We start from the raw sequence: 72,089 nt of genomic DNA on the forward strand, positions 1-72,089 counted from the left end.
GTGAGTAAGAGGGAACCCCTCCTTCCTCACTGAAACATCAATTCTTCCTGGGTCTCAGGTCTGCCATCTTTCTAATTTGAACCACACTATGATTTCCTCTGGGTCTTTAGCTTGCCAACTGCAGATTTTGGGACTGTTTAGCCTCCATAATTACATAAGCCTAATGTATGTGTGTGTGTGTGTGTGTGTGTGTGTATATATATATATATATATATATATACACACATATATATATATTTTTTTTTTCCTTCTCTGGAGAATCCTAATACACCCAGGTATTTGTTTTGTTTACTACCCAAGTTTTTTTTTTTAATTTGTTTTCTGAATTACAAATTTGTATGGTTTTATTTCCCTCAGTTGTAAATAATTGAAGAACATCAATCCCAAAAGATCTATGACCACCTTCATCCTTTCTCTCCTGTCAAGTGCTCTGGGAATTCCCCAAACGATGCCTCATATGTGTTCATGAGCATGTGTCTCCCATCAACTTCCCCTGCTCTGCTCTCACTCCTTGATGTCTGCCACCTGTGAAGCTTCTTAAAGTCACCTCACATGTTCCACCACTGAGAAGCCACCCCACCCCCACCCATGAACCAGCAGATCTTGTGATCTTCCCAAAGCCAATTGCCGATATATGAATGCTCAGAGTAGTGCCCACTTCTGTACGACTGGGTTATCCCTACACCAGGCAAAGAATTGCTCCTCAACACTGTGTCATTTCTCAACTCACCCTCATATGATAGCTAGACCCTGCTGGGACTATTACGAGAGCTTGTGAAACTCTGGGAAGAAGCTGAGCTATGTTTCTTTCCAGGTTTACTGTATCCACCCAAGTTTTAAAATTACTGGTTCCATTAGAGTCTTAGCTCTAGCTCAAAGAAAGGATAGTGTCTTTCTTTAGATGGTGTAAGGCTGTGTAAGCCTTGGCCATGTAGCTCAGTATCAAGAGGACAGACTTTATTTACCTGCAGAGATCCACAACCTTGAAATAGGCAGCTTATTTTATGCTAAATCTTCTCAACATTTGTGAAAATAAAATAGGATATTGACAGTATATATCTTTAAAAAAAACAATATTTTCAAAATATTCATTTGTAATTATTTTATTAAACAATCATCTTTTACATGTCATCAGATCTTACCCCTGAAGTTCAAAAAAAAAAAAAAAAACAGTTTGAGGTATTAAAACTGAAGGGACATTTGCACATATATTTGTAAGGCTGTCATACTACAATTACCAGAAAATTCACTAAATACTACATATAACTTCAGGTTTATTTAAATCTACATGAAACAAACATGGTTTATCTCATACAGTTCTGATTCTGCCATTTATGATGAAAGGGTGGAAAAAATGAGACTTAAGTTATTTCCAAAATGATATGTGTCCATTATTCAGTTCTATCAAATGGAGTATAGGATTTAAAAGGTCAACAGCTGAAACAGTAGCCATCCCAAAGCATAAAAATCAAACTGACAAACTAGCTTCAATGATATAATATCCTATTGGTAGAACTTCATCTTCAGATCAATGGCAATTCACTTAAGTTTTCTGAGATAGATTTACCAGAATATTTCAATATTATCCATGTACATATAAGGTCACATTAGTAGCAGAGTCAGTTAATCATATTAACACAGATAAAAGTTCAGAATAGTCACTTTAAAGATAGTTTGAAGTAACATGGAAGAAGAGATTGGCTTTTTAGGTGAGTTAAACATTTTTAATATTGAAGAAATTATCCAGAGACGTTTTAGATCCCATTTTACTTTATGTCTACACCTTGAAATAGAAAAGTTAAGGCAATTATATAGTTAATTATCATACTATAAACATTTGCCCTGAAATATTCAGGTAAATTGGAGAAAAAGTAGTTTTTGACTTGGTGATTGATTTAATTGTTAACTCAGTGTAGACACTCATGTGAAGGAAATCTAAAATTGTATAATTATTTGCATGTATTATAGTAAAATAATTTCTGAACAATGGGTCACAAATGTTGAATAAAAATTAGTTATTACAGCAATATTTAGTTAACACAGCATTTCTAGTAGCTGCATATGCTGAGTTTGGGTTTTGTCATTGAATTGTTTCATTTGCTCATTGTGTGAATAACTTGAACAAATAGAAGGTTGATGTTCTTTTTTTTATTAAAGTGTGGACTACTTAAAATTTGGCATTTTTATTTTTTACAAAACTTATAAAGGATCAAATGGACTCACCATGTACTCTTATAGGAAAATACTGTTTATTCCATAGCAATTATGACATCTATATGAAGATACCTTAAAAAGAAGTCCTCTCTAGACTATTTGGTTTGGCTGGCATAAAAATCTGGGGTAGGAAGGAAGTGCTGGGGTTGTAGCTCAGTTGTAGAGTGTTTGCCTTGCATGTGTGAGGCACTGGGTTTGATTCTCAGCACCACATAAAAACAAATAAATAAAATAAAGGTATTGTGTCTATCTACAAATAAAAAAAGAATTTAAAAAAAAAGAGTGGATTTAAAAAAAAAAACTGGGGGAAGGTCACTTGTTTTTTCCCACATAGACTGTAATAAATTTTTGTAAAGTACACTTAATGTAAATTTTCTATTTGTTTCTAGGGGCAGGGAAGGAATATGGTTAGTTAGAAACCCTTATAGGAACTCCAAGCATATGTGGTGGTGACAATGTCCTCTTCCCACAAACATGATTTATTTACTTATGTAATGATTTTTAAATTAAGAATAACATTTGCAGGGCTGAGGGTGCAGCTCAGTGGTAGAGCAGTTGCCAAGTATGTGCAAGGCCCTGCACACAGTCCACAGAATTGCAAACAAGAAAACAAAACAAAATGCAAAAAGAATAACCTTTGCAAGGTTGCGGACTGCTCTAAACACAGCTGCAACAGCTGAATTGTTTACCTGTGAAGAGAGTTAACGGTGCTGATGGTCTCATATGAATCAGGAGAGAAAACCCATTATAGCCTATTCCTTTCCAAGTTAATATGATCACTTAGTATCCTTTGGAAGTTATTTTCATTATTTTCTACACAAATGAATGTCCCAGGTTAAAATACATTTCCCAAGAGTTTGGTTTTTTCATTTGTATTATTTTTTAGTGATTGTTGACAGACATGAAAATCAGCCCCAAACACAGGAGGTCATAAAGTGAATAGTTAAATCTCAGGCATCCAAATTGGACAGTCCAATTAATATATACTCCCAAGCTGGAATTATGTGAAATAAAACAAAAAAACTGTCATTTTTAGGATCAAATATGCAAATCTAATATCATTGCATTGGGCTTTAATGTGTGGAGGGAACAATGCAATATATTTTATTTTTTGTATACCTACCTTTCATTTCCTAAAGCAACAACCAAAAGAAAATTGAAATGAAATGAAATATGACTGATCCTGTGAGATTTAAGTCTTGAATATTTAAAAATTATTGTCATTATGTCCATTGGTGCCATAAAAATAGGGTTGACCATGTTTATAAGTGACAATAGAAATATAATAAAAATTATTTCACTATCATCATGCTGGTAAGCTACACTATGTAATCTATCACATCTACAAATATCAAGTGCTGACTGTCATTCAACTCAGAAGAACACTGACTGCAGACACACACCATAGTCAGTGAAGCTTTCCCAGAGTTGCACCTGTCATGTTTACTCAAAGACTGGGTTTCTTATGCCATTCAACACCAAACTGGTGGGTCCCTTTCTGTGTAGAAGAGTCAGTGAGCACAGGAGAAGGGAAAAACTCATGACTCCCAGAATGACGATTCCTGATATCAGCGCACTGGTGACGGTGTTCAGCTGGAAGGGAGGCACATCCCGGGAGCCTGCAAGTAACAACAAACAGTTGCAGAGGCCGCATATCATCTATCTCACATTCCCTCAATCCAAACCTGCAAAACATCTGCCACCAATGTCTTGTACAACAATAGCAGGACACTAGATTATGCTCTAATCTATTTAGCTATAATTCAACCCAATTCCCAAAGAATTGCAGGGGTTAGAGGCTGGTATCACAATCAAGAACACCCCCCAAAACTGTAAAATGTTATTAAAATTGACCAGCAGATTACATATGAGTTCAAAACTCCTCAGTCAACTGTCATGTAAAATATAGCAAACCTGTAAAACTAAAGCTCATTACATTTAGTAGCTTACAGTTTTGTAACTTTGCACAAAAATTAAAACATAGCCCTTTTGTTTATAATACATGTTAATTATCTTACCAAGCTGTGAATTGTTGGTTGGAGTCTCATCTGGGGGGGGAAGGAAAAGAGAAGTGAAAAAGTCTCTTTGAATATTTACTTTTGTTAATTCTGACTCCATAAAAACTTTTTACCTACATCTCCCTTGACCTCCACTCACAGGCTGCACGAGAAAGGCACGAATGAAAGCCCTCCTTAAACCATTCTGCATTTCCATTTTCTGTTCCAAATGTTTTACATTTCATCATCAGTCTATTCCCTGAGCCCATAGCCTGCCATCACCCTGAGTATACAAATATAATCGCAAAATATATTGTGTTGTATTCTTTCCTGCCAACTTTGTTTCATCATTATCTTTCCACTCAGGTTAGTGGGGGTAGTAACTGTTAACAGCTATTACATTTTTTATGGCCCTATAACCTGCCATTTGTTATTCTGTTATAGGGAAATATTCATTATTTAGTGTCACTCTGTTTTAAGTATTGCCAATTTGCCCAACATTATCTGCAAAAACATCATTTTAAGTTCCAAGAAAATAAATTCACACTTAATAACTAAATGAAAGGAAAACATGACTCCTGAGCTCAAGTTGTAGTTTTATTTGCATCTGCTAAGTACAAGATTGAAGTTGTTGATTTTTCATTTTTCCTTGGCAAACATAATAATAGATGCAATGAACACTTTCATTTGGTTTCTTGATATTTGTAGTCCAATTTGTAATCATTTTGCTATTAACCCTTGAGCTTATATAACCAGTTAATTTCATATTTGTGTTAACATATGGGTGTATATGCATCTGTGTGTGTTATTTGAACCACAAAATATGTGCAGCTGATTGTTTATTTCTGAAGTATAAATATTATCACAATTAATGCATGTGTAATGCCACACATTTTATAAAATGCTACTTCACATGTCATCACAGTTAATCCTCATGATAGCCATATGGCTTAGATGTTATTGCTACTCCCATTTTACAGATGAAGAGACTTCCATCTGTCACAGTGTCTATGGCAAAGCAAACATATGTTAAGTTAAAGCTTAATTTTAGTCCTTTTTAAAAAATAATGTAAATTGGCCAAGTGTAGAAAACATCTTTGATTATGGAAATGAACACCTCAAGCTATAAACTCCAGGATTGTATTTGAAGTAATTAATGGGATAACCTGGTGAGATATTTATAAAACTACAATGCCATTTCTTTTCAGATACATGAATCTTGGCAGAAATGATAGTTCTGCTGTCTGATCTTGAAGCACAGTGTACAAAATTAATATGGCACTCATTCATAGGATATTTTGAAATGGCACACTGCATTGCAATAGGACAAAATAGAAAAATAGCACATATATTCATTATAGGACACCCTCAGGAAGGTCCTAACCTCCAACCAACACTACTTTATAGAGACCTTTCTTCTCATGGAAATATATGGAATGAATGAACTATGATCAATTCATCCAACAAATTTATATGTTCCTTTGACAAGATAAGCTGCTTCACTTGAACAGGAGAGACTATATAATGCCCCAAACTTCTGTTTTAAAAGTTTTCTTCTTTTTTTAAAATAAATCTCACTTAATTATTTTTAAAATATTGTTATTAAAGAATAGAAAGCACCTCTCTACTAAGAGTCTCAAATAAGAAAAAAATATTTTGGACAGGGTCCCCTAATGTTTTCTACATCCTGAGGTTAATACTAGTCAGACTGTCTTCTCTACTCCACAAATTACTGTCAACATCTATAGGAACAATAGCCTAGACGTTGCTATGGACAAAATCTGCCTGTGTGCTGGGACAGGTCAAATGAACACACTGGCTTCAGGTTTCACAAGTGAAAAACTAAAAGCATTCAACCACTGGCAGATGGTCAAAATCAAATAATGTAGTATTAGAATATAGTTTGAAATTGTATTCGGACATAGGGAATTGTTACATCTGGTTGCTGTTTCAGACATTCTCGCATGTTTTCATCATCATAATAAGAGACATGTCCAGCCCAGAAAGGGTAGGTAGACATTGCCTAGGAGCCTCTTGTCACCACACTCTTCAGTTTTCTCTTATACCTACTTGGTCTTGCCAAGTGCATATATGCTAAAAGGAGCACAGGAAGCCTTCTGGAATTAGAACAGATGGGAATACTAAGCTTGATAAGCTCTTCAAAGAATACTATCTGAGGATTCACAGGAGAAAAGCAATCACAGCAATGCTATAGTTGTTGGAAAGCAAGATATGGCAAAGTGTCATTCTCTGCTCTCATATAAAAAGTTAAGATAAATGAAAAATACAATAAATATCACTCCCTTCTTATCTCTAGCAAACTATTTGTTTTAAATCTTTTAATTACCTATGTAGTAAAATGAACCATCTATTTTAAGTAAAAAATCCCTGAACTTATGCTCATATAAATTTTATTTATTTGTTTATCTATCTATTTATTTATTTATCTATGTGAGTGTGTGTGTGTGTGTATGAATGTGTGTGTGTGTGTGTTAAGGGGGATGAAACCTGGGGGCACTCTACCACTTAGTTACATTTCCCAGACCTTTTAATTTTTTTTTTTTTTTAATTTTGACAGTCTTGCTAAATTGCTCAGGCTGGCCTCAAACTTGGATCTTCTTGCATCAACTTTCACATTGCTGGGATTACAGGCATGAGCCACCACACCTGGCTTCATATGAATTATTAATTACCCATAAAACTCAATGATACCAGTTCTACAAGAATTTGGTTTGGACTTTTCCACAGGGATATATGTTGAAAAATAATTAGGTATTATTGTTTCTGAATGTTTATATCAGAATTGTACTCAGTAGGCATTTTTATACTTAATCTGTTTGTTTTAATATTTTGGAATTTAAATAAGAACACTACAGGAATTTTTGCATTTTGAAAAATGTGAATTTTTCTTAATAAACTAAAAAGAGGATTAACACTGTTGAGTAAAAATAACCAAAGTAGATTTGATTGCATTAAAAAAAAAAACAGAACAGGAGTTCTAAGGCTTAACTTAGAAAACTTGACCTCAGTCAGTATCTAGGGGAAAGGCGTGGTTCGATGAGTAAATAGAGCAAAACTTTTAAGTATTAGAGAGATTTGATGAGAGCAAATCAAGCCTGAAATTGGACTTGTCCGTGTGAAATTGGCCATAGGACCTGGAGAGATAAATTCTAGCTGACTTAAGCTAAAAATACAGTGAGAGAAAGGAAAGAGGGTAACCTTGGTCATTAGATGAACATTAAGTTTACACAGGATTTGCCTGTGGATGGACATTCTGAATTCTATGTTCTTGTGCAAATTAGAAAAAAAAAAGAACTGAATGGATATTATACAGTCCATAATGTATCCAATTCTATCCATAGATTTACAGTATAAACACTGTTGTGTATGGACCTCTAAGCAGTGAATCCACAGTGATCATCAAAAGTGAAGAGCATCTGTTTTAGTCAGCTTAGTTGCTGTGACCAAAATAACTAATAAGAACAAGTAAAAGGAGGAAAAGTTTATTTGGGGCTCATGGTTTCAGAGGTCTCAGGCCATAGATGGCCAACTGCACTGCTCTGGGCCCAAGATGAGGTAGCACATCATGATGGAAAGGCATGGAGGAAAGGCCCTGGCCTCATTCATAGCGGCCAGGAAATCAGAGAGCAAGAGGGGTAAAGAGAACCACCAGGAAGATAAACCTTTCCAGGGAACACCTCCAGTGACCCACTCCCTCCAGCCACTCCCCATCTGCCTACCATTACCACCAAGTCCATTCATTCAGATTATGATGGACTATGATGTGAGGTTACAGCTCTCACAATCCAATAATTTCATTTGCAAATATTCCTGCACTAACACATGAACTCTCGGGGGACACCTCATTCAAATCATAACACCAATATACTGTTATTTATCAAAATAATAAAAAATAAATCCAAGGAGACTGAAGGAAGACACAAGGAGATCCAGAAGGCTTTAACATGATCCTTTGGGTGCTTTGCCAGTGGCAAAAACTGAGGGGACTCAGAGGTAACAGTAGTGTGTTGGTGAACAGGTGACACCCTTGTGGTGGAGACAGGTGAGAAGCTGGAAAGTAAGAAATCCAAGCAGGATGTTGGAGGAGTCATGCTAGCTCTTTGAGGTTTTAGCATAGCTGTTTTGGCAGGTGAATACAAGACAAGTGAAATCTACAAACCTGGATGGTGGGTTAGCTATGCTGGAATTAGAGATTTCTACTCAATAAACTTTATGGGATTTTGGAGTTTTAGAATTTTGGGGAGGCTTTCTAAGCATCATCTTATACTAACAAATTATTCCAATTTTGTAATACTTAAATTTGTTCCAGATAAGAAGCTAGCAAGAGGAAAAGCCATCTATTCAAGCTGGACAGAAAACATGTCTCTTTCAAGGTTCTTTTCTCATTAGCAAACTGACTCTAGTTATGCCCACATCAATAAAAATATTCTTTATTTTGCCTGCCCCAAAGCATTCCTAATTATTGGAAATAAGAACTGAGTTTTAATTCAATGTAGTTTTATGAACAATTTCTTACAGCTAGATAGAGATAAGAATTGGGTCTTTAACAAACCCCAAAACAGTCATTTTCAAGCCATTCAAAGCATACACCAAACCCTCAGAGAAAAGGGACTAAGTTCAAAATTTCAAATTTAATATACTTCTGCATTATTTAAAGGCTTATTAGTCTCTTTTTAAATAAGGTTATGTCTACACAAACACAGTGAAGTGAATAATTAAAGAAATTGCCTGAGCTTTTTTAGGCCAAATCCACTTCTTTCTTAATTATTTGCCGGTTGGGGGCAAACTTTCTTTTTACTATGAGGTGGGCAACATAAGGGAAAAGGAAAAGAAAATCTCACGGAAACAGCATCAGTCGTACACCAAATATAAAATGGAGAACACATTATCAGCATATAATCTGAACCAGAATTAGTCCATTTTTAGACAAATTTGGAACCACTAAAGTAGAATGAATCTTGATGCCTACTTTTTATTATTTGCCCAGAGAAAGGAAGTAAAATTCTAAGACACATGGGGCAGGGGGGTGCGGAGCTAGAACCAGAACCAGTTTTTACAACTTCAGTGTTGTTTGCATATGTCTATTTTATCCAAACTATCTGGCTGTGGCTGGTTTCACACTGACTTAAATCTATATGCCTTTGCTGAAAGTGTACAGATATGTGTGAGTACACATATGTGCAAATACCTATACACATGAGGATATATGCTGCATACAAGCAGTTGTGCCCTCTCCCTCGGGGAAACTCATGAGAATAAATGAGTGCACTGGATGGGGTATATATGGGATCCTGGAGGGAAACAGATAGTACTCAAGCTGGGCAATATAAGGAGTGTTTAACAGGACTGTTTACAAAGATGTAGAGCAGACACAGAGAAAGTCAAGTTCCCTGGAGTGTGAGTCAGGGGAAGAGTTTGCAAAACCCAGAGAGAGCAGTTTTGTAGAAGAAGTGACCTAACAGAATCAGTGTGGACTTCACATTTCTAGGCCCACCCACCTGCTGACAGCACTTCTAGAACCCCAGCCAGAAACCAGATGGTAAGGGGCGAGTGGGTGCAGTCCACGTAGGTGAGGTCATGGATCACACAGGACAGGGTGGGTAGGACAGATTCAGAGGGAGAGGGATGAGAGGGGAGGAAGAAAAAGAGAGGGAGAAAGAGAGGGAGAGAATGAATATGAAGGGAAAAACTTAGGGAGGACAATATTTTCCTTTGTGTGAAAGCTGAGTAAACAGGAAACTACTGTGAAATTAAAGCTGCTTAGCAGTTTATCTTGTCTCCCAGTTAATTAGTGCTGTTTAGGAACCACTTTGAGTTCTCCTTAGAAGCCAAGTACAGAGCCATTTTAGGAACGGTCTATTACTACATAGGAAAGAAAGTGCTCTCCTACCACTCCGGGTAATGATGGGACCAGCAGAGAGGACTGCATTGCCTGAAGTGCTCTGGGGGCTCCAGGTTGTCTTCTTCCCAGCATCTCTCCTTTCTCTGTGGCCACAAATCTGAGGTGTTAATGAAAACAAATGAATTTCCACACTAGCACAAAATAGTTTCTTTATGGCCATTTGGAAAGCAGATTCTTTTGGAAGAGATACCACATGTTTAATTTTATTCATTTCCTTCTGTGCATTTATTTAATTACTTTGTATATAACTGCTACAGTGTTTCTTATCCTGGCTTGGGCCACATTTCTGATTTCCTTCCCCAGCAATTGTACGCTGCCTCATTAATTTACATAGCTCAATGGCTCTCCTGAAAAAAGAGCTGTGTTTATCAAACTTTTTAACTTTTATCTCTCTCAAGCCTTTAATAAATTCTTCCCTAAAATGTTGGTCAGCACAGACCCAAGGTAATGCAGACTCTCCATTTACCTCCATCCGATACAATTAGGTGAGACCAAAGAGATCAATGTGCATAAAGAAATAGCTTCCTATTTATGCATGAACTGAGCATAAATATAAACATATTAAAGTTACTTTGAATTAAAAAAAATTACCTGCATTTTTCTCCCCAATATTGATTTAACCCTAGGGGGCCTATCAGAAGAGAATTTTAGATTTTTTTTTTAACTCATTTGCAACTGGATCTATATTTTAATGGTGGCTTGCCCTGTTTTAGTGTGTGTGGCTTTGGTATGGAGCCTCCTTTCCTATGGACCGTCTCTGACTTTGCCTCTCTGGGGTTCATCCATCTTCAGAGTCATATCTGGGGCTCATCTCCTCCACCAGACCTTCCAATCTTGTCACAATGGTGAGTACTGCCTCTTACTGAGACCCATATTTGTCTGCTTTCTTGCTTTTTCTATCTCATGGTCCTAAAAGATAAGCTAATTGAATTAAGATTTCATAAATGCTTCATCCCTGTATCTCCTGTATAATGTTTGGCACAAAGTAGACATTCAATAGATCTTTGCTGGATGGATGTATAAATCCTACTTCAATTCATTAGACCAAATGCATGTCCACTTTCTACACAGAGATTCAATCCTGCCACATGATAACCTTTCAGCCTAGATTAATCCAACAATTCAGAATGAAGTGGCTTCAAAACCTACTGGCATAAGAAAGGGGCAGTCATCGGCTCTGCAGAGCTTGGTGACGCAGTGCAGGAAGACAGTGGACATTTTCTGATTCTTGTGTTTCACAAATCGGAACACCTCGAAGGAAAACCGGCCGCGCTGGCTTCTGCCATTTTCAATGACGGTGGTCTGAGGATCTTTGTCACAGCTATAATACAGGGAGTGTGAAAAGAGGACATCACTGCAACGAGGCACCAATCTACTGAGACTTGTACATTAGTCTTTGTAGTATTAAAGGTACCCCAATACATTATGCACTAACAGAACCATGCCATTTTATATATATTTAATAAAAGCATAAGTTAATTCAATACTTGTGACAAGAGTAACCTGGATCATAAATTTAAATATATCAATTTCTGATTACAATATTACTGTCAGATTTTAGGAAGATTACACTTCCATAAGATTAAAATAACCAACTAATATAAAATGTAAATAGTGAAGTCGTCCCCGCCATCTTTGCACTGCTCAAACATCCCATCATTCCATATTTTTAAAAAAGCCTTACAGACATAACTGTTTATTTATGCATTTTTTCAGGTTATATGAAACAGAAACACAAGAATAGATTCTTATTGTTTCCACCTCCTTAAACAAATGATAGTTTTTCTTTTTTAATTTAGTCGTGTACCTTAGGGCTCTTTCCATATTAATATTTAGAGAGCCAACTCATCCCTATTATACAGTTGTATACTATTCCAACATGCACATATGCTAGGAACTATTTAATTAGTTCCCTATTTAGGTTATTGTATTTTTTAAATAATTTTCTCTTTGAAAATGAATAAATAATGAAAAGCCTTGAAATACATTATTTTGAACATGTGTAAAACGTTATCTATTAAATACATCTCTAAGACCATTTAAGAGATATTGCCACAGTGTCCTCTATAAATGTTGTATCATTTTGGACTTCAGCAGCAATTTATGAAAACAATCTTCATTTCTTCAGTGCTTCAACAGCAAAGCGTATGGCTACCATTTTGGATTTCTATTTGATAGTGAAACAAAACTATCGCATATAATTTTGACTTGCATTTTTCTAGATGTGAATGAGTTTTTGTATCTTTTCATAAATATTAGAGCCATGTTGTTCCTTTACGTGAAAACTGTTTTTATCCTTTGCCCACATTGTCATGATGTTGGCCACTGTATTTCTGATTCTTATACATTCTTTATGCAATAGGAAGAGTGACTGCTGACTTGTTAATAAATTGAAAGTTGGTTTACTTTTTTTTGTTTGGCTTTACTTCAAAGTTTTAGAGGTATTTTTCATGCATGCTTTATTCTATTATTTTAAAAACTGTATTTTGACATTTGAATTAACAATCTATTTAGAGTTCACTATGTTATAATGAGCAAAATATAGATCCGATACTATTGTTTATCTCATGGTTATCAATTGTCCAAAGCCCTTTCAAAATTCCTTGTCTATCCCACTAATCTGTGGTACCCTCTATCAGAGACCAAATCCCTCACATGTTTTGAGATCTGTTCTTTCACTATTTTGTAGTATTTGTCTGCTTGTCTATTCTTACCTAATATCACATTCCATTAATAATTCTAAAGGTGTTTCTAATCAGGACATCTGAAAGGGCCATACCTTCCTCATTTTCATGTTGATCCTCCACTGGTATTTTTCTATTATATACCTGCCACTTATTCTTTGGTTCCTTGATCACATTAACTTAGGATTCTACTTAATTTGCTTTTTCAAAGAATCTATATTTTCTTAATTTATTTCCATTTTTTATATGTCTTAGTTATGAGTTTTCAGACTTCCAAGTGATAAGGACATCTATTTTCTAGTATTATTTTAATTTACTACCTCTCAACATAGAAGTTATTGGTAATGTCATTAAGATCTTCTCTCTCCACACTTAATTTGAGGCCATCATAATAAGTTTCTTGAGAGGTAGATTAAATTTTATTGTGTTTCTGACTATGTCTTTCTCAATTTCCCCTAGCTTACACTTTATGAAAGCTTTGATTTCACTCAGAGTATATTTTCACTATATCAATGTAAGTTTTCTTTTAATTTAGGAAACAATTCCTGAATTATATCTAATAATAACTATTCCTGAATTATATATGACAAATTTATTACATATAATTTATTCTATTATTTTGGCTTTTTTAGGGGGGATTCTAATTATGCACACTACACATATATGGAATTTTCTTGACCTACCTATTATTTGTATGTTTCGTAATTTACTTCATTTTATATTATCCTTGATATTTGTTTCCTTTTATTTGTATTTCTTACTTTCACCTTCTGTGCTTTCTACTTATCTGTGCTCCCTTGAATATTTTCTAATTGTGTCTTCCTTTCTATAATGTACTTATTTTTTCTATTTCCATCTTAGGTTATCCAAATTTCCTTTTTAGATGTTTATGGTTTTACCATTTTCTGTCTTTTTACTTACCTGAGTTCTTATAATTCTATCTTAATAAGTATGATTATTTATTTATTTATTTACATTTTTTTATTTATATATGACAGCGGAATGCATTACAATTCATATTACATATATAGAGCACCATTTTTCATATATCTGGTTGTATACAAAGTATATTCACACCAATTCATGTCTTCATACATGCACTTTGGATAATGATGTCCATCACATTCCACCATAATTTCTAACTCCATGCCCCTTCCCTTCCCCTCCAACCTCTCTGCCCTATATAGAGGTTGTCTAAACCTCCCCTGCTCCCTCTCCCTATCCCACTATGAATAAGCCTCCTTATATCAAAGAAAATATTCAGCATTTGGGTTTTTTGGGATTGGCTAACTTCATTTTGCACTATCTTCTCTAACTCCATCCATTTACCTGCAAATGCCATGATTTTTTCACTTTTATTGCTGAGTAATATTCCATTGTATATATATGCCACATTTTTTATCCATTCATCTATTGAAGGGCATCTAAGTTGGTTCTACAGTTTAGCTATTGTGAATTGTGCTGCTATAAATATTGATGTGGCTGTGTCCCTGTAGTATGCTGTTTTTAAGTCCTTTGGGTATAGACTGAGGAGAGTGATAACTGGGTCAAATGATGGTTCCATTCCCAATTTTCCAAGAAATCTCTATAATGCTTTCCCTATTGGCTGCAACAATTTGCAGTCCTATCAGCAGTGTATGAGTGTACCTTTTTCCCCACATCCTCATCAACACTTATTATTGTTTGTATTCATAATAGCTCCCATTCTAACTGGAGTGAGATAAAATTTTAGAGTAGTTTTGATTTGCGTTTCTCTAACTGCTAGCGATGATGAACATTTTTTCAAACATTTGTTGATTGATTGTATATCATCTTCTGAGAAATGTCTGTTTAGGTCCTTGGCCCATTTATTGATTGGGTTATTTGTGTTTTTTAGTGTTTAGCTTTTTGAGTTCTTTATGTATCCTAGATATTAGTGCTCTATCTGATGTGTGAGGGGTAAAGATGTAGGCTCCCAAGATGTAGGCTCTCTATTTACCTCACAACTGTAAATCCATATGCAACAAAATGAAATTAAACCCCTACCTTTGATCATACACAAAATTCAAATCAAAATAGACCAAGGACCTAGGAATAAAACCAGAGACTCTGCATCTATAATTAAAAAAAAAAGTAGTCCCTAATCTCCATCATGTGGGATTAGGCCCCAACTTCCTTAATAAGACTCCTTTGGCACAAAAATTAAAATCAAGAATCAATAAATGGGATGGATTCAAACTAAAAAGTTTCTTCTCAGCAAAAGAAACAATCTGAGAGATGATTAATTTTTGATTATTTAAAAAAAATAATGTAGGAATGTTAAATTCCAAATCTTATGTATTCACTAACTGTGTTTTTGTTTGTTTCTGGTGAATTTAAATTAAATTCTTTTCTGCCATTTTCAACATTTTTCTTGTATTACATTGAAATACTGTAGGAAATGGCTGTATTTGTTTAACAGTTTTATTTGAAAGATTTAGGTGTCTCTGGACCTGCTATTTTCAAAGGAATCCTAAGAATACATGGAATGGGAGTGGCTTTCCTCAGGGTTCCCCAAATTAAAGAATTATTTCACTATGACAGATAAACTGTCCACACTGTAGCAACTGCATAGCTGAGTTTTTCATTTCAGAGGGCTCTGCCATCAGCCCTGAGTTCCTCAGGTTCAGTAACCATCCTTGTCCCCAAGGGTAGGACCCTGACGTCTCAGGTGGTTCCCTTACCTTTACAAGGGCACATTCATAAAGCCTGACACTTTATGAATACTGAGGTTCTAGGCACCATTTCTCCTCATCTTTACTGCTTTTTATCAATATTAATGCAAATTTTGTAGGTTTTTCTTTCTTAGATTCACTAAAAATGACATTTGGGAAGTTTTGTTTGTGTGTTTTTAGAAGATTCAGGGATAAGCTACCACTATATTCATACTATTCATGCCATATTCATACTTTTCATACCATATTCCAGATTATCAATATGTAATTATTGTAGAAACTTTGGAAACCAAATGATGCATGATTCTACCATGTATAAATAACCACTATGAACTGTTCAGTGTTTTTCCTTACAGTCTTTTCTATCATCTAAATAAAGCCTACTATATATGTAATTGCATGTGCCGATTCTTCCCCTTCTTATTTTAATACATTTAAATTTTAAGGAATTATATATTACCAAGGATAGAAGTATCAAGAAGATGAAAAGAGAAAGGGTAGATAAAGTAGGACCAACTATCTTTTTCCATTTAATAAATAACTATATGATTGTAGTACCTGGGTGAACTTTCAATTTGCTAGTTCTCCATAATTCTCTTAGCTGTTTTCTTATTGCTGAATATACAGTTCATTCCCATGTTTTACAATCTTAAATAACACTGATAGATGAGAACATCATAAATATTATAAAATATAATTCTCAATTTGTAAAAATAGATCCAAACAATATGAAATCCTTTAATGCTTTTGATGCATATTAACATTTTTTTCCCAAAAAATTCTTGCCCAGATCAACTCTTCCAGTAATAGGATATGTAAGAGTGTCAGTTTGACCATACCCTCTGAACATCATCTTAACCTTGATTAGGCAATAAAACATATTCTTTTGGTTTCTCATTATATTACTCCCATCATGTGTCAATAAGCTGCAATGATCTGAGCCAACTGCACTTTATAAGCATGCTTAGAAGACAATGCTTAACTCTCAAGCCTGTTCTGCTGTCAGATAAAAAATGCTGAAAGGGAACTGGAATGACTGAATGGCTTTATGATCAATGTCCTCTTTCCCCAGATGTAGATTACGTTCACTCTATCACTGTCTGTTGGGAAATGAAGTTACTGGCTCTGATAAAAAAAAAAGGAGTGGTAGGCTATATTATATACTTTCATATTAAATACTGATAAATTAGATAAAGCATTTGGGGATCTAAATTATCCAGAGCACTACTTTAATTTTGCTCTCCTTTTGACATATGATGAGATGGTCTAGCTGCAGATAAATAACACCCTTCCATTGCCTTTCTCTTATTGCAAATAATATCCAACCACGCTTTTCCTAAGATAGTGAAATATTCCCATATCTCCTAAACATGAATAAAACATTTTGGGTGGACCTAACTTAATTGAAATTCTCATCCAACAATAGCTTTATCAGCATTTTGTGTTGAAAACCATTCTCAACTTTCATACTTATAGTTTTAAAGGACTGAAAGTCCCAAATCTAAAACTTTAAATTCAGAAGCTTAAAACAATATCCTGAAATTTGTTTGTCTGACCTAGGTTTTCCATTTCAATCATCTATAACTAGATCTTTGGTATCTATACACAATTTAAGACACCTACCTAAGGAAGAGGTCATACCGAATGTCATCGTTTGGATTCCCTGATGGGGTTGTATAGCAATAATCCATTAAGACATTCCATCTGCAGAGAGAAGCAAACATAATCTAGAGACAAAATCCTCTTTTGAGTGTTGGATATTAATCTAAGGGAAATAAATATGAACTAATTTCTTATCATAACCATGGAATAGTTTTTATTACTTGTTATCTCTTATTGCAGAAACTTCTTGTTGATTAAAATTTTCTTCTAAACTGAGCTGTTTAAAAATATGAAACTAAGTGTTATCCCCACATCAAATAGGTTGAGGCTAATGCCACACACACATACACACATACACACACACACACACACACACATACAGAGAGAGAGAGAGAGAGAGAGAGAGAGAACATGGCAAGTAAATGGTTAAAGTCTGAAAGAAGGAAACCCCAAAGTGAGCTACACAGCTACACAGATGTTCATTTTTCACTATGAACAAGGTTACTTTGTTTCCAGAAGTTACTGTCTCTAACATAAGACAGAGAATGTTATATCAACAAGTAGAACAAATGAGTTTGTTGCATAAATGATGTGCCAGAATCAGTAGGGTAGAAGTGGGAATTTACCATAGGCACTTTATTAGGTATGAGAAAGCCATGAGGCAAATACTCCTGCCCAAGGCCAGAGTGGGACTAAGTTTATACATTATTTCATAACATCTTTGGAATGGGAAGCAAATATCATTAATAAGGGGAAAACATCCTGCATGCAGCAAGACAATTTTTAAAAAATCATACATATTCATGATTAAAAACAAAGAAAGAAGGCAGAGAAGAACCAAATTTCTAGATTTTACCAATCTATTCAGAATGCAGTTTAAATAATAGCTCACAAGAAGCCCCAAATAAACCATTTGATATTATATTTTTATAGGACAAGATTAGAGCTTCAACTTTTGAGTTCCCTTTCAGTTTTGATTACTTTGAATTTTATAAGAATTACAGTAAACCTAACTAATTTCGTTTTTTGATGAGATGTTTAATATAATTTCAGCCCAGATCCTCCTGAGGATAGTTCTTTTGTTTGTCGATAAATAGTAAGATATATATGGAAAAGCACACAAATCAAATGTGTTCCCAAATAGTCATAGTTTATCTGGTTAATCATCTTTCTGATGAAAATATAGAACAGTCTAGCATCCCCTAAGATTTCCCCACACCCTCTTCCAGTCATATCCTCCTTTCTTTATGGGAAGCCTTGTTATTTTCCAATTAATGACATAAAATGAGTGTTACCCCTTAGACTTTGTAATTTGCTCTTTCTTTTTATAAGCATGCCTAAATGGTGTGGCAATGACAGTAGTGTTTAAATTGAATTTAAAAATGAATAAGCTAACTTTATGACTCAGGAGACTTACATGTTCTATCCAACAAAAGATAAGTTTGAAAATACCTTCCATCCAGATTAGTGGCTTGAACAGCTGCAAATACTTTGGTTTTCAAAGGTAATCCTATACTTGGGATAATTAACTGCTGACTGTAGGTTGAATCCTAATAATGAAGTAATAAATAATGTATCATTAGCTTCCCAACAATAGCACATTTACCACTTAAAACAGTGTTACAGAAAAAAAAAGAACAGCTAAATCAATACAACCACCTCCAAAAAGGATTCATTTAATTCTGATTCTTAGCAGAAGATCTCTTAAACCATATTCAGGTAACAAGTTGATTTCCATACATAAATCTTTTTTTGTTTCCATAGTTTAATAGCTAATGTCCATTGTGTTTAAATTACATCCAATTGTCAGTGGCTTAATTCAGTTTGTTTAATATTCAATGGCCAATGTTCAGTTTATCCAAATTAGTGTTCCATTATTTTAGATTATAAAGAGGCTAATGCTTAGTTTATTTAAATTATACCTGCTTTGATTTAAGCCCTTTCTTTTGGGTTGGTAGAACTTAAACCTATGGTAATCTTGCATTTTCCTCAACTCACTTGCCTGCAATTTGAAATTTAATTGAAAACCAGAAAACAGACCAACACACTCTCCGAGTTGTCAAAATACATGCCACAGAGTTTCTGCACCAAAGTTCTTAGTGATTACTTATCAAAAGGCCTATTTTAACTTATTTACCTTTATTTTAGACCAACCCTAGGGAGTTTATTTATATCACTTCCCAATCTTTAATAGATTAAAGCAGTAAATTAGATATTAAGAAGTGGCATCTATAATTTGAAAATCAAAAAACAGAAAATTGTAAAATGCAAAAATGAAAATCTCAAAATTTTAGCAGCCAAATCATTCCAGTTACAGAATGATTGTTTTCCCCAAATTTAGTAATTCTAAATTTATTGCTGTTTTGCAGCAAAAGAACTCTTTTAATGTTCACTACGAAATTTCAAAGTCACCAAAGAAAGAAAAAATATAAGCTTACTGTCTTTAGGAGGCTGGGATAAGAGCAACATAGTTTGAATTTTTTTAATTAAGTTAACAATACTTTGTATGCTTTGCTTTTGAAAAAAAATGTATTCATATAGAACATTTCATTCCCAAATAAAGCCAGATAAATGAGGAACTATGTTACACTTATAAATGGTTAACATTCTATATTATTTTCTGTATTTCTAATTATTTCCTATATTTCTGTGATAAATGATGACAATTCCTTTAAAGATGTCAGATAGTTAGTATATTTATTTAATATCTTTCTGGTTCCCTCTTTCAAAGTCTCTAAGTAAACTGCACTTCATTAACTAGACTGCTGCTTCATTTTATGTTTTATCAATATTGTCCCAAAGAATGCTTACTTTTATACAAGTTATATACTGTGAAGCCATTTGCAAATGATTTGTGATCCCATTGTAGTTTAATCATGAATCATGATTTTTTTCTCCAGAAATTGCTCCTAAGAGGTCTAGTTATTTACTCTTATTTGCACTACACAGTTGCTAAAATCAATTGTATCTATTTTAGTTTTCTCAAACTTTTAAAAACTATCCATAATTATCACAACCCTATTTCGTATTTGCTGTTTCACCACCCACTCAGAAAATACTAAGATTTAGGTGCACTTCAAAATGCAAGACATCCTTACTTTCCATTTCGAAAGAGAAGCAATCATTTTTACCTTGCACAAACGTAAGAGCACAGTTCAACTCAAACCACTTTAATATATGGAAATTTCACTGACAATAAATTATTACTATTTGTAAATACAATTTTCCTGAGTAAATTTACTATATTCTAGTAAACATAAGAATAAAAACATTGTGCTACATCTAAATTGGGTCCAACTTTTCCTCTCAAAATAACAAACCAGAGAATAAGAGTGCTGTATTTAGGATGTAATATAACTTTTCAATATTCCTGAGGGTAAATAACTAAATGCTATTTTCCAAAGAAATAATAAATATGGTTTGGGATAAATTAGTAAAATTATAATTTTTTTTCTACTGTGAATTGGTAATATTTTAATGTCTTCCAACATGGCAAAATACTATGATGGTACTCTGTTAAAAAAAAAAAAAAAAACTAGTTTGGGGCAGAGGAAATCCTCTGTAGGATAGCAGCAATAATGAACATGTCATTATATGATTGACAAAATCCATATGACATATAACAGGAAGAGTAAATTAAATGTAAACTATGGTTTTAGGTAACAATAATGCATCACCACCGGTTCATTAATTGTAACATATTTCACACTAACACAAGACATAAGCAAAAGAGAAAATTATGTGTAAGGACAAAAGGGGATATGGGAGAGTTCTGTACTTTTTGATCAACTTTTACATAAGACTAAAATTACTTTCTTAAAAATCTTAAATTAGTTTGTTGGAAATTATTGAATTTTATTCAATACCTAATTTCTAAAAACTTAAAGTTTGATTTATTTTTTTAATTCAACCATTAATAATAATTTATTACAAACTGATTAAAATGAGAATTTTGGCACCACCTATTTCATTTATAATCTGAAATTTTAAAAAATGGTTACCTCTTACCATAGACTTAAAATACGAAGGTTATTATTGAATGATAGACTTCTAATTAGCATCAAGATTCCGGGAACTCTGAATTGATATCACGTTAGCAATAGGGCTACAATGCCATTTCTAATAAACTTGTCCTCGAAGCCACACTCCTACATTTGGATATTCTGCTATTCTAGTAAAAGGATAGTTTAATTTCACAGAATATAAGGATATCATTAAATGCCATGTGGATATATGTTCCACTTTTTAAAAGACTGGGAATTCTCATCTTGATCTCAATTATAATAAATAATATTGAATCCAAACCAGTTACCTCAATTCTACCTCAGAGAATACACTTATAAATCAATAGAAATGTTCCAATTTAAGGTTATTTACATAAATATTGCTCACTACAGTAATAAATATCTGGCCATATCAGGAATGAATATGGGCACATGTTTACTGAGTATTATAGAACCAAGTAACTTGGCAGATTCTCTTTGCAGAGGAAAGTTTAGAAATGACAGAAAGGCAATCTTCATTCCAACACATTTTAATTTGTTGTTTAGAACTCTGTGGTGTCAGAATACAAACTTATAAACACGATTTTTTTAAATGCCTTTGGAAAATGTCCTACTACAATATTTATAGCTCATTATATTCAAAGTATAAAGCACTGACTTTTAAATCAGTTGCATGAATTATAACTCAGTGCCATGATGACATGAATAATAATGCAAAAATCAGATTCATAATTTACAAAAATGTTGGTTGATAGATTGAAAAATTGATATTTAAATCAGGCATTTACAATGTATGAATAAAAATTTTTTAATCAACATGAAAATATCATTTGGGGGATTAATGTTAGTTATAAATAGAAATACATGTATTTTTCACATTTTGCTGCCACTATCGATATTTACATGACAAAAGTTTAGACAATACTGTGTCATCAATCCAAATTATTTCGAATGTGACAGAACTGTCATCACCAAAACCCATATTGAAAATATTAACACATTCATCACCAAGTATGTCTCCAAGAGAAGTATCATTCAGACTTTCCATACATCTGTATCACAAAAATATTATTCCCCAAATCTTGACCCTGACCATAGCTATACACACAGGTATATATATAAATAAAAATATACAAAGAAATGTAGAAAGACACTTGGATAAACTATTACAGAATCACATTCTTGATATAAAATTTAAATCATTTATCAATGTTTAGAAAATGTAATGGAATTTCTACTGTACTTTTATGACTAAGATATATGAAAATAGAGGTAAAGGTGGGCAAATGTTACCAAAATATAATAGGGTTGATATGACTTTCAGTAGATTTTTATATAAAAGACATTCACATAAATGGCTCCTCAAAACAATGAAAAGCAAAATAACACCCTTCACCCATCAACTTACATTATAAAGGAGCAGGTTCAAAGTGCTGACAAATGTTCCATTGTTCTCTCTCACAGAAATAGCAGCTGAGGACCTAAAACAGATTTAGAAGAGGGAAAGCAATGGTAGGATTTTAAATTAAAAGTTTTAGTTATAAACTAAGTCTGACATACTTTTAAGTAGGCCTGGAGTAGGTGTACCATTTAAATCATCAAAAGATAATCAAAAAGCAAAGAGGACCAAGTAAAGGACAGATTGTCCTTTATGATCTTTTCTATTTATAAAGTGATCTTTTATATTTTGCAGTATGATATGAGACTTTTTGCAAAAATAAAAAAGAAAAAGAAAAAACAACTATTTCATAGAACTTGAATCTGATACAAATACACTTTTATCAATTTCATTAGAAGTTTCTGAGATCAGGAATTTTGCTTGACCTTATTCACTGCTAGAACATTGCATCAGCAAATAGCTAGATGTGTAATAAATATTGATTGAATAAATGAATGGATTTCTGTGGATAGTAAAGCTGAGGAATGTGTTCTGTGTGAGGGTTGGAGGACCTAGTGTGAGATGCTTCTTTCTACATCAGTAATCTTTTTTTTTTCTTAATTTTTTTTCTTTGTCTGTAGGTCATGCCACATTCCTGGAAAATTGCAGGTGCCTGTGCACCTCTGAAAAAGTCATGGAGACTCTGTCATCTGGAGCAGCAGAACCCAAGAGTGAGAGCATATAGCAGAAGGACAGGCAGGACCAATAATGTGGTAACCAAATGCCCTACATATTGGAGGCACCACAGAACCGTCAGAACTATTCAAGTAACCCTGGCTCTTAGGCAACTGGAACAAGGAAAATATAAGACAGGCAGACAGATCAGTGGATGGATATCATACTTAATATGGCTTCCATTACTTCGTTTGAGTTTGGCTATTCTCAACAACTCCTGCTAACTTTATAAGTTTTTCAAAAATAAGAAATGACCCAAACACAAAGATAATATGAGAAAGCAAGAATAAAACATGAACTCACGAAGCAAGCTGGGTGTTATTAACCAGGTATTCCAGTGGATAGCTACAACTAAATTTGTAAAGAAGTCCAGGTAGGTAGCTGATGATTGTTGGTGGGTCTGGAGTATCAATATATCCTGAAATATTTCCTATTTGTACTGAAGTTGCATTTCCATAAGCACTGACACCAGGAATTGTGGACACCTGTTAGAATGGAAGACCAAGTTCAGTGATTCAATGGTTATATATAAATGTAGGCACTTGATATGCAGATGAAACATTAGATGAAATCATTTCTAGCTTCTAGTTCAACTGTAACATGCTGTGGTTTTTAAATTATACAACATAATGCTATTTATAAGTGATTAAATATCTTTTAAGTAAATGAAACCTCCATATTTGCCAGACACTTGACTCATATTTTATTAATGAGAGAGGAAAAAGATTTTATATATATATAAAAGCTAAAATGAGTAAATAAAAGACCCTCTGGCATAGTGTGAATGGTCCTCCCTATTAACTGTACCCTGTTTCCACATTAGTGTCCTGTCTGCAGGCTCCCACTCTTAGCAATGTTGCTCCTGTCCCAAGCTCTTGTTGCTCTGGCCTTTGTGGACAGGTCTTCTGCTACCTCTCCCCTCCCCACTTGGCCATGCTATACCTTACTCCACAGGATCTCATCTTCCCAGGTTAACATCCTCTGCCCCTGACTTCCCCACATATAGGGTTTATTTCTATCACAGCAGCAGGTATAGCACCTGAGCATCCTGATCACTGGGTAGAACCCTTCCACATCCCCAGAGCTCTCTGTGAGCAGGACTATCTGGGTCCTGTTCACTTTCACATTTTCAAACCAGCACCAGCACTGTAGGCCTCACAAATAATTTCTGAACACATAAATAAAAGTCCCAAATTTTCTGAGGATTACTCTTCCCAGCAACTTCCTCTGTGGTTCATGCAGATTCTGATTCCCTTCTGGGGAAAGAGTTAATGAACTTCAGTAGTTAGAGGAAGATATTTTCTCTGTGTGTATTTTCTTGGGACTGTTCAACCTTCTTTTGATTATAGAATCCTACTAAAATCAAAGAACCAGCGATTTAGGAATAACCAATATTTCTGATCTTCCTCAGACCAGAGAACTTTAGGTATAGTTTCTTCTCCCACCATGACAAATACAATAGGGCACTTAAGTTCTAACTGATACCTGCAATACTTAATTTCCAGCAATAGGTTAGATAAACTTCACGTGTGAACCTAACAGCACGTGAGAAAGCTGAGGCAATCATCTAGCTAATTCATCCATGGGGCAAAAATGCTTGTGAATGAAAAGATTTTTGTTCTAATCCAGTGATTTACTAGTCTACTTAATTTTTCTCATGGAAGAGTGCCTTTGGAACAGACTCCAAAGCTGGTGACGTCTAAGATTCAAAATGAAAAATAACCAAAACTTCCCCTCTTCCCGCTGTTGGCCTAGATCACTAAGTATACCTATTCTGTCTGCAAACACACACACACAGAGTAATTTTTATATCAGAAAATTCTTCAGCTCTTAAAAACAATGTGAAAGCACACCCAGAAAGAAACAGTTTTCCTGGCTTTTCTCCTGGATTATTTTCTAGGCAGCTGGACAAGGTGACTTGAATCCTTAAAGGAAAGGCTTTGGAGGGTGGTGGGATGAGGGGAGTGCTGCTGTCTCCATATCTCCATGTGGGCTCCCTCCCTCCACAAGGAGACAAGACATGCAATAATCAACCTGCTTCTCTCTCCCTTAGGCCCACTTCATAACCTCTCTGCACACAACTCAGAGAGATGAATAAACGTTTTTAATAAAAAGAGTCAACAATACCCAACATGCAGGCTTGGAAGCAGTCGTGGGCACAATATTCTAACTGCCCTTTGGGTAAAGATAAAGAAGGAGATTCAAATAAATTCCCTGTCTTCCAGCTCCCACCAAATCTTACAAACCATACCCTCAGAATAACCAAGGCTTCCCTTTTAATCCCAAACAATAATTGTGAAGAGTAAAAACCAAGGCCTCCTTTTTTAGTGGGCAAAGTGGTCATGCACATTACATCCCAATTTCTGTCTTTGGTAGGATTTACCAATAATCTAAACAAGAAAAGTAAAAAAATAGTACAAACCTAGTTTCAGTGTGACTAATACCCCCATCACAATACATTCACTTCAACTAATTTTCATTCTCTGGAAAGATAATTCCTTATTCAATTCTATTTTTGGTTCAACAAATGAATAAATAAATGAATGGTGTACACTGCTAGTCCTCATTTGGTATGGAAAATCTCAAAGCACTCTTTGAATTGCAAAATGATTGAGAAGAGTGCTAGTAACATTCCATGTAAGAATGCATATGCTAAACATTTTGAAATGCTAAGGACAGTCCCACATAAGGAAGAACTTCACACTAGCAACACTGGCAGCCCTCTTGCATAAAGCACTGAGGTTGTTCATTCAACGGTGAACATGAAAGTGAAGAGTAAAAGAAGAGTTCAAATTCCTCATTTTATCTTTAATCATTCAGAACAAGGTCACTCCAGCAATAGGCCAAGTGGTTCACAGCCAAACAAACTGCAACACTGCATGATCACATACTTCCATGAAGCACAGAGCTAATGAAAAACTTTAGAGAAATGCCCATGGTTGTCATTCACTCCAAAGAATGATGTTCAGAGAGGCACAGCTGACCTCAGACTCTCAATGCGCTATAAACATAACTATATTGAAAGGGAGAATTGTATACTTGGGAATGAAAGCTTCGAAGTTAAAAGAAAGTGATGTGTCCAGTTTTATCACAATTTTTTCTTGGAAGATAGACTAGGCTTCTGATTATTTCATGAAATGGTAAGATTTTTTTTATTTATGACCCTAGACCTAGCACACAGTGTCACACTAATCTTACCACTAAGTTGTTTCCACAGCCCTCCAAGGTGCTGAGATTGATGATGAAAATGACCACTGCTGGGAAGGTGTTGTTGTTGACGAACCCCCTGCAGTGGGAATCCCCATGCCTTCCATTCAGTGCCAGATCTGTTTCAGAATACCCCGAGAAAAGTACTGTGCAAAAATTAATCTTCATCGTAATAGTCTGCACTCCACAGTAGACATTGATGTCTCTTTCAGCTGAAATAAAAACATAAAAAAGCGCGGTAGAGTACACGAATAAATTTTACAAACCATGATACATTTATCATCATCTTAGTCTAACTCATTTCTGAACTTGAATATATCATAATCCAGTGTGCAAGTTATCAGAAGAGTGATCAGGAAAAATAGTCTTTGATTTGGCTATTTTAGGAGAGCTCTTTTGAGTGTAGAGATTATAGTTTACCTCTGTTTCCTTGTGCCTGCTGTTCAGTGGGTGTGCATTAAATGTCTGTCCAGTACTATTGAAAGAATTGAGTGGGAAAAAAAAAGCAGGTTACTGAGGAAATTCAGAACTAGAGTAACTGAATTATTCAGATCACCTGTCTAAAATGAAATTCAGTTCAAATGATGCATTTTCCCAAGTGAAAAAAGAAGCAGTTAAAATCCACCCTAAACCAAATTGTTAGGCACTTTGGTATTTGACAACTCATCTTATCCAGAATGTAAAAACAAAAGCCATCTAGAGGAATTAGAGTAATTCCTTTTTATTTGTCCTATATTAAATCACATTAGAAAAATAAATAAATAAATAAATAAATAAATCACATTAGACAAAGGGGATGAGAAATAGGGTGCTGATATTATGAACAGAAATGCATACCATGCTCTAAGAAAATTCTAATGACTTTGCATGCCAAAAAAAAAAGGAATGAAGTAGGCAGGAAATGTAAAGCATAATTTGCATTGTTCTCTGTGACTCCATGAATAAGAACTATCCCAGGTCTGTGGAATACAGCACAAGCGTGAGTGAATGCACACACACGCATGCACGCGCGCGCACACACACACCAGCTTTCCATAACTTCATTAATTATTTTTCCACATATGATAGAGAGTTTGGGATTCTTCACTGGCAGAAGATTTCACTTTTACCAGTTTGGTGACTTCTATGAATTGAATTGTGTCCTCACCCCCAAAACTATAGTGAAATTCTAACCCCTCCTTGTTCGGATTGTTTTTGGAAATGGGGTTGTTGTTCAATTAGTGAAGTGAAGAGAAGGTCATACTGGAGTGGAATGGGCCTCCAATTGAATAACACTGATGTCATTATAAAAGGAACTACTATGAGGAGACCAGGCAGAGAGAGAGCACCAGGTAAAGACAGGGTTGGAGCCATACATCCAGAAGCAAGGCACACCCAGGACAGTCCTGGCACACCACCAGAAGCTGAGAAGAGGAGAAAGGATGCTTCCCAGATTCCCAGAGGGAGCACAGGCCTGCCTTGATATTGAGCTTCTGGCCTTCAGAACTGTAAGACAATAAATTTCTAATGTTGTAAACCACCCCATGAAACAATAAATTTCTATTGTTTTAAGTCAACTTTGTTGTATTCTGTTACCGCATGCTAGGAAACCCAGTACAGTAACCTCACCACCTTCTAACTCTGCTTTTCCTTTTAAATAAAGACGCTGACGCAAGCTTCAGCTTTTCAAAATGTGAAAACAAAGAAGAACTGACTATTTGGAGAATTTACCTTGATTGAAATTCAAACAAATAAAACATATTTTGGGCAAACGATAAGAAATTCACTAAGAAATAATTAAATGTCATTCAAGATTTTTACCATAGAATTAATTTGCTTAAATAATTCAGCCCTAATTTAACAGTAGAAATGTTCAAAATCATATTTCTTTGGAATAATTTTTCACTATACATTTTTTTGCCAGCAAAATGAGTCATATTTTGAGGCTGTAAATAAGTATGTACATAAATTTCTATGTTTGGTAATAGGTTTAAACTCATTGTAATTATACATTAAAAAGGACAGAATTTTTTTTTCCCAAACAAAAGGCAAATACTAGGCTGGGTATTATGGAAAATTTCAAGCAATATTCATTTTATGAGTAAAAAAAATGAGATAAATTATTTAAGAATACATTTTATCACTATAAAAATAATACATAGCATTTAAATTGGGGGGGGGGGAATATCTCTATACCCTTTAGCAACATTAACTGTTGCAGTGCAACTATTATTTCTAAGTGATATTCTTTCCTAAAATAGTATAGTTCATTTCAAAAAATGCTTTTTGAGTATCTGTAAGCTTTAAACTACATCTTAAACTCATTGATTTTTCTCCATCTACTTGCTATTCCTGGGCCCATTATCATTATCTTTCCTCTGGAACATTGCATTAACTTCCTAACTGGTTCTTTTACCTCCACTTTCAACCATTTTGCTTAGTACAGTTGTTAACACATTAATGCGGTTATGTCCACTTCTCCCTCAGATCTCCAACAGTTACTCTTTTCACTTAGTTCAAAGTCCACATCTTGAGCCAGGTTCTCAAGGCTCTTCATGATCTGCCATCTGTCCAGCACTGCATTCTCACTCCTTCTCCTACCACACTACTCCCTTTATCTATTACACTGAGTGTCTTTCAGTTATCTGAAAGCATCCCACAGAGTGATAGAGTGATAGATGTTCAAATAGTGGTTATCTCCTAGGGTGGAATTTTCTCAAGAAAAACTTGAGGGGAGATAAAAATGTTCTCTATCTTCCTCTGGATGGGGCAATATACATGTATACGAATGTTAGAATTTCAAACTGCATTAAGATGGTACAAACTACTTCAGATTGGTGCATTTTACTAGGTATACATTACTCCTCAGTAAAGTACTGTGAGCATTTAAAAAATCATGACACAGCTTTATGCACAAGACCTTCATACAGTGCTTTCTTCTGCTTGAAACACTCCTCTATCCCCAAGCCTTGATTAAGTTACTTTACTCATCTATTAGGTCTCAGGTTTCATTTCCTTTTCCCAAAGATTCCCCTGATCACAAATCAAAAGTATGCCCCTTTATTTTACATTGTCATATTGTTTTTAAAACATTTGTATATTTCTCCAGTAAACTGAAAGTCACAGAAGGAAAAAAAAAAAGCTATTATATTCACTGATGCACTCCACGAGTAATTACTTAATTACTCAATAATTACTGGACAATAGATTGCACTGAGGGTTTAAAAATTAGTCATCCAGAAATAGGCAAAGTGATATAGGCCTCTAATCCCAGAGACTGGAAGACCGAGGCAGGAGGACTACAAATTCAACACCAGCCTCAGCAACTTAGTGAAACCCTGTCTCAAAATTTAAAAAAAATAAAATAAAATAAAAATAAAAAGGACTAGGGATATAGCTCAGTGGCAGAGCATCCTTGGGTTCAATCCTCAGAATCATAAAAGAGAGAGAAGTAGTGGTCCTGTGTCTGTTCTGAAGTGTATCTGAGTCAAGGAGAAGACACATTAAAGTGGCCCACATTGACATAAACATCCATCCAGAGAGCTTTCAGGTGGCAGAGAAAGCCAAGCTCACCTAGTTAGACCAGCTGGTTAGGAATGCCTTCCTGAAGAAGATGGCATTGATTTTAGTTTGAAGTATCAATAGAAGTCAGCTATGTAAGGGGAAGTGTGAATAATGAAATATGCTCAGGCTGATTGGGAGCCAGACAATTTCATTTTCATTAGGATTTAATATGTAAAGGGAAAAATGACAGGGAAGGAGACCATGTGGCAGGCACAAGAAAGATCAGAGGAAACCTTTACAAAATGATCTTAAAAAACAGTTTCTTCAGGGTAACAAAATGTTTACCTGAGTGTCCAATCCAATCCCCAGCTATTAGAGAGTTCACTGAGAATTTGCTTTAGGCTCAGTGAACAAGTTTAATTGCACTGCATGATAAAGTAAATACATATCAATAAATATGTCACCGAAAAGAGATATGTCACCAAAAAGAGTTATCTTTATCCTTAATTTAAACCAGCCCCAAACTTCAGCTTCCTCACCTCTGTTGGATGGGATTAACTGATGCTGAGAATACCTTAACAAATGGAGATGATTGCAATATCAAATGTAAAGCTCTCTTTTGCTTTCTGCTTTACAACTGAAGACTTGTAACCCCTGTATTGGAACTGAATCTGCTGTAGGCTGATCCCACCTGAAGATATGGTCACGAATTAAAGGCTTTGAGCAGTGTAAGAAAAAAAGATCTGTTCAAATCCATTCTAAACCAGTTTTCTAAAGACTTTTTACTAGCCTTCAGAGAGAAACACATTTTTTTTTCTTTTTTTCTCCTGGTTGTAGATACTAGAGACATTAATTCAGCTAAACTTTACCATTTAGGAGGCTTTGAGGGGAAAAAAATGATACTTCATGTTGTCAAAGGACAATTTCTGCCAAAAGAAGAGATTTTTTTTTCATAGTTACTGAATAACCATTGCTTTCAACAGCTAAATATTTTGAGTTTTTTACTGTCCATGACTGGCCTGAGTTAAAACATTCCTTAGTACAATACTTGAGTATTAAACAATGAGTACAAGTTAATGACAAAAATATAAAGAAATACATATCTTTAGAGGATGATGTTTAATATTTTAGGTATAAAGATACCAAATGCATTTAAGCTGCAGAACTGCTTACAGAGCTGATGTAGTTATATTGCCAAAATGTCAATATATTGCCCTGAAATTTTTATCCAAGCTATTTTTATAGAAATATTTAGAATACAATATTCAATCAAATTGGTAAAAATAATGTTCTATACTCCACTCATATATCCATCAGGAAATGGTATAGTTAGTCTGTCTCACATTTTCTAAAATTATGCTAATTCTAAATAAGCTGTCACACTGCCAACCATCTACTTTATCATGTATAAAAATGTGTTCTGCCTTTGAGATTCGTAAAATAAAGTTACCATGTAAATGGGATTCCAAGGGGATGGATCCCATTCCATATATGTAAATCAAGATACTGCACAACTTCTTTATCCTTGGTTGTCCTATTCCTAGAAACATTATTCCCACCTTCTCCTTAAGACACACTTTCAGACAACATATTTGCAGCATATCATACATCTATCTGATAAGCATACCTAACTTTGTTCTTTCAACAATTTCAAAGTCAACTTGCTTAAATCCAGCAACATCCTAATGAAGCTAGATTCTATTAGATTTTGATTCATGGAAACATTTTCACCTTATCTAAGTACTGTTAATGGGATACCTATACTTCCTTTCACTAGCATTAGATGGTTTAAATTTTTTGATTATGTTATGGAATAATAAGCACACAGATCAATTCAATTAATCATACAATTTGCACAAGTATTTCTTTAACACAAAGATGTCAATGCCCCAATATTTGGTTCAAGATGTCCCAAATTACATGCCATTTCATGTCAACAAATTACTCAAAAGAAAAGCACCTGTTGTATACATATTATGTGTAAGTCTCTGTGCCAAACAGAAGATGAAAACATTAACAAGATACTCCAGTATTCAAGGAGCTTTGGTTGAATAGAGGAGGCAGAGGAAAATAGCCTGGTAAAGGCTATTTTACCAAGCCTAAAATGGTAAAGGCTTGTGAACAGTATCAAATATACTGTACCAAACCCTGTATGGGTAGAGTACAGGTGTTTGGGAGGTGATTGTTAGGAAGGAATGGAGTAATTCCAACTGGCTAAATTTGATAAGAATTTGATTAAAAATGAAATGAAGAGAAGGTGTGTCATTAATGGTCGTGTTTCTAACTTTGGTATTTGAGTGAATTATTTCTGAGGACAAAGAAGTCAGGATGAGAAAGTTGATGAGCTTAGTTTTTGAGATGACATTCAAGCATAAATGTAGAGAAAGTAGTTGGAAATATGAGTATAAAATGTCAGGGAAAGAAAAGAGCAAGAAACATAAATTTGAGAATTATAAATACTCAGTATTTTCAACAATTAAGCATAACAACTTTGAAACTAGCCATGAGAGCACTCAGGTAAAAATAGAAATAAGCTGAGACCAGAAAAATTGTATCAAAGTTGCCTTTCAGTGAAACTTACCCTAGTTATCAGGATAGAGTGCAATCATCCTCTTGTGTCCTGTCCCATGTCACTTCAATTGTGAGTCTACTATATCATTTACATTTTATCTGGGAGTGGATATTTGCTTTCTTGTTAGCTTATGAACTCACAGAGAACTCTAGGTTTTGGTACTTGGCAGATATTTACTAAAATACTTTTTACTATGATTCTTTCATAAATAGTGTTCATGATGTCTAACTCTTTAATATCAAATTCCAAGATTCACATTGAGAATATACACACAATTGAGGTGGGTTCATTTTGACTGCCCAGAGCTCATATTTCCTTTCTGTCCTTTGCCAAATGCCTGAGATGATTTCTCTGTTTTCAAATTTTGGAATGAACATCAATATTCTTAATCACCAAAATTTTCTATGACTTTAAAAAACTCCATTTAAATCTAGGAAATTTGCAGATGTTTGCAATTTGTTTAGGTATTTTAGTTTTTTAACTAAAAAAACTAAAGTCTTGGTATTAGTTTTGTTAAGTAGTTATGTTACATCAGTTGTATTGATGACTTTAAACATTTCCCCTTAACAGTGATATATTTTGCTGATTTCTATTACCATTAGCAGGAACAAGTACATAATTACCAGGTGGGGATGACCCAAACACTGTGGTTTCATTCATAAAGCAAGCAATACCATTATGAATACCATGCTCTAAATATATTTCTTATACTTAACAGTGCAAACAAATCACTGGAGAAACTTGTGAAAATGCAGATTCCAATTCAGTAGATATGAAGTGGGGCCCTAAGTTTCTGCTTTGCACAAACTCCCAGGTGACGCTGATGTTACAAGTCTTTCAGTCAATTGATTAAGTCACAACTATGTATTCTGACTGGACAGAAGCTCTTAGGTGGATTCCACTTGGAGAGGTTAAGCACACCCATCAAATACCTTTGTATGATCACATGTTCACAAGAGAGACAAGTTCAGATATAAAAGGGACAGGATGGAGAGAGACATAAATCATGCCTAACTCCCTTCCTTGTCTGAGAACTTAACTGGTTTTAAATCTCAGTGAAAGAGATCTCATAAAAGTCTCTGAAATGGATCTTAAGTCAGTCTACTTCAGTGCTCCCATGGCAACCTATGCAACAGAACTGGGAAGAGGATCCGTCTTCTCCTGCTCACATTTCTACCCCATTCCACAATCACAGCACTTTAATAAGTAGGTGAGGCTCAATGGCCCACTTTAAAAGCCAGCTATGCCAAGTGGAGGAGTTTCTCACAAGAAACTCCAGTAGCAATAGTAGTGCCTGTGCCTCTGTAGCCAAAGAGTCCCCAGGAAGTGTCTACTTCCTGGCCATGTGTGAGATGCTGCCTTGGGGACTCTGAAATAAAGGAGAAGACACAGGGACCCCTGGGGGTGAGGGTCCACAGCAGGTGGAGGCAATATGTTTTAGATGCAAGGATCATGTAAACAGGATATACTGTATCCACAGGTATTTAAGAGAAATATTGGTTTAAAACTGATAATATAAACAATAACCTATTCAACATAGTAGGAAACTTCTGTATGCTGAAGAGTGACATAGAAAATTTCATAAGGCAATAATGTACTTCCTGAGCTCCATAAACATTCTAATACTAATTTATACCATCTTCGTAGATTCTAAGAGTAATTTATACATATTTTCTGCTTCTATTTCTAAAATGAGCATGGTGATATTTGTACTACAGAAGCTTACAAATTGACTAAAAACAGATGCTATGTGCATTATTCTAGCTCATTTTTAAACTTATCTTTCCTCCCACCAAGTTTTTATACAAGATTGAGATTTCGGTACTAAAACAGCAAGAAGTCCTAAAGGGGTATTGATATTTCATCTATGCAAAATACCAACAGCTGATGAATTTGAAGTGGATTAGGAATTCAAGCTTTCTCTCCACATTGAACAGGTTTCTTGTCACCTTAGTTTTTCATTACAACATCTGTTTCTCGTTAGCAAATACAAGCTGTTGTTTCAATGCTGTGAGAAATTCATATGCAATCTGAGGCAAACTTTGCAGACTTAAAATCATACTAGCTGCTCCACACTTTGGAACCAGAAAAGTTTGGTCATCTTTTTCAGGGACAGGGGAAAAAAATAATATGTGTATGTGCGTGTGTGTATGTGTGTGTTTTACTTGTACAGAGGAAGTATAAGATTCATGCAATAAATAGTTTCATTAAAATACAGTGGAGTATGGACCCTGAATTATCCAGTCACTGCACTTGCTAACTGCTCTCTTCACTACACTTTATCACTACAGATTATTCAGAATTTGGTCAGTCATCACCGCTTGAATCAGTTCTTCTGTCTCATCTGGACAGAAATTGTAGTTACAGGTGCAAGACAGAAAGCAGGCATCCTCCTGACAACTTAGAGGCCAAAACAGTGCCACTGAGCATGCAAGTAGGAGAACAGGCCTTTCTTGTCTGCACAGAGGGCCAGGATATATACCTGGGACAGTTACTTCATTCTCCATGTTTACTTCATCTTTGGGCAGAGAACAATGCAATGGTTAAGCAAAGTCTAACACATAATTAGTTCATTTTCCTAACCCACCTATGAATTCTATCCATTAAATTAATGATTCTTGATTTTATTTTCCTTGCAATTTATTTTATTTTTTTTTCATTGAAATATTAGTAGGTGTTACCATATATTCCCTTAGTCAAACAGGTCTTGAAAAGGAAAACAAATTGCCCTGCTACTTGACTTCAGATTCTTTAATATGGAGGTTTCCTTTGAGATTCTCCATCCCTATATCATTTTTTAAAAAACAGCCATTCAAAGTTTATTTTTAGGCTCCAGCATTTGATAGACAGTGTTCCAGTTTTATAGCTTTGTCAATTACTAGTTTTGCAATATTAGAAGCAATTTTTAATCCTCAATTCCTTACTGTAAAGAGAGGTTTAAAAAACATTGTGTATTTGTTGAGAGGAGTAAACAAGAATTCTGTGATATGCCTACCATTCAATATATGGAGCATACTGCTTCCTTCCTTGTTAGTGTTATTTTAAATAGAAACCAAATTACAAGTTATATAACACAGAGTTAAAATGGGCTTCTTATATTAGTTAATCATAAGACAGTGTCAGGCAATTAAATCTCTGTCACCAAAAACCCACTTGCCCCTTGGTCATATCTGTATCATTAAATAACTCTATAGAGATCTGCATGTTTAGACTAAGTCTCCTACATCATTGCTGTCCAAAATCAGGTGCTAGTGTCAAAATACATCCATTAATCACAGTGTTCAAGCGCATTTATCTGTAGGTTTTACCCGGCCAAATAGCTTTTTGGTACCCCAATAGTCAATTGTTTTGAGTTTTATTCAGGGAAGAGTACAACTATAATTTCAGTGAAGAATGAGGCTTTTCCTGGCTATTGGCTTCGGTAGGCAAGAGTTAACTACCTTTAGAGTTAGAGGGTATCTCTTTAAATTTAAATGAATTAGAGCATAGGGGTTATCTTGGCCCAAGAATAAATGCCAAGGAAATTAAAGAAAATAATTCTAATGCCAAGAAACAGCAAAGGTCAGATAGGGTGAGATGATTACTCTCCTCATTATTAACATTGCTTTGCATTTAGATAGCCCCTTTCCTTTGCCAGTCTCATTCTCATTCTGCCTTATTGCTCAGGGTCTGAGCAGCTTGTGAAGCTCCTAATGACATCACAGATGATCCCGAGTGGAACAGAAGCCAAAAAGTCAAGAGGGCAATGAGCAATTAACCTTTAGGCTTTATTTGTTCATTTTGTTCTTCTTGAACACAACATGCAAGAAAAAATGGGTATTAAATAATACCTATAAAACTTAAATCCTCTTCTGGAAATTCTAATTGTACTTGTATTTTAGGGTTTTTGTTTTTTTAAATACAAATCTTTAATTATAACAATGGTGTGAGGGGTATCTTTGTATACATGTTAGGAAAGTTTGGCTATTTGTTGCCAGAGCCAGATAATACTAAATATTAGCCCTAAAAGTGCTAATATTTGTAAAGAAAAATTCAAATTAAAATAAGAGCTTTGACTTTCCCTGTTGAAAATTAAAAAAAAAAAAAAAAACTCCTCCCCCTGTCTTTTCTTAAAGCATTTTCTTTGGAGAACTTGGAATTTGTAAATAATTTCCTCTCTCTTTGAAATATAAATAAATCCTTTTTGAAACCAAGATAGGACTTTCATAAACCTTATGACCCAGGATGTCTTTCTCAAGGACCAGGGAACCATCCCTTAGAACTGTAAACATTAAGGAAAATAGCACCCATATCTCCCAGTAAGAAGATGGGAGCCAGACTTAGTGTGAGCCTTGCTTCAAAGTGCAAAATTACCTCCTGTCATAAAGACATAAGAAGTTAATTTTTCTACTGGATAAAACCAATAAGCTAACACAGATGGTCACCCCAATTACCAGGTGGATCTAGGATATGTGACAAATGGTGCTGTCATGTCATTTTACTTGAAGACCAGTTATTGCTAATCTTGAAAACATATATATATATATATATATATATATATATATATATATATATATATATATATATATAATGGGCTGCATCTGCCTGGATATATAAAAGGGTGAGATTTCTTTCTGTCTTTGCAATCTTTTCTTTATTGCCTTCGATGTGCATCACATTCTGAGTTTAATGCTTATTCAATGATAAAAGTGTTTCTTTATCTACCACCTTGATAGAGAAGATTTGGGGATTGGGAGAAGATTTTGTTTTCAATCCTATTTCCCCAACATACAATTGTGCTTTACTTGGAAAAATGGATACCAGAAGATAACCGAATACACTATCACTTGTTCTTAACCATAATATACACTAGTTCATCTGATCAATACATTCAGAGATTCTGGCAATACGTGTTTGGGGCAAAGTTGTAGAATCCACATATTCTAACTATCCAATGTGATTTTGTTGCAAATTTATAAATGAACACTTTATCATCATTTTTAAAGATTCTCCATGATAAGCACTTCTACTTGCTATCCTAGTCACTCTTTGGCTGTTCAATATGTTTTATTCGCACGTCCATATACATATAACTGGAACATAGCTAAATCCTCTCTGCTGAGCAAACTTTCTACATCTTAGCTTTCTCCCCACACATCACAGGAGCAGGTCTTGATCACCCTTCGTGGGCCTCTGGCCCCATTCCTCTGAAGGCCACCAGCTCCCGCTGCATAAGGAGGGGACAATGATTAGCACCTCTCACTCCTTCTGCCTGTTTCTTCATTGTTCCTTCTCTCCTAAATCAAAGAAACAGCTGGAACTTTGCCAAGGTTGACTCCCCTACCTGCATCATTCATCTCTTCTGTATTTTCTTTGCTCTTTTCATCAATTACTTCCTTATTAGTATTTCCAATCTCTGAATGCTTTCCCATTACTCAGGAATCTCTAGTCTCAAATACACTTTTCTCATTTCAATTTGTGATTCAGATTGATCGTTGTTTTCCTTTACCATAAAAGTTGTCTATATTGTCTTTTTGAAGCCCTTTATTTTTCTGCCCTCTATTAATTGCCCACACAGCAACAAGGAATTCTACTCTCACATAGCTATCTTCAGTTGTGACCTCCTTTCTCAGACTTAGGTACATATTTCCTACTATTGGATAGAAGTTGCCACTATACTTTCTTTCTTAAAAAAAAAAAAAAAACCTATAAGCTATGATTTCTAAACCCAAACCTCCTTTCTGAAGCATGCAAGTGTCCTATATTTTTGGTGTCATCTAACAGCATCAACACCCAGTTGTTCAAATTCAATGCATCCTCTGGTCTTCCCCTCCTCTTATCTCTCTCAATCCAATCCCTCTCAAGTCCTGCTGAGTCCAGCTTGAGGACCTCATGAACTTGCCTCCTTCTGCTCCTACCACCCCTGCCTTCCCAGTCTGTCTGCTCCTAGTCTCTTCTTTGTTTTTTAACTTTTCCCAATGTCTGTTTTCTAAAAAAAATGTGAGCACATCCAACCTCTTAAAATGTATCTTTAAAAAAGACCCAGTGGCTCTCCAAGGTCTACAAAATAAAAGCAGAACACTGTCATTACATGATACGATAGACAAAGCATTCTTGCCAAAACACTTGAACCTGCATTTACCCAAGCCTCTAGCTCTAATTAATTTACAGGCTACACAGACAAAAGGGAATGTGCTGAATGATACCATGGGTTTGCAATCAGTGAAATCCAGTCTCAGAAATATATTGAACAAGCAACCAAATTAGAGGCAACTTAGCTGAGTATTAGCAAATACCAAGGAATTATTAAAAATATTGGGTGTATACATGAAGTAAATTTCTTGTCCATCAGATATATACACTGAAGTATGAATAATAAATTTCCTTTAAAATATTCCATGAATGGAAGTAATGAGGAAATAGAGAGAAAATAAAATTTATAAATGTTGATCATTGATAAAGGTAGATGATAAGTATGAGGGCTTTAAAAAAATCTCTATTTTTATATGCTTGAATTTTCCATAATAAAACAAGTAAAAAAAGAATTAGTTTATGATATTCAGAACCATTAATGACTCTTAGCACACTTTATAATCTTACATTTAAGTGCTCCCCACCATGACTTCTATTTTACTTCACAGGCCACAAACTTAGACTTGGTCTGGGCTTAGGACATCATTCAGAAACAAGCTAGGATTTATTCTGAGGTAGAAATCTCACTTGTAACTCCTTGCCCTTTGCTCCACGCAGGTGTGCTATTGTGCTAGCATGCTCCAACAGGACTTAGGCAGATTTAGAGAAAGCACAGTATGGCCAAAGGTATTCAGTTTGCATGACAGACATGGAAAAGTAGTTTCTGATTCCCTAATCTTTATTTTATAAGTGTTGAATCATGGTTCTATAACTCTAGTTAATATAAAATGACAAATACTTTAATGCAATGTGCAGAACTTTCTCACTGAGTGCAGATTTTAGGAAGCTGGGGAATATGTCCACCAATAGGGTCAGAATCTCATGTCTGTCACAACTTAATGGGTTTCTGTGAAATTCATTCTGCAGCTGACCTGTGTACTTTGATGATGACCAACATTTCATTGACAGAGTATTTTGAAGGTGTCACATAATATTTCACAGTAATTTTCTTAACCATTATTCTTAAATAAATCTAGTTGCAGATAAAAAAGTCCTCCAGCAAATTTTTGAATGAAATTAGCCTCCCCAATTTCACTACCTACCAGTCAATATTTTTTACATTCATGAACAGCCATTATAATAATATTAACTTTGATGAACACTTTGTATGTTAATGTGGGTATAAATTACAACTCCAGAAAAATGTCTCTTGTCATTTGCATTTGTTAATATCTGCTTAATATAAAAGGAGAGACCCCCATCTTCCCTATGTATTTAAATGATTTACTATTTTATCATAATCACTCCTTTCAGGAGCAATTAGTGCATAGATTAGGTTCCAACTTACCAGGAAATCTACTGTGGAGGTTGGCATCACAGTTGTAACCATTGAACTGAGCAGACACCGGAAGCACTCTAATTGTTAGAAGCAGCAGCAACCCTATTTGTTCCATTGCAGCACCTAGAAAAGAGTTATTTATGATGTCGATATCACCAGCCTTCACTCCAATGTGCTGGAAGGACTGAGGCTGATCTCAATGTACTTTTGGATAAGGGTGTCATGCATAGAAAGCCAAAAGAAAATAAAATTATAAAGTTTTACTCAAATAGCCATGTAGTCAAAGCTCACTGAAGGCCCACGGATTATCAGAAATAATTAACAAAAACAAAAGCAAAGATTTTGGTTATGATATTTTAATATTATTTTCATTATTAGGTTTCAGTTTGCTAAGGGTGAGAAAGTCTAACTTTTGTACTAGAAAAGCTAAGGTATAAATCATAATGACTGAAACAGAAAAAAGGTATTATAAATAGGAAGAACTCAAACCAAACATCTGGCCGCACAGTGAGTGAAGCAGACTCACCAATTTAGAGACAGCTGATCATTTGTAATATCAACATACTTAAGGTCAGAGGATTCCAACACTCAACCCACAGTTCTAAGAGAATTTTCAATCTTTTCATGACCAAGTAATGTCAAAAAAAATTTCTCTTAGCAAAAGAACTCAAGACTACTCCAGCCTCTCAAAATTCAATGGTTTGGGTATAATTTTCTCAGGAAATACATGGATAAATCAAAAGGGAGACCAGGAAAACAGTATGGGTGAAGCTCAGAATCTTCTAATAATGGCTCTTGATGAGCAATAAGGTCTGATGTGAATGTGTGAAAACATGGAACTCAGGAAAAAGTGATGGAAATTGGTTTTAAAGATGTTAATGTAGGTTGGACAAATAAATGGAAATTATATTTAATCCTTAAAATACCAGTCAGTCTCAAATTTAATAAGTATTTTCCTAGATGCCCTTTTATTGGCCTGATTAGTTAAAACACCTTCCAGAAGGGCCCCACTTGCTCTCACAGCATAGTTTGTGTGCTGGAAAAAAGTCTTTGAGGTTGGTGGCTTTGGTCTATGCATAAAACAAGAAGAAAATAAAATTGTAAAGGTTTATGCAAACAATTGAGTGCATCTTAAAAGCTTGGGTTTTAGGGTGAAAATGGTATTTTATTAAAGATCTGCCCTAGATAATTAATCAAGTCTTTAGCAAAAGGAAGGAAATACATCTTGCTTCTGTGTCATCATTTTAGAATAGCAAGTTCATGGTGAACAAAGTCACTTTGGTGAGGATGTGGGAAAGGAAGGCAAGAATTTACTCTCAAAAATAGAGTGAAAAAAATATTGTCAACAGGAGCTTCCTTCCTTCGGCATTATAACATACTTCTCAGTCACAAGCATAATGACTTTGGGAAGAACAGACATAATTCTGGTTAGTTCTGAGCCCCTGGGACAGTCCGTAAACAGAAGGCTCACACAAATGGCTGACCCACACCTGCGTTCTGTTGACCACATCTATACCATCATTGTCTAGCTCCTCAAGACACTGAAAATAGAATAAGATAGCCCTGACATTTTGGAGTCTCTGGAAGATTGCTAGGAAGAGAGCAGCTTGTTTCTGAATACTGCACCCACACATATCTAGTATCTACTCCATACCTTACCACTGCTCCTTATGATGGGTCCCAATTATCTCCAGAAAATGCTGGAGTTTCTAGACTCCCATGCTCCCTCTCCCTATCCCACTATGAATCAGCCTCCTTATATAGCTGGGTCTTATATTAGACAAAGGTGCCAAAAACATGCACTGGATAAAAAATAGCCTCTTCAACAAATGGTGCTAGGAAAACTGGAAATCTGCCGCAGTCCGGCTGCAGCAGAATAACCGGGGGGTGATGAGGAACTTGTGTAGATTGATACAGCAGGAGTGGGAGCCGTTTATTGCAGGACAGGAGCAGTATTTATACATTCCACAGAGCTTATCTAATTAGCATAAACTAGATACATCAGTCAACCAATAAGGAATCTCTACACTTAATGGCTCGCTTTTGTTACTTCTCAAACCACTCCCTCTGGCATTTTGCCAGGCACCATCCAGACTTGTTTACGAACTCTAACAGAAATCCATAGGCAACAAAATGAGATTAAACCCCTATCTCTCATCATGCACAAAACTCAACTCAAAGTGGATCAAGGGCCTAGGAATAAAACCAGAGACCCTGCATCTAATAGGAGAAAAAGTAGGCCCTAAACTCCATCGTGTAGGATTAGTCCCTAACTTCCTTAATAAGACTTCTTTGGCTCAAGAATTAAAATCAATAATAAATAAATGGGATGGACTCAAACTGAAAAGTTTCTTCTCAGCAAAAGAAATAATCTGTGAGGTGAATAGAGAGCCTACATTTTTGGAGCAAATCTTTACCCATCATACATCAGATAAAGCACTAATCTCTAGGGTATATAAAGAACTCAATAAGATAAACACCAAAAAAAGACAAAAAAAAAAAAAAACAACAACAACAAATGACCCAATCAATAAATGGGCCAAGGCCCTGAAGAGACACTTCTGAGAAGATAATGTACAATCAATCAACAAATATATGAAAAAATGTTCATCATCACTAGCAATTAGAGAAATGCAAGTCAAAACCACTCTAAGATTTCATTTCACTCCAATCAGAATGGCAACTATTATGAAGACAAACAACAATAAGTGTTGGCGAGGATGTGGGGGAAAAGGTATGCTCATACATTGCTGGTGGGACTGCAAACTAATGCAGCCAATATGGAAAAAAGTATGGAGATTTCTTGGAAAATTGGGAATAAATTGAATTTTTTAAAGACATCTCCATCTCCTGTTTGGGCGGGATCAATATTTTGATTCTTTATAATGTTGGCAGTATTTGTGACATTTTCAGTTAATACATTTAACTTGTAAGAATACAAGTTATAACAAAGTGATAAAAGTAATAAACTACTAACTTGAAAATTTCCCATGCTCAACCTTACTTCCATCATTTTTTCTCTATATAGAAAACCCAAGTGTGGATAAACAGCAGCAAACTTGGAGATACCATCTTACCAAAGTTCCTTTTTTTTTTTTTTTTCCTGAAATGAAAATAATTGCTTAGGACTTTAGGACAATGTTGAGACTCTTTACACTCATCAAAGCATATTGTTCTGGTTACTCCTAGTTCTTAGGTGCAGTTATAGACACACCTATTCCAATCTCAACCCGGCCAAAAAACTTAGTGATACACTGATTCCTGTGATCTACTCTGGGGTGACCTGAGAAACTCATTTCCCCCCCACACCCCCATGTCTCCAGCAATCTAAGCTGAAGCATTTCCTATCTACTCCACTATATCTAAGTGTAGCAACCAATACCCCTACTTGGGTGCAAACAGTGGTGTTTACAAGACTGCCTAACTCAGCCAATATTATACAATATTAATAACATTCTTAGATAATAACCTTGAAGATATGTATACATAGGGTTTTGTTTTTCTTACTTAGTATCTTCATAAATTTAAATTGATGAGTATAGGGCATAAGAAGAGGATGGTATATAAATCGTTGAATTTTTAAAAATTCAGAAGTGTTAACTTAAAGAAACAACCACATCTCTTAAACTGTTACTGATAGGCACTGTGCTTTATATTTAGCAACATGAAGGAAGTCATATACTAAGTGATTTGCTGTCAAATAGGATATCATTTCTCATTCAAATTTGCTTTTCCAAAGATAACTTCTTCCAAAATATGATTTTTAAATTTATTTATTTAGGATTGAATTTGGAGTCTGAAAAATATAATTTTACTTCCAACTCTCACTCACTAAATTTTATACACATGAATACAGTTCTGTTATAAATACTGTTCTCTGTATTTTATTATAACCTTTTAACCTTCTTTTAATTGAGATTTATTATATATCAGGCACGGTGCTGTGTTTAATATTCAACTACTACACAGATTTTATTTTTGCTCACACTACTAATATGAAAGCTGAAGATTAAAGGTTTTAATTGACTTGCCGAGGGTCACAGACCTACTAAATGGCAGAGCAGAATTCAAAACTGAGCTTGACCTTTGGAATTATTACACTACTCTGTTTGACTTCATTGGAGTTTGTTAAATAAATAAAATGAATGCCATGCTAATTTTCAGAAAGTAAATTATATGAATAATGTAGGCTTTAAATATGCTTTGAACTAAATGATTCAGATGACTGTGGCAAAATATTTTTAATATCTACATAAGTGTCACGACTCTATCTCATTTAGGCGATGAGTGGTAAAGAATATGCTTCTTTTCACAAACTGATTTTATGATAACACTAGTGATGTTTAAGGACTGAACAGAATGTTTTAAGGATTTCATACCTATTTTATAACCATGAAACAGGTAATTTGTTCTCCTTATTCTGGGAGAAAGAAAACAAAGGTCCTGAAAAAGTTAAGGAAATTTCCCAGGTCTAAGCAGCCAACTCATGTGAGAAGCAGGATTTATGGCCAGACAGGGCCAGAAAGCACCCCAACCATATGTGAAACTGCCTTCCAGAAAATGATGCATGCAGCACTGATCAAATGGAAATTTTATATTTACTTGGTGAATTGATCAATGTAGATTTATTCTTGCATCCAGTTATTAACTAATGACTGAATGCTAGTTTGTGCCTGGCACTGTCAAGGGGGCAGAAGTGTAGCAATTAGAAAAGTTTTCATATGTGTAGAATTTACATTCCAGTAAAAGAAGTCAGAAAGTAGCAAACTCCATAAGTTAAGTATAGAGTGTATTTGTGATAAATGCTGTGAACAAAAGTAAAACAAGAAAAATAATAGGATGATCTGGGGTGGAAGGGAAGGAGTATTGAAATTTCACCTGGGATAGTCAGGGATCTATAATCAATTCATATAAATAAATCTTGGGAGAAAAATTCTTCAGATATAAGCCACCGAATCTTCTGTCTTCAATTTGTACCTCACCTTTTTTTTCCCTATTTAGACACTTCCCAAATAAAAAAGATTTTTTCAGTGCATAAATTGTTCTCTGGGAATAACTTAGACACTTTGGAAAGCTGCATTAACCTTTTTAAATAAATAAAGGTGGCTGTTAGTGCCTGAGAAAAGTAATTTATTAAATAGAACCCCTGTGACCTGAAAGAAAAGTGAACATGTTCAAAAGTATCTTTATCTACTCAAGAAATAACTTTTGCTGAGACAAATAGACTCAACAATTTATCAAGGTTTCATGCTCCCTCAATAGTATTGCCTTCGTTTAGGACAATATATAGGATACTGTTAAAGTCGAGAGGAAAAATGCCAAATTCAAACCAAACATCATTTCTTTTCCATTTTTTCCTTTTTATTAATTCATTGTAATTATACAAAATAGTGGGATTTGTTGTTACATACTCTACATGCACCCAACAGAACAGTATGATTTGGCAAATTTCATTCCCCAGTCAGTACCTCTCCTTTTCCCTCCCTTCTCCTTTTCCTCCCCAGTCCCCAGTTCCCTTTCCCTACTCTAGTGGTATGTGTTTATTAGCTTTTCTCTGTGGTGAAAAATACCTGACAAAATCAACTTATAGAGACTAGGTTTCAGCCCATGACCCATGCTCAGCTGGCTCCAAGGCAGAAGCATTAGGGCAGAAGGTTGTGGGAGAGTAAAGCTGCTCAGTTCATGGCAGCCAGGAAACAGAAAGAGAAAGAAGGGACCAGAGACAAGATGGAGTCCAGAGGGCAGGCTACCAGTGACCTACTTCCTAAACTAAACTAATGCTGATTTTATAAAAATTAGAAATGGGTTCACAAAAATACAAAACAGGTTCTTTGGCACTGGTGATGCCCCAGTCCTCTCATTCCCTGGCTTCCTCTGCACACCCAGCTACTCTGCATATGTATGTCCTCCCTGCTGAAGGCATAGCCTCCTTCCCAGGGCTTCTGTATCAGCCATCCAAGTCTACTCTGCAGGAAAGATCAGAAGCAATCCACTAAGCTTTAAATGACAGGAAGCTGTTTAAAACACTCCCAGGAAAAGGGAGAAGAAGAAATGTGTGCTTTCAATGGAGATCACTTTAAGTTAAAGAAATGAAGGCTTCAGAAGTGACCATCAGGGCCTAGGGAAAGAGGCACTGCCACTTTACAGGTAGGCGACTGTCTTGCTGAGTTAAGCATCATGGGGTTACACAGCCCTCCCTCTGGAGAAAAAAGGACACATTGGCTCACTCTCCAAAATCACTAGTTTTAAAGTACTGGAGACCATAACTCTTTAATAAAGAAACATGGTTTCTGATGGGGTGTCTAGACTAAAACTCTATATTCTTTATTTCTAAGTTGCACTTGGATATTAGAGGCAACATCTATATTAAAAGAAAAATGAAAATATAAAATCTTCATCTGAAATATCCATTATTATCTACATAAACATTCTTTAATTTAGAATGTCCTTGTCTTGCTAAACAAAGAATAAAGCACCAGGTACCTTCAGAATAATGCCTTAAAGAAGGAAATATGTTTAGTCATCAAAAAGACATTCAGAAATTTTATGGCTCTGGAGATGCTGATGTATACCATAAGGAAATATGAATGCTAAAGGCTGCTCCTAAGGGAAGAGCCTACTGCAATTTTCTCTGACACAAAGTGAGTGCTCATTTATTTCCCTTTGCCTGCCTCCTTCATTTGTCTTTCTACAGTGGGTTTCCTCAAGTAATCTGATGATTAAATGATCTACAGTGTTTTGTATAGAACATTTATTCTAGTACCTTAGTTTTGGGGAAGGAGGGGAACTGACAGATTGAACTAGTCACTTTAAAAGCTTTTTCTTAATAATTCACTAGGTTACATTTTAGGATACTCACACACTTTATTATTCTAAAGCAACTTTGAGGGTGTATTATAGTATATTGAATTCCTCCATTCTTCACGAAGTATAATTAATAGCAAATTAATAATAAAGTGATAATTTAACTAGTTATCTAAACATTCATTCCCCTCTAACTAGACAATTGACTATTAGTATGACTATTTGACAATGAAACTATTTCTTTCTTAATAGAGATGATTTACAATATATATATAAGAGGACACAGCCCAGAAGTCAGTCAATCACAAGGGACAGCATGCTGATATATTATGGCTGGATATAACCTACTTCCCAATAATTATATTTGTGGATACCAATAACAAATAATGAAAAAGTAACCCCATACTTGGTCAACCCTTGCTTGATAGTATATGAGCCCTTTCCTAATAGTATATCATTATTTGAAATTACTGCATCAATTCATTCCTTATTCATTTATTCTAAATATTTTTATTGAGCCATTTCTAAGTGACAGACTTAGGGTTAGGGTTAGTGCTGAGGAAGACATTCATGGTTCTTACCACTACAGTGTTTACAGATTAAAGAAGGATACAGTCGTTAAACCAACAATCACACACATGAAAATATATTTACAAATACATTTGGTAATGATATGGAAAAAAAGTAAAGGGGGCTTCAAGAAAGTGTAACAGTATAACCTAATTTCTTTTGTTTTTCTTGGCAGTGCTCAGGATTGAAACCAGAGCCTTGCATAAGCTAAAGCAGTTCTCTACCACTGAGCTATATCCTCCCAGTCCTGTCAACTAATTTAGATGAGAGGTGTCAGAGAGAGATACTCTGAGAAGTTCCATAGTTGATAAGAATTGAAAGATTGTTTGGAGTTAGATGAAGACAGGAGAAGATCACTGTAGGTAGAGTTCACTGCATAACTATATAGGTCCCCAAATTTAAGAATGGTCAGTATTTTGTGAAACTTGAAAGAAGGTGCATGGCCCTAAGCAAGGAGGAGAGGTACATAAGATAGGTCTTAAGGTATAGGCAGAGATGCCCTGACACATTATTTTCCTAAATAGAATGAATGAGAAGCCGTTTAACACTTTAGGGTGGGGGCTAGGATTGTAATTCCAAAGGTGGAGTGAAATAAAGAAATTTAAAATATTACTTAGGACAGGAAATGACAGAATTTTGTGTTGAATTTAAAGTGCCGATTGAGCAAAAAAAAAGGAGTCAAGAATGGCTTTCAAGTCAGGTAAACAGAATGTTGATGGAAGTTCTTCCTCAAAGAAATGGGAGGAGGGATGAAGAAGAGACAAATGCATAGAAACCTATTTTTCCTAAACAGAAACAAAGATATCATAAAATATGAAACATATTAAGAGGCAGTACAGCAATCTTGTTTTAAGTTGTGAGCCTATGTTGGTTTTCACTTAGAGTCTTACATAAATAAAATATGTAGTGACCAGAGAATGTTACTAATACATTCAGAGGGATAGCATCCTAAAGAGCAATTATGTTCTACACCCATCCACACTGCCAAAATTATCCCTGAAATTTCTCAAATTGTACACCTTTGTCTAGAATTCATGAGTAATGTAATAATATTTTGAATGGGTTTCCTCCTGATCATTTCTGTTGTCCCTTAGCTGTCAACCTTTTGAGGGAAATGAGATTGGAGCCTATCTGAAAAGGAAAACATTATCTAATTCTGACTTGCAAAGAGTCTTATTTTAAACTCAAAGTACAGAAAATAGACATAAAGACCTATGATTTTTGACTGTTAGAGATAAAGGATATTTTGGCCATCCAATATCTAAGCTTTAACAGCAAGTCTTAGAGGACTGAACACAGAGTATATAATAAAATCCACAGAAAATATGTCATAAATGCAGTGCTCTTTCCCATATGAAGAAGCAGCTTAAAGTAGAAAAGAAAAGCCAGAGTGGTTAGATTCATTCTTTCTGGTCCCCACTTGAGATAAAAATAACCCAGATAGATAAGAAAAATCAGGAAGCAAAAGGGTCATATGCCTTGATTTTGGTCTGAAACCTGGTAGAAAGCATCTGTCAAAGAACCTGTGCCAACATGGGGGAGTCAGAGTTGAGTGGCAACGTAGGACAGATATAGATAGAGAGAAGGCTTGAGAGTGTCCCCTGTTGTCTTCCCACTGACATGGAGACTACCTTCAGAAGCCCCCATAACCCCTCAAGAGAGATAGAGAAAATTGAGATGCTTTGTACCTTGTTGAGAAGCCAAGAGTTGCGGATAGCTGCAAGGTGGAGGGTCCAAGGTCAGGGGACAGCTGGGAATGTGCTAGAAGGTCTAAGGACTGGCAGTACCAAATCACGTATAATCACCAGTAGAGGTGTACATCCCTAGCAGGGGATGGGATAAATCACTGTACCTTCTCATTCTGAGAAAAAAGACTATAAGTCAGATCAGCCATAGTGGACATAATAATGGCATTGGGTGATACCCAAAGGCCAAACTGAGGGGAAGCCTCCAATGAGGTCAGTTAGGACCACAAGATGGAAATGAAATAAATACTTTCACCAATGCCAGGATAATACAAATTTAAAAAAAAATAATTAGTGTATACAATGATCGCTGCTACATGCAAGACACTATTCTACACATTTAGCAATATTAAATTTTATTTCTCACTGAAAACGTATGTAATAGGTACTAAAATTGTCCCTATTTTACAGGTAAACACATTGAAGCACAGAAGGGTCAAGTAGCTTTAGGCCACTTACCCAGAAGGTGATAGGGATTGCTCTGGATCACTGGTAATCTGGTTCTGGAGTCTGTGCCCTTAAATCTGTGCTCTGTTAGCTGCCTATCTTTCCTTTCCATGCATGAAACATGAAAAAATTAGAAGAGTGATGAGGAAAATGTTGACAACGGCTTAATAGTTATTTCCCAAAGAAGCTAAATTTTAAACCAGTACTACTTTGGCAATACTAAGTGTTTCCTACCATGGGCAGCAAAACAGACTCATGTAATTTGAGTTTACTTAAAAAGAAATAATGAAAATTTCATCTAGGTATATACAAGATATAAACTAATCTTCTATACAAAATCTCATACAGAAACACACAGATTCTTATGAGATCTTCACGACTAGTTTTTCCTTCCCAGAATGAGATCTCTATCTTTAGAAATGTGTTTTCCATGGTTTGGGTATGATATACCCCCCAAATCTACTGTGTTAATGCAGGAGGTGAAATTATTAGATTATGGGAGTCACAACCTACTAAGTAAATTAATCCATTTGATTGGTCAATAATTTGAATGGATTACTGGGTGGTAACTAGGCAGGTGGGGTGTGGCTGGAAGAAGTGGGTCACTAGGGAAATGACTTGGATATTGTATATTTTGTCCACTTCCCTTCCATACCCTTCCGTTCCCTTCCCTTTCCTCCCCGCCCCCTTTCTCTCTCTCTCCTTCTCAGTTGCTATGAGAAGTTCCTATGCCACCACAAGCTCAGAATAAACTTTTCTTCCTCTAAGTTGTTCTGGCCAGGTAATTTGGTCACAGTGACAGAAAGCTAACCCAGGGACCAACATTGTCTGTGTTTTACTCTCAGAAGCTGGAACCACTAGAGCCAACACAGCCTTGAGATATGAAGATTCCAGGCAAATATTACTTTTCTCATCTTTCTATTTTACTCCATTGTTGAGAGCCACAGCCAAAGGGGCCCCAGCAAACTTCTAGCTGCCAACTGATTGGCTCCTCTGCGGTGATGCTCATTGGGCTGTTTCCCCGCCCTTTCAGACCACGGAGCTGCTCATTGGGGGACTTTTTTTGGCTCTGCCCACAGGACCCAGCCAATCAGCCTCAAGAGCAGGAGGAGTGGGGGAGGTTGAGAGGCTTGTGGGAAGCTGGTGGTGGCAGTTGGGCTCTGAAGGTTTTTCCTGAGGAGCTGTGTGGTTTGGTGTGTGTGTTCTAAAAATAAAGTTCGTTTCTTTTGACAAGTGGCTCCTGAATTGTGACCAGCCAGACTGCGGCACTCCATCACTTCATTGTGGTCATGGTGGTGTATAATGATTGCTACATGCAAGACACTATTCTACACATTTAGCTTGTTTAATTTATCACGTCTTCGTGTAGTCCACAGAGTTATTCTGTGTGATGGCTGCGAAAAGAAATCTAACCATTCTGCCAGTCAAAACCTTTGACTAATAAAAGTCGCAGAATTCTTAGAAGATAAATACATTTCAGGTAAATTACCCCAGAAATATGTAAGCACAGAAGTATTTAATAAAAAACTAGAGAAACTCTTTGTTGTGCTAAAGAATATATGCAAGTTGGTATTTTGGTTGGTTAGTTCAAATAAGGCCTGTTTAAATAACAATAGTCTTTTTATTCTTAAAATAAAATCTGACTTAAAATCTGTAACTGAATAAAAATTTTACACTATTTGTATAAAATTGAAATATTATTGAGTTTGTATATAGTACTGAGATATTTATAGTTGAGCAGATATAATTTTTTTAATTTTCAAGCATTACCTAAACACTTGAGAGGGTTTGTTATAACAAATAATAAAATTTCTTCAAAAATATTAAACTACCCCCTATAAAACTTAGTATACTGGATTTCCTTTTCAGTACCTCAATTAAGTTCTTATGTATTTAAGATTTTAAAAGTTACCTAACAATAACTCTAAAATTCTAAAAAACTCAGAATTTGAACTTTAAATCTAGAGGAGTAATTGGGCTTGGGGATTTATAACTTTAGTTGAATATTAATTCTTAAAAATTTTAGAATATATTTTCCAATAACCCAATGTGGTGCATCATATATGCCTTACAGTAAACACAAAATAAGTGGTATTTTTTTCATCAGAAGCCATGTTCAATGTAAAATTCATTGATTATATATCAAGGAGTTACATGGGAACTAAAGTCAATGAAAGCAAAAACTATGCATACTTTTAATATTAAATACACTATCCTTCCTTTCCCCCTAAGAAAACAGAGTTGAATTTGTGAACACTAAATGCCAATCTGATTTGACTTCACTAAATGCACAAAGGATTTGTTTCTGTCCTCAGAAAGATTTTATTCAAAAGGAAACAGCTTCATTAATTGCATTCACAATATTAAAACTTCTAGAAGTGAATATAGGAGACTATCCTTATGAAATAGGAGTACTGAAAGACTTCCTAGAAAAAAACTGCTTTACCATCAGAAACTGTGGCCTGGCCTCCCAACAACTTCCTTTTAGAGGCTGGTGGTTTTGTTTTTGTGTTGTCTATGTGTTTCATGTAATATGACACATGCCACATGCACTCAGACACCTTTGAGTAGATATGACCATGGACTGTCTTAGCTCTGGTTCTCATTCTGTCACTAATTGCCTGTGTGCTCTTGGGGAAGTGTTGTGATGTGCCTTACCCTGTTACCTCATGTTCAAAATGAAGTTTTAGAGACTATAGGATGTCCAAGATGATGCCAGCTATAAAGAGCCTGTGACAACTGCGGGAGAAATTAATGATAAATTCTCTAGGGACTTCTTTCAAAAAAATCACCTTCTTTATTAGAAGTTAAATTTTTCTGCATCAAGGAAGCCTTTGGAGATGTTCTACTGCTTTCCTACTCTATCCACAATTATGCAGTAGCAAACGGTAGATCAGAGCACCCTCATATCCACTTCTCATTGTAAAAAATAAAATAATCAAGAGATCTCACAGTGTAATCTCAGTGGCATTAAAGAAAAGCAACATCCCTTCCACTTTGGGACAGTTTGGTCCTTCCTTCCACAGACGAAAATGGTAAAATTATGCAGAAAAAAAAATAAGTTGCTATTCGCGTTACAATTTTATTTATTTATCTGCATGACTACATTTTTGTTTCTAAAAGCCTTTAGGAAGCAATAATCATACAATAAAACAGGCTGCTGATAATTTACAATAATACCTTACTCTCTCTGAAATACATTTTCAACCCTGCTTTCATTAAAGTTCCTGATTTCTTTCAATATTTGTTGAACTGTTTCAGGGGATGTAATATTAACCTTCATGACATCACTCTGAGGAATACAGAGAAGCAAACAGAGCCACCTTTGTTTTTTAGGTATGGGGATAGATGCCAAGTGGCCAAATGTTTTTCCCAAGTAGTTGCAGGATTGTTATAAATAATATAAAAGGAGATAACAAAAACAGCTCCTGAAATAATAATTTCTAATATTTTGAGCCTATCTGTGTGCTAACAATTATTACATCTACAGAATATGGTGCTTATGAACACGATGAAATCAGATACAAAAATGTTTTAGCCAGTTAGATTACAAGTGTTACTTAAGAAGCAATGTTGAAATCAGGAAGAGCTTAAAATTTTAATCCTTGATGTTAAACCCTTCAATTAGGACCATTTTGTTACTATTTTTTTGGATTTTTAAAAATCATTCATAGACCACTGAAGATAGCCATTATATCAAATACTTACTTAAAAGTCAGTGATTAAAAGGTAAGAATTGCTCTTGACTTTTGAGTATAGCAGTATTTCTGATTTAAAATGGTTCATCAAATTTAAAAAAGTGTATGTGTATAGGAAATAAGGGCAAATATTAAAGATTAGACTATTTCAACTCTTATATATTTGAAATTTATAATAAAAATTTAAAAAACAGGTGACCAACAGATAGTGTTTTCTAATTGTGATTTTTTTTAGCTCACTTTACCTTTCTTAAACTCTCTTGTCTATAAAAAAAATGGGAAACTACATAATCTAAATAACTACTAAGTTTAACTAGATTACAGAACTTTGCAAAAGGGCATTTCATCTTTTAACTAGGTGGGTTAGGTAAAGATGAAGAAATCAGACTAGCTTAGAGGATCAAAGTCAATGGTGTCAAGGGATTGGAGAAAGAGAGCTCCAAAACAGAGGAGAGTTATTAGCTCTTAAGAAGGCAGCTTATGAGATTTTGAGTCTAGATGAGATGAACATAATTCTAACAAAATTATAGCCTTGTAATAGCCAGAGTTCAGAATATGAGACATAACTCTAAAACATGACTTCCAGTCCTGTCTAATCAACCAAAAATGCCCTCTGGGATCTGAAGCAGTAGGCAAGCACTGGAAAGGGTACAGGTCCTAGTTAGCAAAGTAAGCCATCCAAGCAGTGAATCTCAGTCATAGGTAAGATAACCTTGAGGGGAAATAGGAAGGAAGTGAATAGAGGGATGTTACAATGGCTAAGACTGGAAGTAATGCTGCATTATAACTAACAAGTGGGGCCTTCTGCAAATTTGAACATAAATCCTTATAGGCATAAAGACCCTACCTGTTTTATCAATATCAATGTAGAAACCAAGTCTTATCATGACAAAATTGTCTCTACCCCAAGACTTAAACTAAAGATGTTACCCAGCAATAGATAATTAATTTTCAAATGAATTGCAATGAGTGTTTAGTGTTTAGTCCTTTCATTGGACAGTTCCATGAAAAAAATAATACATAAGTGGGGCTTAAAGAAAAGTAGGAAGTAGGTCTTTCAAAAACATAAAATGATATCATTTTCTCCTGTATGTGACATTGGAAAATCAAAATAACTCTCTTCATTTTAAACAAACCAAAGCAATAGGACAAAAAAGAACCGCTCTTTTGTTTCTCTTCAAGTATCTGTACACCCCTGGAGAGTATTATGGATCCCCTTGGAGAATGTTCTACAGACCCTGCTGATGAACATGGGTTTAGATCAGAACAATACTTCACAATAAATATTGTGCTAGAATATTCAATTATCCAGTCAAAACAGCAATTTTCATGAAATAGAGTAGAATGGTATGTAATAGAAATAAGTGGAACGGAAAGAAAATATCAGAAATCACTATGGTGTACTATTTTCATGAAATGTGTATATACGTGCTGCCTATGGATGTATATAGATATTAGATCACAATGCCAAATATTTACAGTGAGTCACAGGCAAAAAAGTTTGAAATCCACTATTTTAGAGCAAGACAGATTGTCTTGTAAAGATACTCATGGGCTGAACCTCCCCACCCATCAACAAGTTTTGATTGGCCTGAGAGAAAAAGCAGGGAAGAAGAACTTAGCATTCTAATACTGAACTGCCCTTGAGAACAATGTGGAGGGAATGTGCATTTCCCAGGATCTGGGTATGAACTCAAAGTTGGATTATAGAGTCTGATTCATTATTTATGAATTGATGTCTTAGAAGGGTGTTTGTTAAACATAGTATATAAATAGCAAGGAGGTAGTGGGAATACAGATAGGACACTTGTTTGTAAATTGAAAGAGAAAAAAAAGGAAGGTACTGAGAAGGGAATTTCTTTCTAGAGGAAATTTTTTTTTCACAAAGGAAAATCTTTGATGGCAGAAAAAAAAAAAAGATGTAAAGGAAATAGTCAAGAGACTGAAGAGGACAACTTAAAACAATAACAACAGTACTTTCTCTTTTGCTCAAAGATACAATGTTACAATTAAATCACACTAATGTTTTCCATTCTGTTTCCAGACAGATGGAAAAAAAAGAAAAAGAAAAAGTCTTACACAGAGCAGATAATTAATAACTATTTGTTGAGTCAATAAAGGATTAGGGTTGACATTTTAAGGGTTTTTTGTTTGTTTTATTTTCTTTTTTTTCCAGAGATATAATGGCAACACTACAATCACAGTCCCTCCTATACCACTTTAGCAACCCCCCATTTTGAAGGCAGCTATGTATGTGATCTGTAGCCAAAGAACAGAGGATGGGCTATAGGAAGACAAACTCCCAGCCTTTCTTTCATTATACCATACTGTGTATCACATTAACCAACCACAGCACTGGGCAGCACAAAATAAGACCTTTTTAAAAGTATACATGTGTGAACTCAGTATCTCTGTTCAAAAACTCCATATTTAAATCTCTAGTTATCTCTCTGCTACTTGAGTGGAACTCATCCATCTTGTGATTTCATGTAAGAAATAGTCTAGCTCTCACTTGTTCAGTAACAGTATCAGAAAAAGCTTCCCTTTGGAAATTGTGTATGGTCAGAAAATACAAATTCATTTTAATGGAGATGAATTCTTTCTGTCTCTGTCTCTCTCTCTCTCTCTTTCTGTGGTGCTAGAGACTGAACCCAGGGCCTCACACATGGTATGCTAGGTGAGAACTCAGCCATTGAGTTAAATTCCCAGCCTCAAAATGTAACTTTTAACTGGAGAAAAATCTTCTTCAAAAATCATCAGGAAGTCAAATAAAAATAGTAGATTAATTTTCTTTATCCATAGGACGGTTCCTTGAGCTAAAATAACACAGTGGTCTCCACCCTGACTGCTCATTCAAATTATCTGAGGAGTTTTAAGAAACACAGATGCCTAAATCTCTTCCATAGTAGTTCTAATAAACTTGCAGGATTAAGAACTACTGAGTCAGAGGAACAAGATTTTGCTAGCTGAGATTTCATTACTAGTTGTCTGTTTTAAATTGGTAAGCACATTTCATGTTTTCCTACCATGACATCACAGAAGGAATCGAAAAACAAAACTCCAAAGGAATGACAGTGCTCCCTGATGCTGACTAACAAGGCAGCTTAGCCTCAGGAGGGGTCAGCCAGTCAGGCACATACAGCATGTATGAACTCCTGGAAATGAATTAAGTTTTGTTTCTTGAATAGAGTTCTGATATAGAAAGTGAAAGCTATTGAATTAAAATTAGAGCATTCATAGAGGAAGAAGTAGGGAATCCTTCTTTCCTACTAGTGGACTTTATCCCCTGTGGCTTTTCACTAATCTAATGATAAGGATTTTGTTTCCTTGTACTTGTGACACATCACACCAAGGATGATGAACCCTGTATACAGACTGTCTGATCATGCCATACCCTGTTTGAAACCACCATCATTCCCAACACCTTTCAGGAGAAAGCCCCAACTGTATGACATAGCAGAAAAAAGAAAAATTCTTATTCATCTGCCAAATCTCAGGTTTCTATTCCCTTATACCCCTCCAATCCACTAGAGACTTTGCATAGTTCCCCAAAGTAGGTTATTTTTCATATCCAAGTCTTTGCTCACTTTGCTACCACAGCCTGGAAAGCAGCTCTTCCCAGCTTCCTTTCCCCATAGGACTGTCTCTCCATTCAGCTTCTCAAGAGTCTGCTCACACATTGCTCTTCTTTCAAGACATTTCTCCATCAAAACAACCCTTCTTGCTTGTAGAATTATAGCATTTCTAAAATTGTGCTCTGTTTAAGACAGAGTTTCTCACAGGTGGCACTATTGATATTTTGGACCAAATACTTCTTTGTTGTAGAATATTTAACAAAATCCTTGACTTCTACCCACTACATGCCAGAAACATTCACCCCTCCCCAAGTCATGACACTCTACGGTATCTCCAGACGTTGCTGGTTGTCTGAGGGGAAGCTACACCTACACTTTGTTCTCCCCTAATAAATCTGTAGGATTCTTGAGAATAAAAGCATGTATTAATCATTATAGTTAGGATCTAGCAAAATAGGAGATCCACTGTAGATCCGCAAGAAATATTTCTTAACAGATGATTATCACATTCCGAAAGGGATAGTGCCATACCATCAAAAGGTGGATGATTAAATGGATAGATACTTAGTTCTGAGTAAGAAAATCCTTTACTGTTGAGATATTCCATCACTAATAAAATTAAAATTTCCAAATCTATCTTAATACCAATAAATTTTAAATCATTTTAGCTCACCCATCACTATAAATAATTTATATTGATGTTATGTGTTTTAATATGAAAGGAAATGAAGGCCGAGAGTAGTGGTGCATGCCTGTAATCCCAGCAGCTTGGTAGGCTGAGGTGGGAGGATCAGAAGTTCAAAGCCAGCCTCCGCAAAATTGAGGTGCTAAGCGACTCAGTGAGACCCTATCTCTAAGTAAAATACAAAAATAGGGTTGGGGATGTGGCTCAGTGGTTGAGTGCCTCTGCATTCAATCCCCGGTAACAAAAAATAATTTTTAAAAAAGAGAGGAAATGGCATTTAGTGTCTGGATATTGATTTGAAATTTTATCTCTGTATGTAAAACTCATGAATTAAAAATTGCTTAAACTTAAGTGGCTAATTGGTTGAGTTTTTTTGATGTTCCACTAGTATTTTTATGCTTTCTAAATGGTTTTGATCACTTTGTTAGCTTTTATAAAAATTGTTCAGCTCGTACTTTTTATACCCTGTAAATAATCTCAGTTTTTATAAGCTAAAAATATCAAACTTAAAGCCAGGCACGGTGGCACACATATGTAATCCCAGCAACTCAGTGAGATCCTGTCTCTAAATAAAATACAAAAAGAGTGCTGAGGATGTGTCTCAGCAGTTGAGTGCCACTGAGTTTAATCCTGGGTACCAAAAAAAAAAAAAAGGTCAAACTTAAATAGTATAATTTCTTGTCACCATTCACTCCATGAATATGATGGCACACATTTTGATTGAATTGATAAAGAAAGGAATTTTAGAAACCAGAAATATATTACCATACCTTAATTTTAAATTCTTATTCAAAATGAGTTTCTACAGTTTCTGTGTCAGAATTCAAATCCACAAGCACGAATACACATGATACACAAATACATATGAGGGGTGGAGAGGGTGCATGGGGGCTCGAAAGATGATGGAATGAGATGGACATTATTACCCCAGGTACATGTATGACTGCACATATGGTGTGATGCTACATCATGTACAACCAGAGAAATGAAAAGTTGTGCTGCAATTGTGTACAATGAATCATAATGCATTCTGCTGTCATATATACCTAATTGAAATAAATAAATTTACTAAAAAACCAAATATGCATGATTTTTCTAATGTGTATATTCTATGAATGATTTAAAATCTGAAAAAGATTAGTAATTTTTTAAACTTATGCCATTATTGTAACTAATTATACCCAAATCATGATAAATTGCATTTGAAATAAAATGTTAGTTATGAATTATTTCCAATTCCATAATATTTCTTATCTAAGAAAAAACAGTCTAATTAGAAAGTATAATTCATGTAATGTAAAGAAGATTTATACTCGGCAGTGTAATGATGGTATGTTCAACCAAGAGATAGTGTAGCTCTATGAACTCTGGATATTTCTCAGTTAATCACATTTGAGCAATTATCATACTTTAAATTCTAATATATGACAATAAGTGGTACTTATTCTGCCTTACTCTTTTGAATGATGCCATTTTTAGTTTAATGACTATAATGTTAGAGAAAGTTTCATGTTAGCTTCATTTTATAGAGAATCTTCACTTTACAAACAAAGCCATTGACATTTGCATTTGGCCCCAAGGGTCTTAACCAAATTAAAAATATTTGGTTTTGTATTTAACATCTGGATTTTTCACATATATAGCAAAATAAACTTTTTAAAATTGTCCTATTAATCTAATTTTAATTTTGCTGTTCTTGTGACTAAGCAGCTTTTTTTTCAAAGACATTTTTGTTAACATTTCAAGAAAAAAATTTCCATAAAGATCCATGTATATTTGTATATTTTGACATACTATTATATCATATATTCAGTTGTAGAAAATAAATGCTTTAAACAAAGGAATAGTTAAGTGTGGTCTAGACGCTGAATTCTGCCCACCATCTATTTTTGTATGTCTCAGAAACTAAAAATATTTAAAAAATGTTTGAAAAAAAAGAAGAATAGCATTTCATTTAAAAAGTAAAAATTATATGAAATTCAAATTTCAGTGTCTATACACATATAGAATATATGGAATACAGCTCATTTGGGTATTTTTGAGCTACAGCGGCAGATTTGAGTAGTCATAACAGTTCCACAAAGAAATATTTACTATCTGGCCCTTTATGGAAAAGTTTGATGAACCTTGCTATAAATAATTAGTATATGACTATAAACACATGCAACATCTCTGGGGTATAAGACATTTAATATATTTCTGAGTGGACTTCTTTTATCAAATACCATCTTTTTATTATTTTATTGTGCCTCAGTAAAGGTCACTGGTTATTAACAACAAAATACTTACCATGATGTTCACTCAGCATTTGGAAAGGTGTCCTTGAACTGGCAGAATTGAAGGGCTGCTTTTGTAAGGTGTTACTTTCTTACCAGATCATTGAAGTCTTGAGAATTTGGAAAATCTGTAACTTCTCACTTGAAATCAACTTAGACATCTAATAATAATCATCGATAACTCTGAATCTATAAAATTCAGCCTAATACTTCACCGCATCATGTCTGGGAAAAGCTATTGTGTTTGTGTTCTTGTTAAATTAACAAGAACAAAAAAAAAATGAACTCCTAACTGAAGCTAACTTCAGTAGCTTATATGATACAAAGGGTTATCATTCTCTGCTAATGAACTTAATGCTACTCAAGCTACTGAAAAGACTGTAAAAGCATAAATCTTGTAATTTACTCTTTGTCTAGATAAATTATTTGGACTCATGGCTCAGTGGGTTAAAATTTACCATTAAAATATAATTCTCTAACAGAAAAATTCAGTTGTTTAATAGCTCTGAATCATTGTAGGTCTTCTTAAAGAGTGGGTGAAAGCCTTAATTATCTTGGAAGAAATGCGAAATTTGTTGCAATGTCCACCCTGAACTTGTTCCCACATTATGTGGCTGTTAAAAATAATAATGTCTATATCTTATTTCAAAGACATTTCTGAAAATATCTTAAATGAAACTACATACAGCATATTTCAAGATTTTTCTATTTATGTAATTATTATAATAGTAAAAAAAATCATTTTAGGACATTAAAAATTAACTAGGAGCAATAGTTCAAATAAAGGTTCTGAAATGTGTCACAATGAGGTAAAGTTAGTGACTAAAAAATAAAATAATAAAGAGATTTTCAATTATGTATTAAATATACTAGGTGTTCAAATTACATTCCACTTCTTTGTGGTTTCTACTAAGTTTATTTAAACCAACAGTTTAGAACTGGATTTTTTTTTTGACCCTTGAAATTGATCATAAGAAACCAGTTCAAAGAAGCAAAACAAATAATGTCATAATCATGAGAACCAAAAAGATTATTATCTTGAATATTGGATCCTGAGAAGTAAGGTCTCCTCTTGAACACCAAAAAGCAACTAGTTTCACCAAAGGCAAAAATATAAGGAGGAATGGAAGGAGCCCTAGAGATCACACAAGAATTGGAAATCCCAGCACTTCCTCTGCGTCATGGTGACTTCACCCAAATTATACTCCCAAATGATATTCTGTGTCAATTCTAACAATACAAGGTGAATCGTTAAGGTGATTTTCTTTTAATAGAAAACCAGGCCACAATTATTTTCAATTATCATATCATCTTTGTAATTAGAGATGATGCCACCCATATTCAGCCAGATTTTATGGTGCAATGGAACCCTAATAAGAAATCTCCAATATAAATTGTCTGTTTGCCTCCATTAATGGAACATCTCTGGGCTGTAGTTGACTGGCAGTGGAGAGTAAGTAGGATTTATTTTAGAAATACAACAGTATGGCAAATGCTGTATAATTTTCGACTAACCTCAAAATTAAAGCAGCTGCAGAATCAACTTCACTGAATCTCATTAAGATATTCAGGATGAATTGCAGTTCACAAAGTAAAATTCGGTTTCTACCTTTCTGATCCAAAATTCAGGGAGATATTTTCATTTCCTTTTGCTATTTTTAGGAGGCTTCCCATCCCAAGTCTTCACCTATTACTGGAACCACAACCACTTAGAAGAGTTTTACCAAAGGTTGCCTTGTGTGATTTAAGAAAATATTATTAATTTAAAATAAGTGTTCCATGCTTACTAAAAAAGCAGCATTTTCAGTCACTTTAGGTGGCTTCAGAGCTGGGCACTTACCCAAGACCCTGGTTCTGTGGAGTCAGCTGTCCTCCATGTGCCTGGTTCACCGCAGTTGACTGTGTTCAAATGCCTGGCCTTACCAAACTTTTTCAGAAAAGATTCCAACCTTCAAATGAGAGAAGAGTTGCTTATTATGAAAAGTCTCTTTTTAAAAAGAAAGAAAGAAAAAGCTGAATTTTAGACAAGCAAATGCTTCCACAGGTCTCAGAAGGTTTTGCAAGACTAATCATCACCAACATGAAACCTGAGCTCCTCTTTTACAGACCTTTGATTCCTTCCAACTATGTCTCTTCTATTTTCATTTCGCTCTCATACTTCTTTTTTTCCCCACCTCCTTTTGATCTTCTATTTTATACTGTACAGAAGTCTTGAGTGGTATATGTGAAGCGAGCCACCGTCAGCCGATGAGGGAAAGCCTGCAGTTCTAGAAAAAATCATAAAGTAAGAAATAAGGCCCCAGATTGGGCTGAGAGCAAATCTACATCGCTCTCAATGTCCTGTTGTGTTTTGTGAAAGACACCTGGCCCTTTCAATAGCACATTTCATGGAGTGATGAAAATGGGATATGGAATGTCATTGTGAAAACTGGTTTTATTGGGATAATGATGATTAAGAGGGCATCAATGCAAAAAATTAAAATTAAAAAAAAATTCAACAGGACCCAATTGTGAAGAGTAAGCTAGACACTGACCCTGACCCTGCCGCATAATATCTGCTTTAATCTCTGCTTTTGTTTAGGGGTTTCTAAACTCCCACTCCTACCAGCCTTTGGAGCCTTGAACCCAGTTTAGAAGTCACCTAAGCATTCCTCTTGAATAGCTGATATGATTTCTCACTGGAAAAATAAAGAGGGAAGCTAGGATTCAGGTATCTTGGGAAACACTTTTCAAGATGTTTCAGCCTCAGCCAAGCTTTGTGCACTCTTGTATTTAGGGATAACTGTACAGATTGAAGTTCATGGTGTTGGTTTATATTACTTCATCTGCTGTTCAGTAATAATGGCTACCCTGAAAAGGCACAGTGCTCCATCAGTAATACCACTGGCCTATATCTTTATAACATTTCATTTCATTCAATTGGCTCAGAGTACTTTAACAACATTTAAGTCTTCAGTTACCTCTGTGATAGAGGCAAGTTGCCCATAGCTATTGTGAACCAAGATTAAAACCCAAGTTCAGCCTCTTAAGATTTCTAGTCAATCCCCTGAATCAAACTCCCTAAACAGTAAGTGATTTTAAAGCTAATGTAACTACTAAAAAAATAATAGCCACAGGCTATCCACATTGCCTTCTATCTCTGCTTAGTGTTCTGAGAGAGTTTGGCACTTTATACACCAAACAAATCCAGGCTTCTGTTTTTCAGGGAAGTGTCAACTCCACAAACAAACAACACTTGTTCTATCCATTAGTAAATATAGGGCACAGGAATGTACTGATTTTTCAAATACCAGTAATATAAACTTCTTTATATTTTTTAAGCTAATAACTCTGACTAAAAACATAAAAACAATCTAAGAAACCTCTTTCAAGTCTGCCTAATTATGTTGACAGGAACCTTAGCTCTTTCTGGTTCTCCAAAGACACGTGCCTATTGTACTCTATAATGAAGTCTTCAAACTACATGTTTTCAATTGATGTTTCAGGTTCTACTTCGAATGCTTATCTGCCATGTCCTCTGCCATTTTAAAGCTTAAAGCAAAAATGCAACAGGTTAAAGTAGCAATTAATAAATTCTGTCATTTATAGAAAAAAATCAGTAGCTTCAGTCCTATGAGAAAACAAGCATTTCATAAATATTGAATACCACTACCCACATACTCTACAAGTTGGTTAGCAAAAAAAGACAGTAATTCCATTAGAGGCTTTCAGCAAGGAAAAGATAAAATAGTTTAGATAAAGTAGCTGACATTATTTATTGCTTTTTTCCTTTTAAAATGTGGCCAACAACAATATCATACATTCCACAAAAATTTCAAGAGAAACTTTCACCAGTTATCTGTTAATTTTGAGCCCTCTATTAATGGGATTTCTTGTGGTTCAAGCTGTGTTTACTTGGCCAAGGGTTCGATTAGTTGCTCCTGCAGCATATGCCTATGTGAGCAAATAATTTTAGTCATATAAAATATTCATCAGTAGCTGATAGCCCCAGAAGTGGAAAGTTGAGCAGTTATCCTGTCCAGGAAAGGGCTTAATCATTCAATCAGACGAAAGGTAGCCAATGCCCTTTAGTTCTTAAAGAAGGTTGAATTTAGACTAAGGAGGCACCCTGACTAGCAACTGTTTCCTCAAATTAGGTGGCTTATTCCTAACATCTTTCAGAAGTCATGTATCTAAACCCTCAAGTGAATTACTCTAGCTAGAAAATGAAAGTTAAAAGCTCTTCTTTCACCTGATACTATAATTAAGCATAGCTAATACATGAAAGCATTAAGATCTTGCTTACAGGAGATTTATGTCCTTTGTATCATTCAAAATAAGCATGTTTTCAACATTAGAAAAGCAGGTTAGGTTTTGTCTTTAAAGCAGAGTTCACACACTAAACCATGTAATATTAAAAAAAATTAAATTCTAGGGGCTGAGGTTGTGGCCCAGTGGTAGAGTTCTCACCTAGCATGCATGGGGCACTGGGTTTGATCCTCAACACCACATAAAAATAAAATAAAGATATGTGCCCACCTAAAACTAAAAAATAAATTTAAAAAATTCTATCTCTAAATCTCAAAGCTTGATGAAATTTTTAACATCTATCCAAATGTTTAGCTTTACTTTCAGAGTTCTTTTTTTTTGCTTTAAAATGGCCCAAACTCAAAGATATAAAGGAAAAAAAAAATATATATATATATATATATATGTATACATATATATATATACAGATATAGATAGATAGATATAGATATATACACACAGAGACTATAATATATTTAACATATATATACAAATTTGGATTGAAATAATAAGTTCATCCAGCAGCCAGAAAGTAATTTTGATCAAAATAGATCCAACACTTACCACCTGCACAGACCAACTTACCACTTTTCATTTTCAGTTAGTATGTACCTATCTTATAGACATAGCCTAAGGACCTTCCTACATAGAGCTCAATTACAGGAGAGAGAGAGGTTTTTTCAGGCACTTAAAAAAATAAGTTGTAGCCCATGTACTCTCATTACGCACAGATAAATTGGCTCTAGGTCTGAAGGGGATTTCAGGCCATGCAGCATTGTAGACAAATTATAAAAACAGACAGTCACACTTGAAAGACGGTCTAAACAAGCACCACACATAAGTGCAACGATTTCCCAGATCAACAATCCAACCAAATATTTCTAATCTCAGGAGTCTTAAAGCTGAATAAATTAGTCTTACCTTTTGATCAATATAAGTTGTTAGCTGATAAGTTAGCCAGTAGATATAAAGCTAAAGTTTTATTGTATTGTAGGTATTATCTTACCACAAAAGGAGAAAATTTTATGAAAGGAATGTTGACTTTATTACCTTAAAATCATCAGGGGAAATATTGATATATTGTTCCTCTTTCATGACATGATACTTAAACCACTGTTTGCTTTTTTCATATATTTTTAGATATTTCCCTTATGTACAAGATTTACTGATGTATTCTAGATACTTTCAGTGAAGAATTCATGGTGATTACAGTATTTGTAGCACTATAATTTCTGGGCAGTTATTTATTTACAAATGATCAATTCCAGGAACTAGCTTTACTAGGTAACTGATATTGAAAAAATAAATTTAAGAGAGCTTTTAAATAATTCCTAGATTTGTAAGGCATTTCCTTGTTTCTTGGATTACTTAAGTACACTTATTTCTGGAAACACCTAATCAAAAGCATTAAATTTAAAATAATTGTAAATTGGAGTGCTGATGGCTGTTAAACTGCAATTACTGTATCAGCTCACCAGTATTGCCCTATTTGCCAATAAAAGCACTGAAACTATGGTTTGTATTTCCAGCAAATCTTTGTTGAAAGCCACAAACTGGATAATGATAGGAAACATTCTACTAATCATATCTCTATTGTCATAATAAGACAGCTTGATTCCTCCTAAAACTAAGGATTCTAAGCAGCTTCTATGCTAGAGAAAAGACTCCTGTAATATTTTCAGTAGACATTCTTGAATGTGTGCTGAAGAGTGGGAGTTTGTCCTGAACCCTGTAATCAAATTCAGTATCACTTCTTCTCTGGAACAGGAAACAAACATCAAGGACTACAAAGGCTGGAAGGTAAGGTAAATAGGTCATGAGAGCCACCTGGTGGACCAGTGGGAAGGAAGAACGGAGACCAACCTGAGAGCATAAAACTTGCCAAAGGCAGCAGCCCCTATACCCTTGAAGGAGACTTGTTATGCAGAAATACTTGACTTACATTTCTAGAAATTCCAATTCTTCAAGAAAAAAATAGCTGGAGGTTTTTATTTAAAATTTCCCTGATTTGATATATTGCTTCATGTTGCATGTTTTTGGACTGGATTAAACTTTGAACTTCTAGTTTGCCACCTTTTCTAGAAATCTAACAAGTTAATGGAATTTTCTCACTAGGAAAAAAAATGGGACCATTTCCTGTTAAAATCTTGTTCTTTTTGAACAGTGCTACCCAATTAGCAAGCTGTGGCATTCTCTTGAGTTGTAGAGAGGGTCTCCTATGCCCATTTGTACATTCATTATTCTGAATGTCATGGGCCCAACTTCAGAATTTCATGTACATATTTTAATCATATAAAAAAGTAGTAAATCTTGAAGGAAAAGAAACTCCAAATGGATAGTTTTGGGGTCAGTTTTCAAATAGACTGATCATAATAGTATAGCTACTTTTTGACACATTCAGAAAGATATTAAGGAGAAAGAACAGAGAATAAAATATGAAGAATAAAATGAGCCAGGTTAGAATTCCTAGTTTTTCAAACACATGACTTCACCTAGAGAAGTTTACAGGTTATGGATAAGAAGGCCATGTATAAAGAAAAGGATCTACTCACTGAACCTTTCCTCATGAAAAGAACAGTGCTCATCGATTTTTTTTCCCATCATCATATAAAAAATTGTTTCTTCCTTTATCCTCTCTCTTGATAGCCTACTTGAAATATAGCATTGATATATATATATATATATATATATATATATATATGAAACATCTTTATGAAATATATAGATACATAATGTATGAAAAGTGGCACATAATTTTTGTTTCAGGGCAATCATTTGTTTAACAAACTTTGTAGAAACCATTGTCCATAAAGGATTTTTCTAAAAAAAATAATTATTTTTATAAGAAAAAAAGAACCATTTATTAATGCAAAATAAGCTACTAAACTATCAATAAATAGCAAAGAGGAAATTAAGCAAATAAAAGTAAGCTTCAAGCAACAATTGGTTTACCAGTATGTATGTAAGAGAGAGAGAGAAAGAGAATGAGGCTGTGCACATGGATGTGATCAAGCAGAAGCTGCATATCTTGTTAGCTACATAAAACTTATTTATAGGCTTCAAATTCTTCAAATGTCAAGTAAAATTCATAATTATTTGAAAAATTATCTGAATTGCAGAGGAGCCATCTAGGTAATCCAATCCTCATGTGATGTTGGATTCTTCCCTTATCATCCATCCATGTGCACAGCCTCGTTCTCTCTCTCTCTCTCTCTCTCTCTCTCTCTCTCTCTCTCTCTCTCTCTCTCTCTCACACACACACACACACACACATATAGATGTACATATGTTCTTACATTTGTATATGTATTTATATTCATATGTGTGTGGATACGCATGTATAGGTGTATGTGTTTACTTGTAAATCTCCTATGGTGGAGAGCTGGTCAGTTTGTGCTGGAGTAGTCCCTTTTATCTTTGGGGCAGCTATAACCGTTAGAAAATCCACTTTCATATTGAAATGAACTCTACAATTCTTTTATAAACACTTGTTCTTTGTCCTTGAAATAATGGAAATTATGTATAATGGTACTAAATATTTCCATACAGCAAATTGAATACAGCTATTGTGTCATCTTCAACTTTTTGATTTTTCAAACAAAACAAACTTAGTACCCTCAAACATTATTATTATTGTTATTATTATTATTATTATTATTATCCCTTCTCTTCTCCTCCCTCCCTCCTTTTTTTTTATTGGTACCAGGGATTGAACCCAGGGGTGCTTAGCTCTTGGGCCACATCTTAGCCCTTTTTTATTTTGATAAAGGGTCTCACTAAGTTGTTTAAGGCTTCACTAAATTGCTGAGGCTGGCTTTGAACTTGTTATCCTCCTGCCTCAGCTTCCTGAGTTGCTGGAATTAACAGGCATGCACCACTGTACCTGGCTCAACCATTCTTCTTATGATAGGTTTAAATCCTCCTCAATATCTTGCTCCCTTCTAAGTATTCTATATCTAGTGAAGCAACTTCTTCTACTCCATGTCTGTTTCTAAAACCTGTAGGTAGGGTCTAATGAGCATACAATATAGAGTTGAAAGTTGCCATTACTTTCTTGTTCCAAATTCAATGCCTCTCAGGCTTTTGTTAAACAAGTGTGTTGATTATTTTAAGTGTCAACTTGGCTAGGCCTCAGTGTCCAGTCATTTGGTCAAACATTAGCCTAGATGCTGCTGTGAACATGGTTTTTAGACGTTTTTAACAGTGACAATCAATATACTTCGAGTGAAGCATCTTGGTCTTCGTCATGGGAATGTGCTTCATCCTTTGTGAAGACCTTAAGAGCAAAGACAGAAATTACCTGAAGAAGCAATTCTACAACATGGAAACCCTTGCTGAGATTCCCACCTATGGGTCTGTCCTGCGGATTTCAAAGGCAAGATTGCCGTATCAACCCCAACCTGGATTTCTAGCCTTCTGGTCTGCTCTACATGTTTTGTATATCTTACCCTATCATGAGTAAAAGAGTCAATTTCTTTTTAAAACTTCATTTTGATAAGATGATAGATGAGAGAGAGAGAGAGAGAGAGAGAGAGAGAGAGAGAGAGAGTTAGATATATATCCTTTTGTTCCTGTTTCTCTGGAGAATCCTAAGAGAGCAAGCTAGATTTACACATATGGCTTCTAAGCTCCATCTCTTCTCTCCTATCATTTTAAACATTTTTTTTTTCATTTTAGTTTTTGGTTTTTTGCACCCAAAATGAAGGAACTTATATTTAGTCACAATACATGCCATCTGATTTGAATTGACTCATTATCCTTAGCTGACTGATTCATTAGATGCCTGATTCTTGTCTTCCATGTACTCACTGTGGGCTCAGTTTTATCTCAAATATAGAGGATAGAATCCTATTTTCTTCCCAAAGCCCAGTTTCTGAAGTTAAATCCATGTAAGAGGGCTCTGTTAGGAAATGCATCTATACCTGTAACGGTCAATGTGAGTGTTGTTACTGTTTTTCCTAACTAACTAATGAACTAACTAAATAACTCTTTTTGGAATCATACTAGGCAAATTATAGTTTTTTTTCTTATCCATTGTAGTAAATCCTCAGAAGAAACTAACCCCCTTGAATAAATAATTCCACATCAATATTTAGTTGAGTTCATATACTCCAAAGGGATTTAGACTATCTGCTAATACTGCTAGGCAAAGCCATTTTTTTTTTTACATATTCTCAGCTTTGGAGAAGTTGAATCTACTTTGCCTACAGCTCCCATCTTTTCAACCCAGGGTTAAATATTTTGTCAATGTCAAACGAACTTTTACAATCATTTTGTGTTATTTGAAATTCAAAGTATTTGTTTTTCATACTGATTACAGATGAACATTTTAAGGATACCAAAAAAAATATTTTGCAAGGAGTCACAATTCTTAGGGACAAGGACCTTTAAAATATATTTCCTAAAAAAATGATTTTAACTTTTGCGTTAATGATTATTGGGTCAAATAATTCTTTTCACATTTTCTACTAGATGGTTTTTAGAAGATGAACATTATTTCATTCTGCGATGTAACAGAAACCTATTGGTATTCTTATCTGAACATGATTCCCATCCCCCTCCCTCTTTCTGAACACAGATGTGTAGCAAGCCTTTCATGAACAAGGAATCCATTCAGTTCTTAGATACCTGGGTCAGTTCCCAGCCAACAGGTTTCCTATGCACTTGTAGGTGCCAAACAGCAATTCTTATGTTTCTCTAAAAGAATTCTTAATAGAGAGGGGATTAAACTTTAAGTGGCTTCCTGATTTCACCATTTCTGAATCTCAGTGTTAGGTTGCTGAAAGATTACTTCATTTGTGCCATCAGGAGCCTAACAAGCTTTAGAAACTGAGTGAGTGATGTAATGACTTTTGTGTGTGTGTGGATGAAATATTAGAGTAGCTAGCAAGCTGTTGCATTAAAGGCACATACAAATTTTGAGCCTCTCTTCGTTTTCTGAAAACAGATCTACTGTAGAATGATGAACTTCTGAATTATTTCAGGCTTTAGTAAGAAATGTGAGATGAAAATTACAGTGATATTAATAATGCTTTATAGTTAAAAACCAAAGCAAAGAAATGCATGCATTTGCCCAGCACTGATTCTCAACTCCACTCAAATCAAATATTTACTCATCATCTGAATATGAAAAGTAAAATGTCCTCAGGATGGGAGTACATCTACAAACGCCCAGTATATAAATGCCAAAAGCTAGATTGCAGCAATAGCTCCACATACTCACATTCAATCGGATCGATATATAATCAAGATGAGAAAGGAAACATAATTCACACTGAATGGGAGACTCTCCAACTTATCAAACATGAAATTAAAACAGGAGAGAAAACACTAAAACTATTGTTTTTATGAATGTAATCAGCAATCTGGAAAATGAGTTTTATGCAGATATAATGAACTCCCCAAAATAATTTGTGCAATGCCTAATCAATGATGTTAGGCTTGTGTAAACTGTGCCTCATACCTTCTTGGGAGCTTTCTTGTCCTAAACATTGTCCAGTATATCCTATGCTCTGAGCCTGATTAACATGTGCATTTAAACAAGTGATCATGAAAGCTTATCTGTGAAGATTCATTGGATGTGGGTCCACAGCTGAGATTGTACCTAAAAATCAGGATGGGATATTGTTGGAACTTTGTAAAAGTCAATTTTTAATCATTACCTTAGGAAGAAATGGAATTTCCATCAAGTGTTATTTATTGGTATTCATCCTAAGGAATTTCCCTTTTATTCAGAGGAGGTATATCTTCCTCCTACTTTAAAAATTTCAAGAAAAAAAACAGATTTAGGAGGATCAGATAACAAATACTCCATATAAGGCTGAAATTAAGGGTAAAGTGAATATATTTAATGATTTAACATGTTTTAACATAACTTTGTTTGGTATAATCAACATTATGAGGGAAATATTCTGACCAGTGGTATATATGTTTTTGTCAATAGGTATATAATTCTGTTTACTGAGTACCCCAAGGTTCACTGTACAAGATATTTGGTTAAGATGACTCTTTTAAGAATCATATATATTTTTCCTTAAGCTCGCCGTATTATTACTTTTTTGTTTTGTTTTGTTTTGGTCATGGATTATTGTTTTCCACCTCCTTCCAAATTGATTTAAGGGATATTATAAGTAAGAAGAATAGATACATAAAGGTTTTATGAAGAATTTAAAGGACAAGAGTCAAACAGTGAAAAAGGAATTTAGTGTCAGAGTCTATAAAGGATCATTGACTAAAAAATGAATGGTATTTACATGAGCAACTTATATAAAATAAAGAACACAGACATTCTTCTTTAGACTGTTATTACTGCTTACTAGAATGAAAAAGGAACTGAGAAAAAAGGGTTAAGTGACAAGGAACGTTTCTTTTCTATAAGTCTCTCAATGGTCTTCTGGGAATTTTTTTTTTCTTTCAAGTCTTGGCTCTCAGTTTCTACAGAAATCGTCCCTGCACCAAACATGTGTTTAATTGCCCTCCAAGTGTCTATTCACTGCACTGTCCTTCTAATAGAACACAAATTACTTGCTGGCTAATGTTTCTGTTTGTGATTATTAGCTTTCCACATCCCCATGAATCTGAAGAGGGTCCCTGACCCAGTTCTGGGCAGAGGTATACAGGGCAGTTACATGGATTGGGCTTTTCAGTTTGTCTTCCTGAAGAATGGGGCAAACTTATTCAAGGAATCTTTAGTTCTTTACTGTTTCCTGTTCTTTCGTCCTAGAATTGAAACAAGATATCTAGAAGGGCAAGAGCTGTTTTTTTTTTTTTTTTTTTTTTTTTTTTTTTTTTTTTTTTTTTTTTTTTTTTTGCGGGGGGGAGTTGATAAGGAGAACAGCAGTGCATTAAGGATGGCAAAGCTGAAAGCTAGAGGGAATGTAGGACCTCAACACCAGACCTTACCACACAACTCTAGACTGTCTTTCCTCAGGCTCTGTTACCTGAAGAATAAGATAAATAAATTTTTGTTTTTTAAAAGCAGTTGATTTGAGTGTCTATGACATATAGTCAAGCACATACAATTTCACCTCTTAGACTTCCTTTATGTGCCCCAGCCCCTC

At 34.9% G+C, this 72,089-nt stretch overlaps 1 protein-coding gene across 1 annotated transcript; it reads right to left on the minus strand.

Moving 5' to 3' along the window:
* Nucleotides 1–3,498: 3,498 nt before the first annotated feature.
* On the minus strand, nucleotides 3,499–40,057 carry Zpld1 (zona pellucida like domain containing 1). Its single transcript, XM_046455397.2, has 10 exons — nucleotides 39,952–40,057; nucleotides 26,429–26,649; nucleotides 23,534–23,715; nucleotides 22,526–22,598; nucleotides 18,566–18,663; nucleotides 17,135–17,215; nucleotides 11,284–11,455; nucleotides 10,123–10,231; nucleotides 4,233–4,262; nucleotides 3,499–3,833 (listed from the first exon to the last, which is right to left on the minus strand). The coding sequence occupies exons 1-10, from the start codon at nucleotides 40,055–40,057 to the stop codon at nucleotides 3,658–3,660; spliced, it is 1,248 nt and encodes a 415-aa protein (XP_046311353.1). The 3' UTR covers nucleotides 3,499–3,657.
* Between the last annotated feature and the right edge of the window lie 32,032 nt (nucleotides 40,058–72,089).

This window comes from Marmota monax, unplaced genomic scaffold (genome assembly GCF_021218885.2).
Source record: "Marmota monax isolate L192 unplaced genomic scaffold, Marmota_monax_Labrador192_F-V1.1 WCK01_AAM20220418_F8-fsc00053, whole genome shotgun sequence".
Classification (NCBI taxonomy): Eukaryota; Metazoa; Chordata; class Mammalia; order Rodentia; family Sciuridae; genus Marmota; species Marmota monax.

What these genes read in the sequence shown, in the direction of transcription:
- Zpld1 (XM_046455397.2), bottom strand. Translation starts at nt 40,057, where the DNA reads ATGGAACAAATAGGGTTGCTGCTGCTTCTAACAATTAGAGTGCTTCCG. An exon ending in GCTGTGGAAACAACTTAGTG is followed by an intron (nt 23,716 to 26,428) that starts GTAAGATTAGTG and finishes CCATTCTAACAG; the next exon opens with GTGTCCACAATTCCTGGTGT. An exon ending in CGGTATGACCTCTTCCTTAG is followed by an intron (nt 11,456 to 17,134) that starts GTAGGTGTCTTA and finishes CCTGTATTATAG; the next exon opens with CTGTGACAAAGATCCTCAGA.